A 68,863-nucleotide genomic window follows, 5' to 3' on the forward strand; every position below is an offset into this window, starting at 1 on the left:
GTCCTTGAATTTGATCTTTGGAAGATTTTGTGGTAGAAAGGAGGTTTGTACAAGATTCTTGTGTTAAACAATTTGATACTTGTACAAAAGAGGACAATGGTGGTTATACCTTGGCTAGGAAGAGTAAACAACCAAGGATTTGAAGTACAAAGAAGATCAATGCCAAGGTACAAATCAAATCCCTATTCTTTCTCCTCCCCTCTCTCTCCCTCTCGGCTTCTCTCTCCCCTCTCTCTCTCTCTCTCACGGCCTCTCTCTCCTCTCTCTCTCTCTCTCTCTCTCTCTTGTACTAGCTATATACATATATATGTACTACAATGCAAGAATACAAATAAAATATAGGTACTTTTGTACAAAAGATCAAAGTAGTCTTTAAAGATTAAGATTTTCTCCATAAACTAATAAATTGGCACATGTGTACTAAGGCAATATTTAAATCATTAAAGTACTTATATAATATATACATGGGTACTAATGTACTCTAGGTAGTTCAACTCCCCATTAAACTAATCCAATTGGGTACAAAATTCCAATATAAAATAATAAAAGAGTACTTTAAGAATCTTAGGTCTTTATATCCAAGGTACTAATACATATATAATATTGGTACATCATCCCATGGGGATTTAAGAAAAAGACTAATTTAATAAACCTATGTACTTGGTTGAAAGATGAACTTATTATCCAATGGATAATAAATCCCCTAACTTTTATTGTCCAATGGACAGAAGTTAAAAGGAAACTTTTATGTTAAAATAATCAAAAAGTCCTTTTAAATAATTATAAAATTCCTTTATATAACTATATATATAAGTACTTGATATTCTAGCAAATAATATCAAGAATATAAAATCTAGGGTTTCTATTATCCAATGAATAAAAGTTTTCCTAACCTTTATCGTCCAATGGATAAAGAATAAAATTAAAATAATAAAAGAAAATAAATAAACAATTTCTTAGTCTAGGGTTGAAAAAGGTTCACAAGGTTCAAAGATGGGCAAAAAGGTCCATCTATGGTTAGGAAAATGTAACTAGGTGACTTCCTAGTTTGGTTTCTCCAACAAGTTGGTTAGAAGCTAACTAGACTTGCTAAGTAGGGCTTAAAAGTCAAGAAACGATCTATGAAGGGCTAAAGTGTAATTACGACAAATTATGGGAATTTAAAAAGGAAATATTAAAAGCAATCTAAGTAATTAAAAGAAAAATTCAAATATTTAACAAAATTTTTATTGACTGAAAATCAGGCTGGTACATATCAAATTTGGGTTGTACTCAATTTCTTCAACAAATTTGGCGAGACCCAAACTCTATACCAAATTTCAACTGGCTATTTTGTGGCGGTGTTTCACCGGAAGGAGTTCGTCGTTGTTGGGTTTGTCATCGGAAGGAGGTCGTGAGGCGAGAGAGAGAGAGAGAGAGAGAGAGAGTGTGTCGTCAATACGAAGAAGAGTTCATCGGCGTCACCCAAGCGAGGGTAGCAGAGACTAAGAGAGAGAGATGCAATAGATTTGACTGTCCGGCGGTGGTGATTGGCAGAGGACAGTGGTGAGCGGCGGAGGACGGTGGTTAGGATTTGAAATCTGAGTAAAGGGCTGGAGAAGTCCATACCAAATCAAAGCTTTTACTCAATTTTTTACTCAAATCCCGAATAAAAATTTGAGTAAGAAGTGAAAATACTCTTAACAAGAATTTCTGGAGCTGTCACTAGGGTATCAATTAATCCCGTTCTAAGTTCAAGAGACGTATCAAAGTAGTCGGTCGTCCTTTGTGCTAATCCAAAAGGCTTGGAAGCACACACATAGAGCTGACTCAGGTTTATGATGAGGACAGCCCAAGGCCTCTCCATGCATATCCCAAAATAGTTGAAAAATAAACACGTCTCCCCACCACTTGCATATACTATACTAGTAGAAGAAAAGAAGAACTTTAATTTGTGTTTGTTGGCATCACATATGGCAAATTCATTAGGAATATGCTGCATTTTCAGAGTCTGCATTTTCTGCGTTGCTTCCCTCGCTTAATTGATCTTTCAATAGTTTTTGGTAACACGTCGCGAGAGAAGGGGGGGAAAAAAATTTCACGATGAGGGTGTTCGAGCTGTTTAATATGGGTGTTTTATTTTTCTCCGGTAATTGTACTTTTAATTGAACGCCCAAACAAAGAATGTGGGTGTTTTTAACCACTCAAACAATGAATTTCTACTCTTGATAATGATTGTGACGGAATGATGTTGAATTTTCGAACGTAGACGTCCTAAATGGTAGTAACACTTTGAGGGGTGGAAATCCCTCCAGCAAAACTGTTGAATAGAATGCCAATACTGGCTTTGCATTTAGAAAAAATTGGTCTTCTAATGTGATAAATATTTTACCCTTTTGTTCTTGATTGATTTTATAAGATGAAGATTAGCCTATAGAGTACATAAGCTCTATATTATCACAATTTTTGACCATTTCTCTTGGTTTTTCCCCCTCACAGTGTCATTCGTGTTCGAGGGTTAAAGGGTTAATTTACAATAAATCCTTAAAAGCGAAATGAATTTAGCACTCTTATTTTATTAGAATACACATGTTATCCTTTATATAATATAAATTGTAATGATTTTTTACTATTTAAGATATTTTTCTTGTTTCAGTATGCGCTCTTTAAGTTATAATTCAGTGTGCCCAACTAATTTCGGTTCTATATAAATGCGTCAGATATTGGTTAGTATCGGATTGACTTCTCAACGAACTCTACAATACGAACGAAATTGGTCATTGAAATAAACGTGAAAAGGGGTTGTAGTTTGCCGGACTGCACTTGTGCACTAGTTCACTTTTAATACTAGTTTTAAAAAATGAGTATCTTAAGACACTTTGAACAGGGAAAAAAAGAAGGAAAGAAAAGGAGGATTCTATTAACATAAAAGACCAGAAGAAGAAAAACAGGGTGTGTTCTACTAACAAGAATAAGTACTTATTTTTTTTAATTAAAGATGATGTATTGTGAGAGAATAACCTGTCTCGTAAAACAAAAAATAAAAACTTGAAAAAAATAAGAACCTTAACCGGAACGGGGCCTAAAAAGATGGCGAGAAGCTAACGAGAGAGAAGAAATTACAAATCCAACTGAGGAACAAATACCCACAAAGTACAAAATACAGACCAAGCCAAACTGGGACTAGTGGTGCCTCGTGGAGACCAATATGATCTAAAACTCTACTCGTACCTAACTTTGGTGTTTGTTTGACAAGTTATTAATTCCAAACCTAAGATATGTTGGCTTTGTTCTTTTTCCTTAGGCATGGACCAAGCAAGACATCCAATTGAGGTCATTTTGATTTCTTGTGATAGATGGTAACTTGAAGAGATATTAATATCGAGCGTCCTTCTATTGACAGTCCACTGGAGTACTAGACTGTCGATAAGCTTAAGAAAATGACAAAACAGCACACGCTTTGATATACCTTTTACATTTTTCAATGCACTTTCGCACACTTCTATATATATTTTTTCACACAATTCCACACACTTTTGTGAACATTAATAACAATCTAATGGGTTGTTTTTAGGATTTTCTTGATAAATTTTAGTGCATAAAATAAGCAAAAGAATTCTTTGATTTAGAGCATTCACCCTTCAGTTGACGGCAAATCCACTTTTCCTCGAACGATGAGACGTTGGTAGGGTCGGGTGAGATAGCGACAAGGGTTTTGCAAAAGCCAAATTTGCGGCCGAATCAGAGTCCCGAAATGAAATTTTCACGATTTGTGTACACACTGCAGAGACCCTTAATTTAGACTTACTTTGTGATTAGATTTGGACATTTGATAAGGAAGGGCATGCCAAATTGCCAATGAACTTTACTCTTGACTTGTATTATACACGCTGGGGACTCATTCTAATGGCCGAAATCATCGTAGAACATCATTTTCCTCGTGTTTTTGGATGATTGAAATTCAAAACAAAGTTTGTACACAAGTTTTAGCTTAATGGTCGTTTTCATTTGCATTACAATATTTCATTTATTTGGGGCACGCCGTGATTGGACGAATATGTCAATTTTGCCTTTAACTGACTAACTGAGCATACATAAGGTCTTTTTTCCCTTCTTTAACTGGGTTTTTTTTAGGCCGCTGATTTTGCCACTCCCTTTTTTGTTAACTCAACTCTCCAAAAATACACTTGCAGAAGAGTGACGTTAACAATAAAAGGAGTGGCAAAATCATTTCCCTTTTTTTATATTGTAGTATATTTTTCTACTGGTGTTTAGAGCAAGAGAAGCAAAAATACACTTGCAGAAGAGTGGCGTTAACAAAAAAAAAAGAATGGCAAAATCATTTTCTTGTTTTTATACTGTAGTATATTTTTCTACTATTGTTCAGAGCAAGAGAAGCAGACTCGGAAAACACTGATTTTAAAGCTAGGCAAATCAAAAAATTACCCATACAGTAGAGTGGGTAAACAATAGGCAGAATACCTCTAGCTACAGTGCATAGGTAGCAAAACCATTTAATACTATTATCTTCCGAGCTTCTTTTCCTGTAGAACGGGTGCAGAGTGCCCGTCTGACTGATTATCTCGACAATTGATGGCTCGAAGTTTCACAAGCAATGAACGGTTCAAATTTGAATGTAATTTGTATGCGTTCAAATTCAATTCTAGCCGTCTGTACCAAAATGAACAGTCGAATCGGCCGCCCTCCCTGCACCTGCTCTACCGGGAGATAAAGGCAAAAAAAACTTATCAAGCCTGCACAAGGCGCGTGGAAAACTGAAAACCACACAGTGACGCAGAACGTTGGCAAAGCGTCCTCTTCGGGTTGGGTTCGTGTGCCAATTTTCCAACCCTGAAACATGCAACCTTTCAGATCCTATTTTTCACCTATTTCAGTGAGTAATTAAATATTACTACCATATTTATTTACTTTATCCGCATAGAAAAGTGTCCAAAAAGGGGGGCCCAAGCTTACGTAGTTTATAGGATTAAAAACTCGTTCAAATCGTGGAATTGTTGCAAATTTTTCTTATGACGTTTGAATTTTATCTTGTGGACTGCTAGTAATCATTACTCCCTCCGTCCCTTTTTAAGTGTCCTGCTTCGTAATTCCAATTTATTAAAAAGACATCATCATTATACCTTTCACATCAACTTTTTCCTCTACTTTCCCTACTCACCCATCATCATTACACTTTTACTCACTTACTTTTTAAAAAGAAATATACTTTTAGAGATAAAATAGACAATACACCAACTTTTACCCACTAACTTTACAAAATGGACACTTATTAAGGGACAACCAAAAATGAAATACTGGACTCTAAAAAAGGGACGGAGGGAGTATTTTTTTAATCGATTTATATTTATATAGTTTTGCTCATGAAAAACGTAAAGGGTTTCATTTTTTCTAGTTTGTCTTTCACAAAATGTTAGGGCTGACACTGATTGACAGTGTCATGGTACTTTTTGTTCCTGCCACGTCCCAAACTCGTGAACTAGACGTCCAAATTATTCCCTTCGTAAAACTCGACGCGTGGAATATCTCGAATGTGTCTAAAAAATCATACTTGCTATTCACTAATTCAACACAAAATGGGATTTGTTCGTACGGTTTCTTTTATGCTTTGAAATGTACAAAGTGACGTATCCCGATAATATTTTCGAACTCGGTACAAGACCAATTTAGTGGCACCAGGCAAATCAGACACCCCATATTCCACATTTTATGCTTCATGTTTTGGTGTAGTGTATCTCACTTGTTAAATTTATTACTCCCTTCTTTTCCGGTAAAATTGTTACTACCTAATTTGTGATGAAGCACACCACCTAGATAGAAGCCGCCTGATAAGTATTGGAAAATTATCATTTTGTAGATGGATAAACATAATCGCACTCCAATTTTGGTGTAGTATATCTCACTTGTTAAATTTGTTACTGCCTTTTTTTCTGGTAAATTTGTTACTATCTAATTTGTGATGAAGCACACCACCTAGATAGAAGCCGCTTGATAAGTATTGGAAAATTATCATTTTGTAGATGGATAAACATAATCGCACTGCAACCGTTTATCTCGACAATTACTTATCCAAAATTTAGTGACTGTGTTCGAAAGAATTAGTTTCTTCCGAGCAGAATCTTCAAATAAAATCTAACCGTTGAATATACTTTCGGACGACCTGTGATACTACACTACACCGCATGCACCGCTGCACTACAAGTTCCGGATCCTTTTTTCCTCTCTCTCCCGATTTTCTCTCTCCAAAGCTGCCTTTTTGTTCCCATGCAGAGTGCTGCAAACCCGAACGAGTGGTCTTCATCATATCATACACTTTACATAGTACATACAACTCCTTGTTTATTTTAACACTACCAATATCTATCCTCTCTCTCTCTCTCTCTCTCTCTCTCTCTCCCATAGCAACAAAAACAGGGGAAACAGGGGAATATGGAAAATGGAGCCAAGAAAACGGGCGGGTACGCTAACGGAGAGATTGAAACCCCGAATAACATCACAATCAAAGGGATTCTTGGATTGCTGCTGGCCAACATCGATTGTAACGACAAGAGGCGGCTGATTTCCCTGGGCATGGGCGACCCGTCGGCCTATACGTGCTTTCGCACCGCCGACGTCGCCGAAGATGCCGTTGTTGATGCTCTTCGATCTCAGAAATTCAATGGGTACTCCCCCACCGTGGGTCTCCCGCAAACCAGAAAGTAAGAAAATTTTCATTGTTTTCTCAGACAATTAAATGCTTTTGCAGCTGGGTTTCCAAGTAATTGTACTGATTCAAAAGGGGTGATTTTTGCACTCTCCAACTTGTTAACTGCACCCCTTATTGATGTTTGCACTCTCCAAAAGTTAACAATTTGGGAAGTGCGAAACTCAACTATATATTGATCTTTGCACTCCCCTAGAGAGTGCGATTAACAATTTGGAGAGTGCGGAAATCACTGCCCATTCAATTGTGTCTCAAGTTTGATTTGGGTATGCTCTCTTTCTCCGGCGGCGGCACGGTAGCATTTGAGAAGTTCGAACCAATTAGGTTCAAAAGATATACTAAAATTTTATAATATTTTTAATATTGTCTGCATTGATTTATTGGTATATACTATCTACTAAATAAATACAAAATTCACTTAATTTAGTAAGTACGAGGATTATATATAAAAAGGAAAGTAAATAAACTAGGCCCGATAAGTTTTCAAGCTGAGATAGATATTCATTAGTATTTCTTCTATAGAGTATATGGAATTTTTTTTTTATACATTTATTAGTATTTATTGCATATTCTTTTGCAGCTTTGTATTGATGTTTCTGTTGAGAGTAGTTTAGTAGGGAGTACTAATTTGGCATCCTCTCTCTTTGTCTGCGTCTCTGCTTCAATCATGGTTGCACGTTCTGTACTCCGGTTTAAATTCGTTTTTTTTTTTTAAAATAATGTCTGCGTTGGATTATTTGTATACATTCAAAATCAATAAAAAAATCACCAGTAAGGAAATTATATATACCGATAGAATAAATAAATAAACTCGACCAGATAAGTTTTCAAGCAAGATAAATATTTGTTCTATATTGTATATAATTTTATTATTCGGTTGCGTCACTTCTGAGTAATATCCTATGGCGGGCCCCGGTTGCATGTTTAAGTTTTCTGGTTTGAATTTGTGTCGAATGATCCGTACTTGTGGTGGAATATCTTCAGTTAAATGTTTTTGCAGTTGGGTTTGAAACTAATTTTTTATATTTTATTTAGGTAAGTAGTTTGAAAATAATTAAGTATTGGAGTACTAATTTGCTATCCTTACTGTTTGTGTGCGTGTCTGCTTCAAGTATGGTTACATGTTCTGTTATCGGATTTAAATTCCTTTCGGGTACGAATGCAAAAAAAAAAAGAAAAAAAGAAAATTGGGTTAATTTTCTGGGTTTGCTTTTTGACTCAATATTGCAACTCGGATGTTTCAAAACTAATTCATGAGTATAAGCACATTGGGTTGTTTAGTATTGTCTTAATTCCTCAGCGTAGCAGCTTCACTGAAGAACCAAATAGGAGAGGGGAAATGGTGGTTGTTTTTTCTTAAGAAATCCGAAGTACTAATGCTCACGCTAATTTATTAGAACCGGATATGCACTGTCTTGAAATGACTTTACTACAAAAGTGATCAGGAAATGCTAATTTTGCTTATCTCCCTTCACGGATCTGCAGTCGCAAAATTTACCTCCACCCTCCATCTTTGAGATTTATCTTCATTTTGTTTTTCGTTTCCCCTGGATAGGGCAATCGCTGAATATTTGTCACGTGATCTCCCCTACAAGTTATCACCCGACGATGCTTTTGTCACATCTGGTTGTACTCAAGCTATTGATGTCGCGTTGTCAATCCTAGCTCGTCCAGGCGTGAATATTTTGCTTCCAAAACCAGGTTTCCCAATCTATGAACTTTGTGCTGCTTTTAGAAATCTTGAAGTTCGGCACTACAACCTTCTCCCGAATAGTGGTTGGGAGGTCGATCTTGATGATGTGGAAGCTTTGGCGGACCATAACACCGTAGCAATGGCAATCATAAACCCGGGAAACCCATGTGGCAATGTCTATTCTTATCAACACTTGAAGAAGGTTAGTATAGGCTTTTAGCCAAACTGTTCTTGTCCAGCTTTTAGTCGATGTTTTTCTTATTACTCTTGTATTGGAATCAGATTGCTGAAACTGCAAAAAGGATGAAAATTGTTGTGATTGCTGATGAAGTTTATGGCCACCTTGCTTTTGGGGACACTCCTTTTGTACCTATGGGAATTTTTGGATCACTTGTTCCTGTTCTCACTCTTGGCTCTTTATCAAAGAGATGGATAGTGCCCGGCTGGCGACTTGGTTGGTTTGTGATCAACGATCCTTGTAGCACCTTCAAAAACTCCAAGGTTCGTGACAAGATATGTTGTCATTTTCAGATAATGAGATGAATGCTCCATGCCTCCGTCCACATGCATGCTTTCTCTTTTGATGATTTTTGTTCACAATTCTCGATATCAAATTGAATTCTAGATACATGTTCATTAAATCTGTTTGTGCAAATGCTAAGTCATGGTTCATTCGTCCTCTACTTAGGTTATTGAGCGCATTAAGAAGTACTTCGATATCTTGGGGGGTCCTGCTACTTTTATACAGGTTAGTACCATTATTTACCATGCCTGTTTAACTCATGTGTTGTTTTATTATAAGTAGAAGTAAAAACCAGTCTCTTTCCTCAATGAAAGTCTAAGTTGTGCCTCGAATAGATCTTGTAATTCGGTATTAAGCAAACCGCAACTTTATGCGTGCTTGACCTCTTTAAGTTACAGCTTTCTTGAGGATTTTAGCAGAAAGATGTTGAGTGGGGAGGACAATTGTGTGATTATTGTCCTTAGTTTCTAGTGTCTGAAGACTGAAGTTATAATTTCACAGTTTTTACCAGGGAAAAAGTGGAAACTTCACAACCGAATTTAGTTAATGTGAAACTATCCACTTGTATCTGTATGCAACCTAATTGTTCTTGGTTCCAGGCGGCAGTCCCTCGAATTCTTCAGCAAACCGATGAGGCTTTCTTTGCGGACACCATTAATACACTAAAGCAGTCCTCCGACATTTGTTATGAGAAAATAAAGGAGGTCCCTTGCATTACTTGCCCATATAAACCAGAGGGATCCATGGCTTTAATGGTGAGGAATTCATAGACTATTACTTTCTGGTTCTCTCTATGTCAAAGTAAGAGTCTTACTTTGTTTTTCCAATGCTGTGCAATATAGGTGAAATTGAATCTTTCCCTCCTAAAAGACATTAGTGATGACATTGACTTCTGCTTCAAATTGGCCAAGGAGGAATCCGTGATCTTCCTTCCAGGTGAGCTAAAAATCATCGATCGCCTAACAAAATGGAGTATAATGACCTCTGCAGCGTCAGATTTTGTTGTTGTTTTGATTTCTAGGGTTGCCGTAATGGGGGTGTCTGGAAATAAGTTCAAGAGAGTGACTTTATTAGTGACCTCTTGCTTATCATAAGTTTGAAAGTCATAATCTGGATAATTGATTTGTTGTTGGTTTTGGGGTTAACAATGGTAAATGAGATGACTCCAACATCTAATACTAATAATGGAAAGGCTATGAGCTGTTGCCGATGGATTTACGGCTTTGAAATGAACTGTTTTTGGCATCATTTATTTAAGATCTATGTAACTTTAATTTGTTGTAGCATTTTCGGTATGTAGATTTTGAGAGCTTTAGATATAGTTTACCATTTGAAAGTATTTCATACATGATCCTACTTGTTCATGGATCTTTAACAAAATGGAGTATATTCCTAGCCAATCCTGCAACACAAATCCCTCCATTTCAAATTCACTCATCCAAACAGTGGATTTTTTGTGTTTGAAAATCAACTGAGAGTACGATACGTTATTATGTTTCAAACAATGTGTAGGTGATTTACCGAAAAAACAAACCACCTGTAGATGTACTGAAAATCGATCAGAAACGATAAGTATCTGAATCTTCTTTGGTTCGTTCTCGGCTGTTCTGAAATTTGTACTGTTTTTTGCTGCAGGAATTACTGTGGGTATGAAAAATTGGGTCCGCATCACTTTTGCCGTTGAGGCGTCTTCACTTGACGAAGCCTTTGGGAGGGTGAAGTCTTTCTATCAGCGGCATTCCAATCAGCAAGAAGGATACTAGGGGTGGAGTCTTTCCTATCAGAGGCATTCCAATCAACGAGAAGGTTACTAATAACTCAGGCCGGGAATCTTGGCAGCCGGAGGGAGGGATACTAGAATAATTCGAGCAGCGAATCTACGCCACTGCCGGCAATTGCCATTTCATTTTTATCCACATACTGCAATTGTAAATGATTATATAGTATTGGGATTTGTCCCACATCGGTTAAATATTTCCTTCAAAACTCGTATATGAGCTTGAACGGCCTCTCCACTCTTTGCCAATTGATTTGGAGTTGGATGTTTTAACATATAGGTAAATTCTTTCAGAAAACAAGAATAGTTAATAAGGAAAAAAGACGTCTCGTTGAGACTGAAATCAAATATCCGCCGATCGTGTCCCAACTCCTGAGGGCATGTAGTTATCTTGTTTTGGTGGGAGTTCGTTTTGGTATGAATGTCATCTGTTGAGATTTGCTCTTCTCCTCCATCTCTCTTTGACACATTTTTGTTTGGCTCGTCTAGTTAGTCGCGCTTGCGAAAAATAACACTGGTAAAGTATGATTGAAACGCGTTTATTAGGAGTGTGAAATTCATGCTACACATTAATGGTTTTTATGTCAAATAGGTTTCAATATCCGATCAGTGCGATTTTTTCAGATATGAGAAAACTAAACAAAATAAACAGATCGAATTACTGAAATCACATATGAGAAAACTAAACGAACTAAAAAAAATAAACAGATCGAATTACTTTTTCGGGCACTGTCCGTTTATTAAAAACAGTTCGGAAAAAGTTTTATTCTGAAATTTCTTCGTCCTTTTATGTAACACTAGTTTAGAGAAGTTAGAAAAATAAAATTGCATGTAAGCTATTCAACATATCAGCCAGAGAATAATATTTGAGTAGTGATTTTCACAATTTTTTCTTTTTTTATAACCACACATTCTCTTTCTTGTTTTATTGTGGTGAATTTACAAATGTTGGTGGCGTGATAGTATGATAGAATATACAGACAAGATGTTTGTAAATTCACATCACAAGATGACAATTGAAAAAAATAAAAAATAATGTGGTTATAAAAAAAAAAAAGGGATTTGCAATTATCTAATATTTTTATAACATCATGTAGTAATACGCAAATAGATCCTATCGCATCTACGTTGAAGCCAAAATTAAAGTCACATTGTGCCACTGCCACACAATAATATGTTTAGTTTCTACGGTACTATCACGTGGTGTCTTAACACTCTTATTCACCAAATATTTTTGTGAGACCTAGAAATATTTGTTGTTGGGGCATCTAGGAACGCGTCATATCGTGTTTCGTGTCAGAATTTTCTCAACCCTACCCCGACCTGTTTAACTTTTTACGTTATCTTGTCGTGTCATATTCGTATTTCGTGTCACAAATAGCCGATGTCCGATTTGTGTCGTGTTATCGTGTCTTTTCATAATTTTTTACCCCGTATCGTGTCATGTCATCTATTTCGTGTTCATATAATAATTTTCTCAACTCTAACCGAACATGTTTAGCTTTTCATGTTATATCATATTGTGTCATATTTGTATTTCGTGTCGGAAATATTTGTGTTTCGTGTAAGAAATAACTCACGCTAACCCGGTAATTTCATGTCGGGTTCTGGTGTTGTATCGAAATTCCCACCCAGGGGCAAGACCACCAAATAATTTATCTCATAAACCTCCCCAAAATCTGCTCAGAGAAAACGATAATGGCGTTCTGGAGAGTTTCTCTCTCTAGGGTTTCGTTGTTTCGGCAGAATTCCCTCTCTCCTCCCATTCTTATATCGTTATCTAATCTCACACTCTCTCTCCAACCGAACCGCTGTAATTTCAGTCCCTCTGCTTCTCTCTCCACCCAAGACTCAACCCCTTCCGTTGATTCGCCTCCAAATCCCAAGCAGATTTGGAAGCCAATGTGTTTGTACCACACGCAAGGTCAGTGCACAAAGGTAAGAATCAGCGCAAGTTATCTTGAATTTCTGTTCTTTTTTCGGATTGGTGTGGTAAAATATTAGTGTGAGTTACTTAGAATTGTATTTACTATTTAGTGGTGTAAATGGCGCCATACTTATTGACTGGTGCAGTGGTATACGAGATTCCAGAGAATATATTGCTGGAGAGGTGAGGATGATTGATGATCAGAGGAGTGGTCTACAAAAGTGGAGGAGAAAAGCAGGAAATACAGAAAAGACTAACGCAACAAAACCCAAGCATTCTGTGAGGGTATAATCACTCAGTAATCGTAGGAGAAAGGGGACACTAGAAAGAATACTCTCTCTCTCTAGAAAACAATGCCCACTGAGTTTCTCTCCCTAAGATTCTATCACTAAGAAATATGAAAGGAATGTCTCATATTTATAGGTGCAATGGGCAATTGGGCGCCAGGTGGTCCAGTAAATTTTTTGGAACGTGTCCCTTTTGTACCTCCTAGCCACGGGGTAGCGGCCGCACCCCTTTGCCCTTCGTCATGAATCCTTCTCCTTTTGAAGCGACCAAGCCACTCGATCCCCCTCCATTCCTTAGGGGTGAGGTCAAGACTAGCTCAGTCATGCCTCATGGGGCCCCTCGGTCCTGCCTAATGATCGGAGCATGATAAACCTGTTGATGGATTATGCTTGCCATCTTCCCTTCCTCTGGGTCGCGCTATCTCCCGTAGGGGCGGATGTACTCTGTAATTTTGGGCGCAAGCCCCCTTTCCGGGTGGCCAAAGAAAGCTGAAGGTATCATGGGGCTCACGCCCCTAGGTCTCGCTGGGGTGACACGTAAGCTACACCCCCCTTGCACGGCTGCCATGTGCCATGGATCAGCTAGTGCTGATAGCCTGATTGGTTAGTCAAACTTTAAAAGTCTTGACCACTGAGTCACTGACTGTTGACCTTCCCCATGCATGTTAAATTGTTAATGAGTGTGGCATCACATTTAGGTTATTGAGCTATCTACCACCAATGAGGGGTTGGTTCAAGTGGTGTTGTGGTGGAAACTCAAGACTTGGTTGGACAAGGCCGAAGGTCAAGTCCCCATAGCCCCTTATTGGGGCGAAACATGCACCTAACACCACCCACACATGGTGGGACCTAAGCTTAGGTCCCAACATATGTGCGGTGGGTCCCCTTCAAGGTGGAGGTGATGGGGTACCATGCATGCACTGGATACAAATTTATAGCAACATATTTCTCACCGAAGAGATTGAGAGAGACTTTATTCTCTTGCAACAAAAATGTGGAAACCTGATGCCCAATCACACTGTTGTCATAGCAGGCTATCAAATCTGAAACAGAGCATTTATTCACCCAAGAACTGAGAAACATAAAATGATAATTAAGCATAATATGTTATCAATGAGCTCAGGGTAACTAGTCTCCAACTAAGAGATAGGTTACTTTCTAGCCCCCCTCTTTTCTTGGTTTGTACACAATACTCTACCTATAAAACCGAAATGAAGCCTTACAGCAAAAGTATGGAAGCAACCTCAAATGTTGAGATTATATTTTATTCTTGTGTTGATGTGGTTTAGATACTCAAGCATATTGAAACCAAGCTCGGTTGTGCTTATAGCATGTATTATCTGTCAACCTTTTTATTAGTCTCGAAGAAGATGGCCCCTTGTGATCCTGGTTATTATCACAAAACGGAGATGACTTAGGCTTTACAGTCCTACACACGGCAGTTAGCTTCATAAGTTCATTAGAAGTGGAAGCCAGCTGGGTGTGTCAAAGCAGTTTGCACCCGGTTGGGTTGTGTCACTTCTTCATAGCTATGATTGCGGCTTAGGTGGGTAGTATGTACAACATATGAACACAGGTGCCATGTGTATGAGTGGTAGCTTATGTTTTAAGCTTTATTAGTTCATGAAAACCAAGATTTCATTTACAGAATTTGCCTCTTAACTTAAGCTCCTGTTTTGTGATCGTGGCACTGTTTATGAGTGGTATATCATTGACATGTCATTAGCAATGCCTTAAGCCCGTAATTTGTAGAGTGGGCCCTTACATTTACTACTTTATTCCGGAAAACACAAGAATTGATTCCTAATCGAAACCTATTTGTCATGCAGATGGATGATCCTACGCACCTAGAGAAATTCAATCATAGTTGTTCAGAGGAGCTAAAAATAAGTGCTGCCAAGTTTAAAGATACAAGCTCTCAGCAGCTAGACTTTTTTCTTGTGCTTGATTTGGAGGGCAAAGTAGAGATTCTGGAGTTCCCTGTTCTGTTGCTTGATGCAAAGACAATGGATGTTGTGGATGTGTTCCACAGGTTCAACTTTTTGCTTGCTTATTATGTTTTCGATAGGGGCTTACCAGATGAAATGTTATGTTCTTCCTCATTTTGTTGATTTTCTATGGGTTTGGGAATATTAGGTTCTCTTTCATGTCTTGTTCACATATAAAGAGCTGCAAGATTGATAAGAAGATTTACATGCATGAGTTGTGTTAAGACTTTTTGAGAATCAAGAGATGGAATTGAGTAATTGAAGTCAGAGCATGGTAAGTTGGTAACGATTAATGAATAGCATTACGCTAACAGAATAAACAGATGAACACATTAACGTCATATTTGATATTACCACGAACAATTTACTTTTTCCTGGAAGGCTACAAAACTTCGTTGTGCATTCACATTCCCACTAAATGGGTGATTTCGTGAAGTTAATGCGTGATGTGTTGTTAAAAATACTGTATATTTAAAAGCGTGATGTCGTGTGTGGCTTTGGTGAGATTATGTTCTCCATTTGTTTTATTGGAAGCACTGTTCTTTACATTACAAGTTTCTGAATTAATAAGTAAGATGCTGATTTGCTTTTGAATTTCTTGTATTTACCTTCTCACAAGAACTGTGGCCAAGCAGCATGCTTCTTATAATTCACGTGTCATTCTTTTTCTTATTCCGCATTTCTCATCTCTCTTACAGATTTGTGAGACCCTCCGCCATGAGCGAGCAAAGAATAAATGAATACATAGAAGGAAAATATGGAAAAATAGGAGTTGATCGGTATGGCTTTACATTCTAAGTCGACATCCCTGAACTCTCATGTAATACGTATTTGCAAGTAATTCAAGAGAAGCATATTTAATTTTGGTCTTGCAGTTTCATGCACGTGATTTTGTTTATGCACGAGAATCCCTTTATTTAGTAAGCTTGCTCAATTATTCTATTCAGTTTAATGGTCCAATGTAGGTAAAATTTGTGAGAGATAGACAAGTTTACAGAGAGTCTTGTTTTGCTGATTATGTCACACCTGATACAAATAAGTATGATGGTTGTGCACTAATTGTACTTGTGCTTCTGGTACTGCATTCCTTTTCAGCTAGCAGTTTTACCTGGCTGTGTCTGGAATTTTCTTCTTAGTTCTGTTTTCTTCAACATTTCTCTCTCACCATATCCATAGACTTGACACCTGTATGTTGGATTGGAACATAAGAATTACGGTGACTAAATAATCAGTACCATTTACTGAAGATAACAATTACTTTATATACTTGGATTTTGTGAACTTAAATCTGATTGTCAAGCTCCTGCAGGTAATGCACATAACTCCGGCCCACAAGAACAGATTAATGTATGAGACTATGAGTCTCTGAGCATATTTCCAAATGTTCTAATTTCATGAATCATAAATCTTCATGGAACTTCTCCTCTGGGATTTTAATTCCTCAGTCCTGAAGATATAATCAAAACACTAAGGGTGTTTCTATGCGCACATGATTAGATTTCTTTGTTTCAAATTATTGTGTGTATGTTAATCTGTTTATGTATTCCCTACATCAGCCTGTGTTTTGTTGATTCTGGTTTGTGAAGGACTATATGTTTTAGTGATTTAGAATGTTCTTGGCGGTCTATAATCCATGCCTTTTTGACTGCATTGTATCTTGTATTGTCTGCACCGAAGTGCTGTCCTTGAAGCTCTTCTGAAAAAGTTACTAGACTAGAAACTCAGCTTGATTGTGTCCCTAAAGAAAAAAAAAATGTAAATTGGCTTTATTTGTGATTGTAAGGTGTGTAATTTATGTAGATTTGCAGTGTTTGGCATGATACAGCTATTCCCTTTGAGGAAGTTATTCACGGGTTTGAAGCTTGGATGGCTCGGCATCACCTGTGGGGAAACAAGCAGGGTGGGTGTCTTAGAAGAGCTGCATTTGTAACTTGGTGAGTTAAGCTCTATGAGTACCTAATTACTATATCAGGAAATATTCTTGGTAACAGAAAAAATGTTAATTTGATATTTTCTACTCTAATTATGCCAACGCTTAATCGGATTTTATCCTGCCTGCTTGCTACTACCAGACTCAAACTCTATTACTTATTTAATTTTGAAAACATTGAAGGCTGTTCTGGACATGCCATCTAGTTGATTGTCTTTTGTACTCACAAAAAGGTGCGCTCTAATGTTACCCGTTTAGATGCTACAGAAATGGACCATTAGGACCTTACATTTTCTGTCATGCATTCCATGCATCAAACCAGATAGATTGGATAAAAAAACAAAAAACAAAAAACCAGATAGATATCATATTCATGTAATACAACTCATTGAATTTGTAGACACGCAGCTTACTATTAGTCGAAATATAGACCCACGTGTAACCCTAAAATTCTTAAGAAGTACACTTTCAAGCGGTTAAGTATGACATACAGAGATTTGTGTACTGACATATCTCCATTTTACGTGTAATAGTGGGAATTGGGATTTGAAGACAAAAGTCCCTCAACAATGCAAAGTATCAAGGATGAGTCTCCCCCCATATTTCATGGAATGGATCAATTTGAAGGACATCTATCTAAACTTCTACAAAAGGAGGGTGAGTTCTTGAGCATTTGAGTGTTTGTTGGTTTTGGAAATTACGGAGTATTATATATTTTCCTTAGCGGCTGCCCTCTTTATTGGTACTAGTGTTGCAATGCATTTTGGATCCAATTGCATTGGACTCTTACAAAATCTCTCTCTCTCTCTCTCTCTCTCTCTCACACACACACACACACACACAGACGGACTCCTCTGAATGAATTAAGTACCTTTGTCTCATACTTGACACTTGAGTAATACTGTAATAGTATGAACGGGTCATATCTTTGGTTGGACATTTATCTAGGTGATATACTGGTAATTCAAGTTGACAATGGATGCATTTTTTTTTCCAGAAAGGTACTATGCACATTACTCGCACATTACTATACTGGTAAAATTCATGTTGACAGTGGATGCATTTTTTTCCCGGAAAGGAATTATGCACATTACTTGTATATTGTGTCCCCCTATAAACACCTTCTAGCTTGGGCAATATGACAACTATATTAGTGGAATTTGAATATTTCGCCTTGTCCCCATATCCTTGACATGAGAATTAAGTGGATTCGACACCTCAACTCATACTTGTGCGGAACATCTATGCACAAGAGGCAAAGACCATGTGACATAGCTCTCTACCTCTCTGTCTCTCTCTTTGCAAATTGACATTTTCGCTTGTGTTTTTGGAATACTAGGCCACAGGAATGATTACGATGATGAAGGAACTTCAGATACCTCTGGTTGGAAGTCACCATCTGGGAATTGACGACACGAAGAACATAACTAGAGTGCTGCAGCACATGCTTATTGATGGTGCACTTCTGCAGGTCACTGCGAGGAGAAATCCCGATTCTCCTGAAAATGTGGAGTTTCTTTTCAAGAACCGTATTAGGTAACAGTTGCTTACGGCCAGCCCTGTTATCAACCATGGCGTCTGCAAAAGTATGTTACTTTCTCTTTCTTATGCGATGATAGAGAGGCGATTAGTTTTACAGTATGAATTCTTGTGTTTGTGAAAAATGTCGTGGGAGAACAAATCAAATTTCCCTTGTATTAATTGTGAGTTAGACTATGTTCAAAACCATTCAAGTTTAGAAAATTGATGACATTTTTTTTTTCATTTTGTATATTTTTTTTTCTTTTTCATTTTTTACATTACACGTTAATTACTTCTTAGTTCTTACTATATATGATACTGTAAAACTTAAAATGTTCAATAATAGAAAAGTGTGAGGAAAAGTCAAAAAAATGCTTTCTGAATCCATGTTCTAAGCCAAACTAATTGGGTCTTAGCATGCTTTGACGACTGTTTAATAAAAATTTCCTATCCAAAATTATTTTAGATGAAACATTTATTTATTTTTCCGCCGACTATGGGATCTAGGTCATACTCTCATTGTGTGTGAGTGCTTCATTTTTTTTACTGCCAAAGAATCGTTTTAGTCAAACAAGACGAGTATAACTATTTAAATCACATGGTTTGAGAAATTAATGTGACCAGATTAGGTTTGAACTAAATTAGCTTATTTATTATTTCAGTAAGTGATGATGAAACAAATACTATAAAAATGATTTTAAGTCAGTGATGTATCTTTTTATTGGTAGTGAATGGCTACTGAATGCTAGTATTTGGAGTATGTGATTTCTCAAATTAATGTCGAAAAGTGAAATCAGTAAAATAGAAAAACAGTTCCAACTTAAAATATATAATAAAGGATAAATTATTTATTTTTGATAGTTTTGTCTTTTGTGATTTTTAAAGGTTTTATATTCATTTTTAGTTTTTATATTCTTCTTGTGGATACGAATGAAAAAAAATAAAAATAAAGAAGAAGCAAAATTTAGAAAATAAAGAAATGAGCAAAAGAAACTAATTGAGTTCAAACTTGGGTTTATCTTAGTGAAACATAATGACACAATAAGCATTTCTAATCTAAAATATAAACAAAGTAATAGGTTCCGTTTGTTTCACGATTGTAATAGTGAATGAAATTGCTCCAAATTAATAGGGATTGGATTACCAATACCACTCCCCTGTGATATTGAATATCTCATGTTTTGTGAAATTATATATTCGAAACACATTTAATCCTGATCATATATTTTTGTTCTACATATTTAAATGCACATAACCACACTAACGATATACTAGAAATTTTGTCATTTTGTATATATTTGATTAAATACTCATATCTTGTTAAACAAATTGAGCCTTATAAAATACATGCATCGGCAAACCTAATACGGGAGAAATTATTGGACGGCCCAGATTTATTTCTTCTTTCTCTCTTACCCGACCACTCTCTCCTCTTGTTCTATTTCTAAAATCTGAACCGTTTAAAATACGTTTTGACGGTTGAAATTGTCGACGAAATACCACGTGTGCGGTATCCGTCTGACCCCGAAACACTTGTCCTTACATGGAGATAAATAATCATTTGGACAAAAGTGGCCCACACAAATCACCAATCAAATTCTATTCTATATATATTTCACTTTGGTAGCCGTTAGTACTTCCTTTTGGTCCTTTGCAATTTGCATGCTCCCATCACCCACCCACCCACCCACCAATTCATTTGGTTTTTTTTTGGCCTTTTCCACTCTTCAATTTTCTCACGACACATAAAAATTTGGCGGTAACGTTTGGTGGGAAAGGGGAAAAAAAAATGAAAATCCACGTGTCACAATCACCACGGCCCAATTCTCATCACACCTAATTTAGACCGTCCGATCAAGATTTCCATCGCACGATTCTGTAACGCGTTGGGTAATGACGTTCAAGCCCTTTGCGCCGGAGTATATATTGTGAACCCTTTCCTCCGCTATTCCGCCCTAGTAGTCTTCTCTTCTCTTTCTTGTAAACAGCGGAAGAAGACTTACGGAGAGAGAGAGAGTCTAGAGAGAGAAGAGAGAGAAAATCTCCACAAGAAAAGCAGAATCTCTCTCGCCTCCCCACAATCAAGCCACAAGACTCGAGCCTTTCGTCAAGCGTAAGCATTCATTCGTCCTCGACGACTTTCTAGGGTTTCGCATCGCATTCGTTTCTGATCAACCGACGAGACATGGAAATCAAGAGGTCAGTCACCGGTGCGAACGTAATTAGTGTTTTCTATCTGATTTAGGGTTTACGTTACGTAGATAGGGGGAAAAATTAGAGATTTGTCGGTAGGAATAGAGGTAGAGAGAGAGAGAGACAGAGAGACATATTGGTGGTTTCTTGTCATGCGATTGTCGCGGTCGGTCGTGTTGTCCGAGTGGAGGAGGAAGAATCAGCGATTGAGTAGTTTGAGGACGCGGAAGAAGCACAAGAGGCTCGATGCCATATGCGAAAAGACGTATAATGAAAACCGTAATGTCGTGGAGAGTGAAAAGAATGATGATTTGGAGCTTCGGAGGAGTAGTAGGGTGCGGAAGGCGCCCGAAGTGCTAGATGCCTCGCCCCCGCCTGTGAAGAAGAGGCGTAGGTTTGACAAGAGGAGTGGGAGCGATTCGGTTGGGAGGGGGAAGGGGAAAGATTGGGTAAAGAGTGAGCCGACTTGTTCGACTTCCCGGGATGTGGAGGAAGAACCCGGTAGGTGGGGATCTAGGTTGAGATCTAGGGGTAAGAAAGTAACTTTCCAGGTGAGGGAGAAGGGGCATCCTTCGCTTAGAGGTAAAAGGAAGCTTTTTGAAGATTTGGATGGCTTTAATGAAGAAGTTGAGGTGGAGGATAGAGAGTTTGGTGATGAGGAGGAGGAATTAGAAGGTGGTATGTCGACAGTTGTTAGGTCGAAGAGGCCGGGTAGAATCAAAGCTTCCAATGTACCGAGGAATGCAGAGTTGGTGATTGAGTTGTGTTTAGACAAAGAGCATGGCAAGGAGAGGAATGAGGTGGAGGCAGAGAAGGGCAAGAATGAGGTGGAGGAATGTCAAGAGATAAAGGAAGCGGCGGGTTTAGAGGACAATGCTCAGAAGGATCAATTGCACTTGAATGGTGGAGATGGACGTGGAAGCGAGCCCAAAGACGATGATGGTGGTACTACACAGCCTGATGGGAAAGAGGAGAGTGAAGTTCCAACAGGTTTACAACAAGGAGATTGCATTGCCAATGTCAATGTAGAACCTTTGGAACATGATATGGAGGTGGAACTACCAGAGTTTTTGGAGGAGGGAGAAAATCAAAGGGTCTTGGTACAAGTTGGTGGAGTTCTTACGGACCAAGTGGAGGACGGAGGATGTCAACAGAAACCTTTGGAAGGTGAGCATGCCACAAAGTTTGATAAGATGGATTGTGCTTCGAGTGGTGTGCCAAGAAAGACTTGCATAAGAGTTGGGAGAAGATGTGGCTTGTGTGGGACAGGGACTGGTGGGAAACCTCCGAAGAAATTAGTGCAGGATGGTGTTGGGAGTGATCATGAGGCATACGGCGGGTCTTCAGCATCCGAGGAACCCAACTATGACAAGTGGGATGGATTTGGTGATGAACCTGGCTGGCTTGGACGCCTCTTGGGTCCAATAAATGATCGTTATGGTATTGCTGGAATCTGGGTTCACCAACATTGTGCAGTATGGAGTCCAGAGGTGTGATTTTTTTTGCCAACTGCCCTTTCAGTTTATTAATTTCCCATTACTCGCATGTGATTCTACAGATTGTAAGAATTTCATCCTCCGTTAAAGATTGTGCATGTGTTGGTTATCGCCTATTGTTGGCAATGTAGTACATCCCTCTTTCTTTTGTCTTTTGTTTGAAATAAGGGTTTCATGCATTTGCCTGTGTAGCAAACAAGTGTTCTGTTTCTTTAGCTGAATTGAGATACGGTGATTATGCCTTGTTCTCTTCCATTTTCAAAAAGAGTTTTTCAAAAAATACCCCCTAGATTCCCTCTACTTCCAACATTTCTCTCTCTATCTCTCTCCACTTATTACCCCTACTATTTTTCAAAAAAATTTTCAAAACACAAACCAAACAAAATGTCTTCACTAAGTTCAAGTGCAAGCTTTTATATTTAGGGAACCTTGTATAGTCCATTGACTCCACATTTTAATTGTATGCTTAGTGTGCTATTTGCATGCCATGCCTACATATTACAAAACCTAATAATCATCTTATAATTGTATCTGCGATGCGGCTATGTCGGATGGATTTTATCCTCTTGACACCAAGGTGATGGCACTGTTGGCGGCATGAATCTCCTCTGGCGTTAATGTATAATCATGTGTCATAAAGCATTGGAGTTCTCAATCAACGATTTTATGCAGGGGCTGATACAAGAAATTCTACTCTTGGAGGACCTGAGTTCATTAATAACCGGGTGGGATAAATGCTTAGCATTTAGTAGGACATGGATTTAATTTTGTGGGTGTCGTCAATAATAAACTCGTGGATAAGAGTTTCTAAAGGAATTTTAAATTATCGCTAGATTGTGGGCCAATGCCCTCTAGCATGGCCTGACTTTCGCTGAGTATTGACTACCATCGTCAGTAGAGTTATCATCAGCATTGAAAGTGTATTGTAAATTTGTAACTACCATGGTAACTGCCAACACCATTCACAAATCACAATGGTAGCCAAAGCTCCATGCAACGTCCCTCTGTCAGGCTTTTGCCCATTTCAAAAATTGAAGTTTTGAGTTCCCCGATTCCACGTGATATTGAGATTCATTTCTTTGATGGCCCCTGCAGACCATTTATCTTTCCAAGGGAAAGCCCCATAGAAAGATGACACATTGGACCTCCATTCCCTTTTTCTCTCCTCCGTAACTGGTCCTCTGCTACTCCATTTCCCTTGAGGCCATAGAGCAAAGTTAGCGACATTAAGATCTATTCGAACTCCCAGTCCTAAAGAAACCTCCAAAGCCCAATATCTCAAAAGTACTTCAGTTCATGGGAATCCCACGGTAGTTAGTCGCCAATGCTTCCTTGTCCACCAGTGGCCAAAAAAATAGCCAGAAAAGTATTTCAAACTATGAGCACACAACCTATGCCTCGGAAACTTCCCTCCATTCCCACTCCACCAGAAACCCAATTTTGTTTCAGAAACTCGTCTACACCAGCCAAATCCTCAACTCCCCTCCCATGAGAACTAGTCCCAATGAAACCTAATCTGCCCAGCTACCATTGTTTTTAACAACCACTACTTTCCTTCTAAAGTTGTCCCTCTAGTAAGATTTTCATTTAATAGTGGACACTCTTTATTATGTCATTTTAGCCAAGATTGGAAGTTTGCTTGACCAATTTTTGGTCTCATCTGTGACTGTAGAGTATTTGCTGAGTTATTTCATAGCTGGAAATATGTTACGATCCAAACCATGTTAGACTGTTGAAATGTGAGAGTTGTGACAGGATTAGATATGTTGGAAGGGTAACGGTTGTAATTTGGGGACTAACTTGTCAAAATGAGTTTGGCTGGTTGCTTGAATACCCAATTGCAACTCCTTTTCAGCTAGCTCAACAATTTCCCCTGTTCAGGGAAGTTCTTGAAGACCACTTCTCAGAAAGGCCCTCAACTATCTCTAGATCTGATTGATATGATATTGTCGTAGTTCTTCCCAAAGGACTATTATGGTCTATAACTTTGTTTCTCATCGGTTTTCATGATCCAAAGATATGCTACTGAATTATTTTTCTGATCTTAGAAGTATACCCATCTATTTCATCAAATGGTTTGAAAAATCATGTAGAAGGATACAGTAGCTCTGGAGATGTTTTACGTCTTTATGGAGGTATACAATAATGGATTCTACTCTATTTGGTGTATGTCAATTGGTGATTGTGATTAGGAGTTGGATGTGTAATCGAAAAGTTTTGTTTTAATTGACCTAGAGATAGATTCATTGATGTAGGTTGGGATAGGGCATTTTAGTTGAATTCTGTTGATTTAGTTGGAAAAGTTGATTTAGTTGGAAATTAATCTTTTTGGATGGAATATATGGGATTTGATGCTGGAGTTGTAGAATGGAGTGGGGTTTCATGGTTCGTAAAGTTCTTGGAACCTGGAGGGAGTGCACATGCTTCAAGTCTCATACACATTCCGTTGATTCCTTTTCTGAGCTGTGTATTTCCTGTCCGACTTTCTGGGTGCTGGAGCTCATCACTTCCAGAGGGACTTAAACAGTCTCATTCTACATTGCTCAATGCTCATACCATGTCAAACTCTTGGTCGTGCATGATGCTGGCGGTAGCTGTCGTGGTTGCCCTGTACCTCAAGAGCTCCTTAGCCCGTGTGGGGAAGAGTCACGATTTTATATTTTTAATGGAAGAAGGCTTTATTTGGAATTCCATCTTTTTATGCAGTTAGAAGTTACTCCTGTTTTCCATCCTAAATTTTTGCGAGTTTGTAATTTGTACTTAGCCAACCCCAAGTGATTGGGACATAAGGCTTGGTTTGGTTTGTAATTTGTGTACTTCTTTTGTATTTAGATTGTTACGTTATTTGCTTGGTGGACTGCTGAAAATTAATTGTCTGATGATATTCATCTCAAATCCTGAAAACTTATTTGAGTTGGTTACCTTAGATCGAAGTAGTGCCTGTTTCATTATGGTTTACTGATGTTGTGTGCTCATAAGATTATCAGGCTCAACATGATTCCATCTCAAGTCTTGCTATATGATGGACCTTGTTGTTAGGAAGTAAGCTACAATCTTAACTGTTCACTTTTGGCACTTTTTTGGTATACTTGTCGCACATACATTGACCTTTTAGTATATTTCCTTATCCAGTTTACCACAGGAATTTCATATTAATTTTATCTGGTTTGACTTAGTTTGATATTCATTCTGATTGTATGTGATTCGATTGTTTGTGTTTTTCAGGTTTATTTTGCTGGCTTGGGATGCTTAAAAAATGTTAGGGCAGCCCTTTGCAGGGGAAGAGCATTAAAATGCACCCGCTGTGGGAGGTCAGGAGCAACAATTGGATGCCGCGTTGATCGTTGTCCAAAAACCTACCACTTGGTTGGTTACTGACACCTCTTTATTATATAGGTCTTCCCCCCTTCTTTTGGCAGTCAGCTGACTCATCTTTTGTATCAGGGACTTTGGACTTAAACTTTCTCAAATGTATAGTTTTTGATTGGGATACAAGGCTCGGTTGGTTTGGTTACAGTTTTTGATATTGTTATTTTCTGGCTTATGTCCTCTTTGCAGCCTTGTGCACGAGCTAATGGTTGCATTTTTGACCATCGAAAGTTTCTCATTGCCTGCACAGACCATCGGTACATCTTCCAACCTCAGGGAAGTCAGTACTTTCACAGGTTAAAGAAAATGAAAGCCAAGAAGATTAAGATGGAAATGAAGAAGCTGTCAAATGATGCTCGGCGGAAGGATGTTGAAGCAGAAGAAAGATGGTTAGAGAATTGCGGTGAGGATGAAGAATTTTTGAAACGTGAAAGCAAGAGGCTACATCGAGATCTGCTAAGAATTGCACCTGTCTACATTGGTGGCTCAAATCCTGAAAATGATATACAGTTTCAGGGTTGGGAATCTGTTGCTGGGCTTCAAGATGTCATCCAATGCATGAAGGAGGTTGTCATTTTACCATTGTTATATCCCGAGTTCTTTAGTAATATGGGGCTTACACCTCCTAGGGGTGTTCTTTTGCATGGTCATCCTGGAACGGGTAAAACGTTATTAGTTCGCGCATTAATTGGTTCTTGTGCTCGCGGCGATAGACGAATAGCTTATTTTGCTCGCAAAGGAGCAGATTGTCTAGGAAAATATGTGGGTGATGCTGAGCGCCAGCTCAGACTTTTGTTTCAGGTTGCTGAGAAATCTCAGCCATCCATTATATTTTTCGATGAGATTGATGGGTTGGCACCTTGCCGTACAAGGCAGCAAGATCAGACCCACAATTCTGTTGTTTCCACATTGCTTGCTCTATTGGATGGTTTGAAATCACGTGGTTCTGTTGTAGTAATAGGTGCAACAAATCGCCCTGATGCTGTTGATCCAGCTTTAAGACGGCCTGGTAGGTTTGATAGGGAAATTTATTTTCCACTGCCATCGGTCAAGGACAGGGCATCTATTCTATTGCTTCACACGCGAAGGTGGCCCAAGCCAGTCACTGGATCATTGCTTAATTGGATTGCTAGAAAAACTGTAGGCTTTGCTGGTGCTGATTTGCAGGCTCTTTGTACTCAAGCAGCCATTATTGCTCTCAGGAGGAACTGCCCCTTGCAAGAACTATTCTCTGCTGCTGAAAAGAAAGATCCTCACAGTAAAAATCCTCCTCTTCCCACATTTTCTGTGGAGGAGAGGGATTGGTTGGAGGCTCTTTCATGTGCACCACCTCCATGCTCTCAAAGGGGAGCAGCAATGGCAGCAAATGACGTGGTATCCTCGCCTCTCCACAGCCATCTGATCTCTTGTCTGCTGCAACCACTGTCAAAATTGCTTGTTTCCCTTTATCTTGACGAACGTCTCACGTTGCCGCCTCCTCTTCATAAAGCTGCTGGACTGGTCAAAAGCGTATTTGTTTCTGCTTTGGATAAGAAGAAAGTGACAAGTGATTATTGGTGGGTCCATGTCCAGGACTTGCTTCAAGAAGCAGATGTTATGAGGGAGATTGAGGTTAACCTTTCACATGGTGGCATTTTAGTTCGACAGGCTGGCTATTCCAATTTTGATGCTTGGGATGAGGATACTAATGGTGGCAGTTGGAAGTTAAAACATCTGAAAGGGAGGCAAATCAGTGGTCACCCTAGTTTGTCAGGAAATATGTCTGATGAATCAGGAAAGAAGTTAGGATTCCGGATGCTGATTTCTGGGAGCCCCAGATCTGGCCAGAGGTATCTGGCTTCCTGCCTTCTTCACTGCTTTGCTGGGAATATGGAGATCCAAAAAGTCGATTTGGCTACCATTTCCCAAGAGGGACATGGAGATGTTATGCTAGGAGTAACTCGAATATTAAGTATGTTCGTTTCTTCATCTTGTCTTCTAGCTGTTGGACTCTGAATAATCTAAAGTTTAAATCTTCAAAACCCATCTTCATGGCTGTGATATCTTTTATTTCCTATTACTTCAGGTTCCTCCTGTTAGGTGATTTTGTTTTTTGGATATCAACATAAATGGAGGGTCTCTTTGTGAAGGATAGGTGGTGTTTTCCATTCTTTGTTCCCCTAAACCTTAGGTTCTATGTTTCTTGGCACACAAGCACTTAATATGAATACCTCATTCATCTCAAAGCTATGTTACGGTGGGAACATGTTAAGGTTGTATCTAAGTTCTGGTGATAAATGCTGTAAATTGAACAAGGTGCACAAATGAGCAAATGTAGTGGCTGTACTAAAAAGCTTAACCTATTAGGCTATTAGAGAATGCCCCAACAACGTAAAAACTCTCACTAATTTATTGGCCTTACTGGAATTACTTATTACTCTGAATGATTATCTGAAGTTCCTTCTAATTCCATAGCCAAATGCTCCATCTTGGATTGCCATGTGTTTCCTTCACTCTTGAGTGCTTCCAGTTGTTTTATTAATTCTTGTCTGCATGTTTTGATCTAAGCAATAGGAACATACGTTGTCCTTCTTGGGTGCCTGTATTGAAAGAAGCAGCCGGGGGGGAGGGGGGGGGGGGGGGGGGGGGGGGGGGGGGGGGGGGGGGTTGGTGTGGGTTTGTTGGGGACCAGGAAACAATTTCCAGCTCCACTATACGAGGGGTTGTGAATCTCTCTAATTGGCATTGCAAGACTATACACTAGTTGTATTTTTTTACTTTTCATTTGTTCTCTTAGAAGAAATAGGATTAGTTACTAAGTTTTGTCCAACCTCTGAGTTCCTTGTTTTTCGGCTTCCTTGGGTAATCATTGCCTTTTGAGTTGTATTCTATTTTTTTTTTTGATCGGCAAATTTAACAATTTATTAGGGAACTTGACAAGGGTACATCAAAATCGGGGGAAAAGGGAGGGGAATCTCACCAAAGTTGGATAAAAAGGGCAAAGCCCAACAGCCAGAGGGCATGGCGCCCAAACACCTTTGAGTTGCATTCTTGGCCATTCTAAACATGTCTCCATGTCTTTTCAAAGGGATGGTAGTATTGCATACATCTTCTTTTGACTCCTTACATGCCAAAATTACCTTCTATTGTAATGAGTTCTCGTATCATTACTTGTATATAAAGCGTCCATTTGTATAGACAGCATTCTTAAAGAGATTTTGTTCTTTATAAAGCACTTTTTAGTTTCGGTTAATCCATTTGTTCAAGGTTAATGATTAAATTTTATTGGTTTAGGACAAAATTTGTTTGAATAATTTGCTTAAACAATATTCATGATATTATGGGGATTATGATTTCATGATGTCTTTTATCAGGATTTTAATGTTTTCTCCTGAATTCCTGCAGTGAGATGTGCTAGTGTAAGCTCCTGCATGATATACCTGCCGAGAATTGATTTATGGGCCATAGAGAATGTCGACAAAAAGGAGAATGACTCCTCTTCAGACTCTGAATCATCTGAGGAAATGTCTTTTGTAAAACATAGTCAAGTTGGCAAAAAGGAAAACCAATCCTGTGAGAAGAAGGTATGTGAATCATCAGTGGTGGCGGCAGTCTCTCAAGATGCTTCACTGAAAACATCTCAAATCTGGAGCTCATTTGTTGAGCAGGTGGATTCAATATGTGTGTCTACATCTTTGATGATTCTGGTAAAGACTACCGATCCTAATTTTTTACCCTTTTTCATTTCCTTTAATTTAAGCTAAAAAATTTGTGACATGGTATAGACTATAGAACTTGTCCAAAAGGAAAAAAAGCTCTCTTATATGAAGAGTTCTATGGTACCGTCTTAACACCATTTTAGCCAGTAAAATGAGTTTATATTCTTCATATGAGAATTTTGTCTTGTCCGCAGACACCTCATGCAATTTAAAAGCTATATGCTCTGTATGTTAGCTAGATTACTAGTTTGACAGACAGTTCCTGTTGATATAGCAATGAATGATACTATTGAAGCAGGAATTCTGATATTCATGCTCATAGGTTTTATCATTCACTCATTCCTCCTTTAAAAGGCATTGATGGCCTTCCTGCTGGTGCCATGGCCTTTGAAGTTTATCATCTTTCTTTTTTTCCTGCCAGGTAACTATTCCTGTTATCTTATTATTTTATATCTAATTTTCTTTCTGTACAGGCTACTTCAGAAGTGTCATTTCCAGTTCTCCCTCTGAGAATAAGGCAGTTCTTCAAGAGTGAGGTATTGGATTGCAGTCCGTCAACTGCTTCAGAGGAGACCATCCCCCGATTCTCCATTCACCTTGATGGGAATTTCAACCGTGATATTGTAATCAACACATCTGCTGTTGAGTTATCAAAGATGATAATTCATCAATTTGTTCAGTTGATGCATCATAGAACTCATGTTGTTGCCAGTTCATGCATTGATAACAGCTCTGACACCCTTAATGGAGATGCAAATGAAGTGTGTCATAATATGGATCCTGGACCCTCAAATGAAAATGAGAGGGAACAATTTCCACAGAGTTCGGCTATGAAGGTTTTTAGTCCACCGAACAGTAGACCTGCGAAAGGGAAATCAAGCGTGTTGTTGGCAATCTCTACATTCGGATACCAAATTCTAAGGTATCCCCATTTTGCAGAACTTTGTTGGGTCACATCAAAGTTAAAGGAAGGTCCTTCTGCTGATATAAATGGGCCTTGGAAGGGCTGGCCCTTCAATTCTTGTTTTGTTCGTCCAAGCAAGTCATTAGAGAATGTGGCTGTTGAGTGTAGCTCAAGTAATAATAAAGACACGGAAAAATCCAGTTTAGTTAGAGGCCTGATAGCTGTTGGTTTATCAGCCTACAGAGGTGTGTACACTTCACTTAGAGAAGTTTCCTTCGAGGTTCGGAAGGTTTTGGAGGTTCTAGCTGGAGAGATTAATCTTAAACTTCAAGCTGGGAAGGATAGACATCAATTTATTCGTCTTTTATCCCAAATGGCCTATCTTGAAGACGTGGTTAATAGCTGGGCATATTCATTACAGAGGTACTATTGCTGTTATTCTTTGGAAGTGTTTGGTTTACTGGAATGGAATGGTCATCGCCTTGGAATCCTCATTCTGGTGTTTTGTAAAAATGACAGTTTGTACATTTGGAATCATCATTCACCAATTTAGGGGATGGCGATTTCATTGGAAGGTCTCCATTCCTATTCAACATCCCTCCAGGGAACCAAACACTACCTCAGCATGCTTTTGATTCAATTTCATTTTTCTTCTTGTCTAACAAGAGTTCCCTGCATTTCAGTTTGGATGTGGATGCTCAGACAGCAGTGCCAACCCCCAAGGTAAGTATTTTGGGATCTCAAGATGATAACAAGAGAGGTGAGGAAAGTATACCGCAAAATGACGTGTGCGAGCAAGATGTTTCTGTTAAAACTTGTCATGAAGTTGAAGTGCTGGAAAGAAGTCTCCTAAGATTTGACTTGAACAAAACAGCAGAGGAAGTCGATCCAACTTCGGAGGGAGGAGTTGTTTCAGAAGGGTCTCCAATGGACCATTCTGCCCCTGATTTACATTTTCCAAGTTCAGCTGACGCTGCTGTTCTGTTGGGTGGTAAACTATTGAATGAACAGAATGGCATTACTTCTGAACCAAATCCTGGTAATCATTCATCTGTTCGTGGAGATTCTGAATCCTTGAGACTTTCTAATGGATTTGCATATCCTGATTCTGGCACTGGTTTGGGTGATGATAATTGCTCTGGTGAACAAGGTGGTATTAAGCCCATTAGCTCCAAAGAAGCTGAAAATCAGCATAATGATTCAACAATGGCGAATGGTTTTGAAAATGGCATGGCGAGCTCTGATGATGAACACAACACAGATGCTAATTTCCCTCCACCAATTTGTAAGGACTCTGGTATTGCGTGCTTCTATCGTTGTTGCTCCAAATGCCTTTTAAAAATTCACGACATGGTGCGGAAGATTCTCACTCATGAATGGGGATCGAAAGAGAGTGGCTTAACAGTAGAGGATGTCCATGACGTGGTTTCATCAGTATCTGTGAATCTCCATTTAGCAGTAAGGAAATTGTGCATTGCTGAAAATTTGTCTGCTTTATTTGACGAAAAACTGAGGCGCAAGACTATTGGAAAACTGTTTGATGATCAAGAAACGGACGCCGCCTGTGAGTGTAAAGGTTCCGAGGACGCAACAATGGTGCAGATGGAGTGTAGGTGTCATTCAAGTAGCAAGAATGGTGACACTTCCAAAAGAGTAAATTCCTCTCTGAATGCTATAAAAGGTTTCGATTTGGAATTCATTTGCAGAAATGGTGTGCTTTCCCCCGTGGAAACTGACAAGAACGTTTCCTTTCACTGTAAATTCGAAACTTTATGCCTTTGTTCATTTATAGAGTGCATAGCAATGACCAAGCGGCCTTCAGATTGGTGTGATGATGTTGTCACATCAAGATTTTGATCGGCTTTGCCTTGGCAATTTTGATGCCGTTGCGGAATTTAGGTGTGGTATGTGCTTGCCCCCAAGAGATGTAAAAAAAAAAAACCCAAATTTTGTCATCCTGAGTTCATTCTATTGAGTTTTTCTCCATGAGAAACAAGCAAAGGCAGTGCTGTTCTTTGAATTTCTCTTTACGCATAGGTGCCTTCCAAATTTTGGCTTTGTACATAGAAGTTCTGGAAATGCAAGTGGCCTTTTAAAGTTATTTCTTTCTGCAGACTTCATTTGATCTATCTTGTACCTTTCCATGTTAAATGTTTATCACGGAATCCGAGTCTATGATGCTTCAATATCTCAATTGAAGGCGATTACGAGTATGGAAATATATTGCGAGGATTTTTTGTATAAAATTATTGGGTGTTCTTGTCATGTGGTATCTTTTAACTCTTTTCAAATTCACACATTCACGAGGGATCTACAATTAAGTGTATGAATCTTATGTAGATGTGTGAAAATTATTACTTGCACCGCCCTTAAGAGATGTTCTCCACTTTAAATTTATGTGAGCTCCACTCCAAGTGTGTTGATAAAAGCCTGTAAAGCGACATGTGGCGGTGATTATCCAGTTCTCCTATGGCACCGGCACATGGTGCTCTTGGGGACACCGCCATGTGGTATTGAAGGGTCTTCTCCACCATCGCGTTCGTGTGGAGAACGCCTCAGGAGCACCGCCACATGAGCAAATGAATAATTCACCCAAGAGCACTTTGCATGTTTGGACACTTTTTACACATATCGAGGCCAACATGGGGAAGCATTTTCTTTGTGTCTTTATGTAGTAATAATATATACACATGTTATTCTTTGTGTTTTGTGACTCTCAGGTTATTGATATGTATGCGCCGTTCTCCCTCTCCACTCAATTTTCCTCTCTGTTCTGGTTCACGAACCGGTTACTTGCTGACGAACGTCGCATAAACCCTTCTTTGTTTTTTTTTCCAAAATCCAAGACACCTCTAGCCCCTAGCTAGCTGTCACATAATGCCAAGAAACTTCAATTATAAAAATGACCCTTTTTCCTGTTGCTTCAAATGCATCTTGTACTATCTTATACAGTAAAATTCTAAAAATACAAAATACTGTAGTTTTCTCATATAAAGAAAGAATCATCACATGGGCAGTTTGCTGGCATGATTCTACCCATAGCCTCCCCTCCCATGTTCCCTTAGTTGTTACTCCATTAAATGCATTCACCTTACACTTCAAATCTCTCTCTCTCTCTCTCTCTCTCTCTCTCTCTCGTAGGACAAATCATCAACCAATCATCTTGTTTGTTCTTATCTCCACATGATATTGAATGTGTAGCAATCTAGAATCACATGGTGTCCAGCCCTCTATATGGTTCCCTAGACACCCATGAACAACTTGTTCTTCCCTATATACATAGAAAAACCCAAGAACCCCATGTGGGTCTTCTTTAACCTTTTTGTCATGAGGGTGATCAGAAAGTTGGGAAGCTATGGAGCATACTGATCATTGTAACCCCCCTGAGTCCTCCTCTTCTGATACCAAACCTGAGGACCTCTTGGAGGAAAGTTGGTTCTTTGGGAATCCACTTGATAAGAATACAAAGAAGGCTATATTGAGGTGTTACTCTGTTCCTTGTCCTTCTTCCTCAAGCTACAGCCAAGAAATGCTGGCCAGTAACTCATCTGGTGGCGATGATCACTCTTTATCAACGAAGAAAGTGTCCTCCGAAGGTGGCTTTGATCATCCGCCACCGTCGCCACCACCTTGTACGGTGGCGAGGGAAGAAGAAGTAAGGAAAGAGAAAGCCATCATGAGTAAGTCTATTCTGGAATTGCGGGAGCAAAATCTGCTCCGGGCACCATCTCTGCCGCCTGGTATAGGGAGGGAAGAAGATGTTGAAAGTGATTTTGCTTTGAGCAAATTGATTAGGCAAGCATCTCTCAATTCTACCGATGTGTTGCCGCCCAGGCGCAATTCAAAGGTAATATAATCTTCAACTTTTGTACGCGCACAGAAGCCTAACTGAATTCCTCGTTAGGACCTGTTTTATAAAATTGTGTTTCCAGCTATCAAATCTTTCTTGAACTTGTATTGCAGGTCATGAAGCAAACTTCTGTTGTTTCAAGGCACCGAGAGCGAAAAAATCCAGAACCAGGAAGCATTGACATGGAGGCTTGCAATGATATGAGGCGTCTGTGCTTTGATCAAAACAGGATCAGGAGGAAAAGTGGAAGTGATTTTGAATCCACAGAAGTGAGAAGATTCAAGGAGTTGGGTTTCAATTTTGACAAAGGGGATTCAAACCCAAGTGAAGATAGGAGCTCTGCACCTCCAATTCCGAGCTGGGTTGACAGCAAGAGCTCATCAGCAGAAGATATGAAGGCACAGATCAAGTTCTGGGCTAGAGCTGTGGCTGCTAACGTCCGCTGAGATTATCAAATAATTCAGGATTTAAGGCTCCGTTTGGTTTGTTTCCATGTAAAATATTTTTCAGAAAACAAATTTCAAACTTATATTTTTCGGTGTTTAGTTGGCACATGAAAAATATTTTCAGAGAGAGAGAGAGGATAAGATGGTGGAATTAGATTCCGGAGAGAGGGAGAGAGATATGAGAATAAGGGAATTAAACGTGGTCAGGATTGACGATCGGGGAAACTCAGCAGTGAGAATTGCAGTAGAAGGCGCGCAGCAGGTTCATTTCAAAAAATAATTTACGGAAGATTTAAGAGTAAGTCATTTTCATCCAATTAATAAAAAATGTTTTACATATAAAATATTTTCCTCATTTTTTATACAGTCAAACACATGTAAAATATTTTACGCCCAAATAAACAGAGCTCAATGTATATACTGATTGAATTCAAGGATTTGGAGAACTAGTCTTTAAAGTGTTAAGGAATTACGACAGGATATTTTCTCTGGAGATATGTATGAGAAGTTGACTGATGACACACTTGTTATTTAAGTGTGGTTGTTATCCATTCACTCATTGTACTAATTAAGACAGATCTTGAGTTTTATTCTACTGCCTTGATCCGAAATCTTGATTTAATTTGCATCCTTTGATGCAATGTTAAAAACTAGTATGATAAAGTGAATTTAGTTTTGTTTCAAGGTTACATGATCCGTATTCTTTATGGGGTTTTCCCCCTAAAAAAATAATTCAATGAATTAAGTCCTAAATTTATCTCCATGAATTTGGTGCAATCCATCTTCAATACTCAATAGCCATATGTTCTCACCGAAACAACTTGTTAGGAGCATGGATACGGTCTCTTTGTATTGGTGAATTCCACAACAAAATACACATTTAATAGTATTCCCGTTTATCGAGTTGTAATTTCTTTAGTATTTATTTTTAGAGTGTCTGTTTAGGAAATAGAAGGAAATCAAACATTATGTAATTAAGTGTGGTAGAGAATGTTTAGGAAATTGGCTTGGAAGAAAATCAATATCAGGAAAAGGAAAGATTGTCAGGGCAATATGGGAAGGTGAAATTACGTGTGTATGGCAAGATGGAAATGCAATCAAGGGAATTGTATCAAGGGAATCAAGGGGATCTCAAATATGTGGGATGCAAATAAGGGAACTGTATCAGTTGTGATTGCTCGAGAAAACTCCGAACAAGCCCTTGTCGTTGCTTGAGCAACTTGACAGCTCTATCTCTACCTATTTATATACGGTTTATGCTCCGTTCCAGTTTTTTGAAAAATGAACTTTTTGAAAATGAAAGTAATTTTAAGCTCAAAAATCATATTTTTACGCAAATAATTTTTCTACCAATATGGATCTTAATTGATAGATTTCATTGAGATCTTTTAAACGGTGCAAAAGAAATTGAAAAATTATTTTTCATTTTCATTATTTTGAGTTTGAAATTACATTCTTTTTGAAAAAGAAGGTTTAAAAAGAAAGTGGAACGGCACCTTAGTTGGTTTTTTAAGGTGACCGAATATATGAGTGTAACCCCTCTCTTGCTCCAAAACAGAGAAATATCTAAGGGAGATTTTTAGTTTGTCTCTTGCTCCAAAACTGAGAAATATCTAAGAGAGATTTTTAGTTTCTCTTGGAAAAAGATATGATTGTTTGATCATCAAACTTCCGGATTAATTCCATGTCCATGAGCCTCTCCATACTTTGTATTTGCTAATTGACATGTTCTTTGGGTGGATTTCCGGTGGGTACCGATGGTAGATTCCGTTGGTTATTGGAAAACTTGAGCGATTCAAAACAGCGGTGGTCAAGCACTAGTGCGGTGAACGAGTGATTCGGCAATCAATCGAGAGCGATTATAGGTTGTAAGTATAGGTTTGTTTGTAACCGTACACTTGAGTTATAGTGCATGATTTCCTTCCCGTAGTTTTTACCCGTTTAAGGGGTTTTCCACATATATTCTTGTGTTCATCGTTTATTGTTTTTCAATTCCTTTTATATTTTGCTTGTTGAGTATTCGGATAGCGAAAAAGGATTTTTCACAACTAAATTCTAAGAGGAAATCAAACCATCACTCATCATTTTACCTAGCATGTTAACGAGGGATTTGAGCCTTGGGGGTGGATGTAAAATGAATTTGGTAAAATGTTTGTGCTAATTGTGGGTTTCAATTGGATGTCTTTTGATACTCTACTATTTTTGCTACGATTGGTTCTTATATTCCGGCATTTTGTCAGCCTCATTCAGCAGTAGGTGTCTAGGTTTCGATAGTTTTGATTTACTCTTATATTTCGTGAGTAAATCTGTATTTGCCTTCGGACTCGACATTTTATATGGATTGAATCAATTAAAAAAAAAATAGAGCGAAATGAATTGAGAGTCGTGAACTCAAAGGAGTGTTTAGTTGGGAAAAGAAAGGAAAAGAAATAATTGCTAAATAAGATATGAAGTACACCAATAGGTACTAGGAGTAAAAACAATGAGTGTTGCTACAGGTACCGAAATTGGGGGACCGAAATCGGACCGACGGCCGCCGGCGGGCCGTCTCCGGCCACCGGACGGCCGATCCGAGCCGTCCAAAAATTCTAAAAAAAAAAACCGAGGGGGCCCACGCGGGAATCAACGTCATCCGAGGTGTGTAGGGTGCTTGATCGGAGCACCCCTTTTCGTGTGTATATACACATATACACACGAAAAGGGGTGCTCCGATCAAGCACCCTACACACCTCGGATGACGTTGATTCCCGCGTGGGCCCCCTCGGTTTTTTTTTTTAGAATTTTTGGACGGCTCGGATCGGCCGTCCGGTGGCCGGAGACGGCCCGCCGGCGGCCGTCGGTCCGATTTCGGTCCCCCAATTTCGGTACCTGTAGCATTTTTGAAAAACAATAGTCCTTTATTCACTTGCTAAGTTTTAAAAATTGGAGGATACAAAGAGGATATAAATAATTGCTAAATAAAATATGTTGTTTTACTGGTTTGATGTTATTATTTAGGCTATTAGGTTACAATCCTCTCATTTTTCGATACAGAATAGATGAGATGTAATTAATTTTACAAAGTCAAAGTTATTATCAAATTTGATGTGAAACCGATTTTCTCCTTTGTTAACAGAAAAAAAAAACTCCAAACGAATGGATTGAATTTTAACAAAAGAATTTGCAAGAACTTGCTATTGTAAGAGTGTTCACAATAGCATAATTAAAAATAAGGGCAAAGTCCACTTTCACCTAGGTCTATCAATGGACCGGATCCGATAGATCCGGATTCGATAAGACCAAATCTGATCCGGATCCGATAAGACTCAAATCCGATAGTGATAATCCGGATCCGAATCCGAAAAATCCGGATCCGATCCGAAAATCCGAATCCGATCCCGAAACTTTTTTTACTTCAAAAATTTTAGCAAAAAAAAAATTTTCCGAAAAAAAAAATACTTCTTAAACATTTTTTTTTCAAAAAAAATTTAAAAAATAAAGTTCGGATTCGGATTAATAACGGATTTAATCCGATCCGATCCGGATCCGTATTGAATTACCGGATTCGAATTATCGGATTATCGGATCGACTTTATCGGATCCGGATCCGGATCCGGATCTGATTTTTCAGATCGGATCCTGATTAGATCCGGTCCATTGACAGGCCTACTTTCACCTCTTGTGATTTTGGCTATGTGCGGATACATCTCCTATGATTTAAAAGTATGCATAACCCCCAATGGTTTTAAAATTATGTGGATAGATCCTCTGCCGTCATATTTTTCATCCATATTAACGGAGGTGTACCTCACACACCTCTAGAATGTAATATCAGTCGTTCATAATGTATTAAATAAAGAATAGAGTATTTCTGTAAAAAAATCATCTTGACCAGGCATCAATAACCAAATGATCTAATTTTTAGTAAATTCAAATTTGAAATTTTAATTTCATAACAAAATCGATTTGATCATGAGCTTTTCATTTTTTGATTGACTTGAATTTTGACATTGATGTAGTACTCGTTAAAATTTACAATATCAACGGTTTGGATTCAATTTTTGGTATATGGGATGATGTGATTAGATTTAAAAAGGAAGAAGAATCAAGGGATATGATGATGGTACATCGGTCTTTTAATGTTGTGTCCGTTAATATGGATGGATAATATGACGGTATGGGGTCTATCCGTACATTTTCAAAATCACAGGAGGTTATATGCAAACTTTTAAACCATAGGGAGTGTATCCGCATATGGCTCATACCACAGGGGGTCAAAGTAGACTTTGCCCTAAAGATAAAGGATTTCTAAATTAGCAATATTGGTCTAAAAATTGGTTCACAATGATATAATTAAATTTAACAACCTTTTAACCAATAATAAAATATTTGCATTTGAATAATCAAAACTTGTAATCTTTTTTCTTTGGATAACCAAATTTAATGGAACCACAAACCCTCTCTTTCCTTTATCTATCTTCCTCTTTCCATTCATCACTATCAATAGACGCACCCACTTGCATTTATTTCCAATTCTCTCCACCTCTCTCTACTAAAAATGAGTTTTCGATTGTGCACCATTGTGGAACTTTACATTATTAATCTTAACAACTCCTAAAATATATAATTAAAAGATGAGATAATAAATTTTAATTACGAAGCCTTCTGTAGCAACATCATGAAATTCTATTTTCTAAGTTACGGAGTAATATCTGAGGTTTAAATGCAAAGAAGATATCCATCTATCCTCTTCTCTCAAAGGATGAAGACGACATCGAGGAGAGAGAAACACTGAAAACAGGGAGTAATCAGCAAAAACCCCTCTCTCTCTCTCTCTCTCTCTCTCTCTCTCTCTCCAATGTTGCAGTCTCAACACCCACTACTCTCTTCCCACTTCAACTTCCCCTTCCCTCTCTCTCATCCCCACAACCCAACTCTATCTTCATTCCCTCTCACCACTCTCCCTTCTTCCGTCTCAGCCCGCCTCCGCTCCCCACCCCAACAACCATGGCTCGCCCTCGCCCAAGTCCCCGAGACTCTCACCGAACGCACCACCACTGACGCCGCAGATGAGGGACCCATAGAACTCCCACCGTCGTCCACCTCCATTTTCGCCACCACCGATGACCCTTCGCCCCTTCAACTGGCCACCAGTATTCTTCTCACCGGCGCCATCTCCATTTTTCTCTTCCGCTCTCTCCGCCGACGCGCAAAGCGAGCCAAAGAACTGGTAATGCGTACTAATCTTTATTGGTACCTCCATTCGAAAAAGATTGTCCGCCAAATGGTTAACTTAACTTAAAAGATTTTATTTTATTTTTATAAATTAAAAGAACTGATTAGTAAGCAATTTCAAACTTTTTTTATAAATTAAAAGAACTCATTAATATATCTAATTATCTAGTAACCGCAAAAAGTTTGACTTTTTTTAAAAATAAAGATGTATTACTTTCGCGAGGGTGACACTTTTCAATGGAAGTACACTGATAATCCTTGCATGTTTTTTGAAAAATTATGCAGGAAAAGTTTACCATAAAATGGAGCTTTGAGTTTTATTTTTTCTTTTAAAAAGAGCAAAGACTTTTAGTTCAACCATTTGGTGTTCTAATGAAAGTCATTGAGATAGTATTTATGTAATCCAAACCATTTATTTGTTCAATTGCTAGTTTTTCATTGTTCGTGTAAAAAATCAAATTGTTCAGTCTCAATAAGTACCACCCCCACCCCCATATACCTCCTCCCCTAACTTACTTTTTAGTTCTCATTTACGGATGGGACAATCTTTTTGGATGGAGGCAGTACTATATGCTTTTATGTGTTGTTAAGGCTTAAGGCTTTAGTTAGGATTTTGATGAGCTGGGTTGTGGAGGAATAAGAGAAGTTAGGTAATGCATCCTGGTTAGTGTTAATATGTATTCTCAAGGCTTAACTTTGATTTTGATGAGTTGGGTGTATCCTCAAAGCTTAACTTTGATTTTGATGAACTGGGATTTGGTGGGATGAGAAAATTTAGGAAATCCACACTAATCTGTAGTCTTTGATGTGTTTCGTGTATTGTTAAGCTTAATTGGGACTATGATGAACTGGGTTTTGGTGGGATTGGAAAATAGGGTATGCATACCAATATGTACGTTTTATTTATGCTTATTTTGATTTGCTGAAATGGGTTTTGGTGGGTTTAGAAATATAGGTCTTCTGGGGCGAAGTTGTCGTTGAAGGAGGAGGCAATGGAGAGTTTGAAAGCAATGACGCCTGCACCGGCTGATGTCAAGGGTCCTCCATCACCTGTTCAAACATTGTTGGGTGGAATAACAGCTGGTGTGATCGCACTTATTCTTTACAAGTTCACCATCACGGTCGAGAGCGGTCTTAGTCGGCAGACACTTTCGGATAGTTACTCGGTTCGTTTGTCGAATTTCCCTTTGTTTGTGAATTGCATCCACTGCATTTGTTTCATCAGCATTTCTGTTGTTTGTTGGCAATTGAAACTGTACACCAATTGAGAATATGTTCCTACTTTTTATGTAGAATTTACTAATTAATTTAGTTATGGGCACGTTGAGCCAGAGTGAAGTCTGACAATTCATAGATTAGATGACTGAGAACCTGAGAAATAAAAGATAAAAAGAGAGAACTTTTCATATGTTGAGTGAGTAGCAATTCTGACTAGTCACTATAGGGAACTTTAACAAGAAGTTGGATGATGTAGCCAATTTCATGTTCTACTAAAGTTTGGTTTGAAAGGGTTCCGGGCTTTCTTTGTCTATGGGGTTTATGTATGCTTTAGATGATTAACCCACCTCTGCATTTCAGCTGGCACTGCTGCTAATCACCTTCTTTTTGGAAGACAAGAAAGTTTTGCGGGCATCTGTTTCTAAAATGACACGATAACAAGTTTGGAAAGCAAACTTATAATCCTTTTATGATTCCCATCCGTTCAAACCTAATTTAAGACACTAGAATTGCCGTTCTAAATTTTAGAAGCAAGGTGCAGTGTGTGCCTTCGATAGTGATCATCTCTACTAGGTGTCATGCCATTTTGGTTTGTGATTTCCTAGTAGAACTTGAGTTTTAGTTAGATTCCTTATGCAACACCATTAAATATTCCGGTTGGTCACTGTTGTGGGGAAGAGAGGCTGGGAGCTGCTGATCTCTCTGTTTGGATTTTAGTTCCGGTGGAGCTTTGGACTCTCACTGGATTTCTTCAGATATATAACATTTCCTCGCTTTCCGAGAACTTTAATGGAATCAAAAATGACAACCACCTTCCGGTTTTCTGTAGCTGAATGACGTGTCTTTTTGGAACGGATGAAATTCGTGAACTTTCATCTTTGTTTCTTTTTCTCTTTCCACGAATCATTTAGAAATGAGAGTGATATACATTCTGCAGTATAAGCTTGACTAAAAGATGTCAGTAGGATTCTGTCAATCTATTCTTCAAATTAGAAAATCGTTCTCCCAATCTCGATCTGGTATATTCAACTAAAGTGAAAGCTAACATAATATCTTTCTGCAGGGTGAAATAGTTCACAGAACAGGCAGAATCTTGGAATTAAGCAGAATTATTGCAAATAAACACACAGTTAACTGACCTGTATTTCTAGGAATAGGATCACATACTATCAGGTTGATGTAGCTTTGAAAGGAGCCATTACATGTTTATTTATATGGCACTTTTTCTTCACAACATTTGCGCCCCAATACAAACAGGACAATTTATCTATTTGTATGTGTGTGACTAAATATTTGTGAGGCATCAATATGAACAGGAAAAATCCTCAACTAAACCTTTTTTTTCTGCTATTTACATGTTCTAGCATCCTTCTATGTTTGATAAACAGCTTGAAAACAGTGCAGTATCTATCAGCTGTCTAGTAATGGTACTTTTTTGTATTTTGTGTGTTGTATTTTCCAGGTTCGCCAGATCACTATAACCATAAGGTATCTCCCTCACCTCAACTACTTAGCAAACTATTTTGATTTTTTGTAATGATATGGGAGCTTTTCGCATATTTACCTGCAGGACCATTATAAATGGATTGTGCTACCTTGCAACATTTGTTTTCGGCATCAACTCTGTAGGTTTGTTTGTATACTCAGCCCAACTTGCATTAAACTCCCTCACGGGAGATTCCTCAAGTGAAGGAACTGGAACTAAAGATGAAGCACAAAAAAGATCGAATCTGGTGGAGAAGAGTCCCACAGAGAGCTCAGAAATTAGCAAGGAGGATCAAGGTTCAGAGAGCACACAATGATGGAACAGAAAACAAAACCCGAATAGAAGGAACAGGTTCCTGTTCCTCTGACCAACTTGTAGAACACATTTATTCAAATCATATTTAGCAGTTTTATAATCATGTTTTTGCCCTGATTATATTGCATTCCCAGCTCTATGCAATTCTTCATGTATCGGTGTATAAGATGGCTGGGTTCGTACCCGCTGACCTTGATTCCTGGATAACATGATTGGAAAAAAATGAGAGAGCACCGTTCTGAAAGCATGATAGGTAAATATCGTGTGGGAAAGGCCTGAAGATGTCCCACTCTCCCAGACTTATAGGTTGAGTTGAATTTTAAATTTTTGGTTGGGGTACTGTGGCTAAATCCAGAAGAAACATGTTAGCGTAAACCAGGGGGAAAAAGTAGTCAAATGTTTGAAAAGAATGGGACTGTTACTGCAAATCCATGTTGTTGCTTCTAAACTACTATTTAGAAGCATTTCATTTCTCCACATTTTCTGGATAACAATGGTGAAATATGTATATGGGACGACCATTAAAGAGATTTCTTGTATGCTCTTAGAATGCCCAGAAGTCAGAACCATTGTGATTTAGGTTTGCGCCCTCTCTCTCTCAGTTGATATGCTTCCTTTAACAAGACCACACGAACACAACCAACGAAGAAGTTTGTTGATTGAGTTCTGACATTGGTTTTGACATCATTGAACAATGTTTGGTATGTTTTTTTTCACTCAAATCCAACTAATTAAATCAACTCGCTCAATCCTTCAAGAGCAACATGGCAGTTTAGGCATTAAGTCCCTTCTCATGATTCTGCTGTTTGCATACAATCGATACATCACAAACAGAAACTGCAAAAAAGTAATGTTAGATTCTGCTGTTTTCAATCTGCACAGCTGTTCTAAAGTCAAGATAACTAACAAGAAAAGCTTGAGGCTCAGGTACTTCATGCCATTAGAGAAAATACATGTGGGTATCTCTCTTGCTTTATTCTTGTGGTTGTAGGCTCTGGCTCATTGTTCTTCACCTGAGAAGGTTCTGCTTTGACTCCCCTATGGTCTCCCATGGTGCTCAAAAGCTCTACCCACTGCAGTTACTTCCTGACCAATAGCTCTACCCACAGCAGTCACTTCCTGACTAATCTTCTTCAAAAGGTCACGCCCTTCCATCGCCGGTTGATACGGAAGCAGCGGAGTTGTATTCCAGTCTAGGTTATACAACATCACCACCATAACCACAGAGCAAACAAACATGGGAATCGGACCAAAAACCCATAGCAACAAAGTGATGGCAAAGTACAGGGCACGCATTCCGACCGACCAGCAATTACTCCCGGACACCACCGCCTTCCGGACGTGAGCCATCGGAACGTCAGTGTTTGGCATGGTTATGAGGAAACTTGAATGAACGTAGCATCTGGCACTTTGCAAAAAAGCAGCAAAAGCCACCAGGAAGCAGATGAGCAGACTTATGTGTTTGAAGGCAATGATTGATTGGCTTGTGTCTCCATAGATGAGGGTGCTTGTGAAGGTGCTTGTGCCTACGAACCATGTCCCGATTAGAGAGCTTACAACCATGGAGATTGAGGAGAGGGAAAATGCTGCTGAAATGTTGTTGTTGATCACTGTCAAAGCTTGGCTTCTGTCCTTGCATTCAACCTGCAAATAACCCCATTAGAGATCTGAATCTGGTTAAGGGCGTGTTTGTTAAAACTTCTTTTCTTTTGGCTTAGAAAAGGACTCATAGATACGGTAATAACACGAACCCTACATAAAAAGTACTCCAAAAACTACTATAACAAACAAACTACTCTACAACCATTACCAAAACAAAAACTATCGTACATCTAGACGAATGTCTTGTCAACCATTATCAAATGGAATAGCCAAATCCGTTTCTGTTGTTAAAACCTTAATTTCTACAAAAGCTGATTGAAAAAGTCAGGTCTTAGAAGGTAATAAAATTGATGTCTTTCAGGATCAGCGTTTGAACAGTTTTTATTAGAATCTATTTCTTTGCTTAAAAGCAGAAGCTTTGACAAACACTTTGACACGATTTCCGTTGCGCCAAAACCTTAAATCACCTCAGGAGCTATGACAAACACCCCTGTGCCGATTTTGATAAACATTTTGATGACTAGAAGGGGAAGAAGAGAGCGGGAGAAGGTGAAGTGACCTGCATCATTTTGTCAACCCAAGCTCCCCTGTAAAAGTTGTCACGGCCCATGGACGTGGTGTCGGGACGTCTGAAGTGTCTGTGTAGAAGCAAGAAATGATAGCCAAACATGATCAGTAACCCACTTGGGACTAGTATTACATCCAAGTATTCCTTCTTCCATGTCCAACCCATTCTCTCTCTCTCTCTCTCTCTCTCTCTCTCTCTCTCTCTCTCTTAGAATTCTTACACAACTATGACTGCTTGTTCGCTTGATGTAAGGTAAAATATATTTTTCAAATGAACTCTTCCCTCATCTCTAGACTAGATCTGGAAACGCGCCATTTTAAATCGACTGGTGGGTTGTTGAAGTTTGATATAAAAAAGTTAACGAGCTTAAAAATATAGTATTAAGGTTGGTCTGCCTATACCTCGAGTCTGTATTAGGTAAATTTTAGCTGAGCAAATCACATGCCTTACTCAAGTAGCCGTTGGAAATCGTAAACAATACAAGTTTATCCGGTAGAATATGTTGTTTAAGCTTCGTTTGATAACTTACCGAGTGGTTAAGCTACGGAAAAAGTCTTAAAAAAAAGTGTTCCAAATGATGTTAACTGGACCGCCGCTTACATGGGATGAGACAACTGATTTGGGATTTGGCCAATCAGGTCAGCCGCTGACTTGCAGATTCCAAGATGAGAAAACTAAAATTTAATCTCGGGCTGGTTTCTTTCAAGTTTAAGGAGCTTAATCGAGTTTGAAAGCAATGACGCCTGCAGCAGCTGATGCCAAGGGTACTTATTGGGTGGAATATCAGCTGGTGTGAGCACTTATTCTTCACAAGCATCACGGTCGAGAGCAGTCTTAATCAGCAGCAGACACTTTTCGGATAGTTTTTTCGGTTCGTTCATCAAACTTCCCTTTGTTTGTGAATTGCATTATTGTTTTTATTTTTGATGGTGCATTATATGCTGCATTTGTTTCATCTGAATTCATGTTGTTTCTAGGCAACAGAACTGATCAACACCAGTTAGACAATATGTTCCTGCTTCTCATGTGGACTTAAATGAAGTTGTGTATCCTCTACTCCAGTATTTACTAACTAATTTTGTGTATGGGTGCATTGAGCTAGATCTAGTGAAGTCTTAGAATTCATAGATTAGATGACTAATAAGACCCTGAAATAAAACAAACTAAAAAAGAAGACTTTTTGTATGTTGAGTGAGCAGCATTTCTCACCATGGGAAACTCTTAACAAGAAGTTGGAGGTTCACTCTCAGAGAGTGATGAGCCTTAACAACCATCGATCATTCAGGGAATTTTCTCACCTCCGCTTCTCCTCTTCTCACCTGTACTCTCTCTTCAACATTTGGGATTTTGTCAAATTTTGATACGAAATTTTCATTCATGGCGGCGACCCCGCCTGAAAACGTCAAATCTGTGCTCAAGGTTGGCGCGTGGACTAAAAATTCTGTTAATATGGATGCAAAACATGATAGCAGGGGTGTATCCGCACAAGTACACTAAGCACAGGGAGTTATGCACTCACTTGAGAACCATATGTTTGAATTTAACCGGAATTATTGTAAATAATCACAAGTAAAATGACCAGTATTTCTAGGAATGGGATCGCATACTATGAGGTGGATGTAGCTTACAAAGAGCCATTACATGGAAATAGCAGTAGTGAACTGCGCAAAGGTAGCCGGAGTATCGAATGATACATTGCAAAATCAAGTGTCGCGACCGTGAATTTTTTTAAAATTATTTTTGGTGCCGAAGTACTTGAAGTGGCCATAGCGGTCGTGTAGCAGCTGTGAAGAGCGGCCATGAAGCCAGCAAAAAATCGGATAAAAGGAATAATCAAACAGTACATAGTGAGAATTGGCCAATACGGATGTGTATTTTTTATAGCACCAATACAGCGTGGTGTAGCAGTATTGGAGGACAGAAAAAATCACTATGTAGTGGCTTACACAAGCACAAATAGATTACTTGTCCGGTTTGTCTTGCATTGCAAATACTGTGAAGGAAAAGAAAATTCTAGCATTCCTTGTATTTTTGTGGTTGTAGGTTCTGGCTCATTTTTCTCCATCTGAGAAGCTTCTGTTTTGACTCCCCTATGGTCTCCCATGGTGCTCGAAAGCTCTACCCACAGCAGTCATTTCCTGACCAATAGCTCTACCCACAGCAGTCATTTCCTGACCAATCTTCTTCAAAATCTCAGGCCGTTCCCCGGCTGGTTGAAACGCAAGCAGTGGAGTTGAATTCCAGTCCAGGTTATACAACACTACCACCGTAACCAAAGAGGAAGCAAACATCGGTACCGGACCAAAAACCCACATCAACAGAGGGGTGGCAAAGTACAGGGCGCGCATGCCGACCGACCAGAAATTACTCGCGGACACCACCGCCTGCTGAATGTAAGTAATCGGAATATCCGCGTTTGGCATGGTTATGAGGAAAATCGAATGAACGTAACACCTAGCACTCTGCACAAAAGAAGCAAAAGCCACTATAAAGCAGATGAGCAGACTTATGTGCTTGATGGCAATGACTGATTGGCTTGTGTTTCCATAGATGAGTTGGCTTGTGAAGGTGGTTTCCGACGAGCTTCCGATCCATGCCCCGATCAGAGAGCTAAGAACTAAGGAGATTGAGGCGAGGTTAAATGCTGCTGAAATGTTGCTGTTGATCACTGTTAAAGCTTGGCTTCTGTCCTTGCTTTCAACCTGCAAACAAATAGTAACCCATTAGAGATTGAGGTCTCTTGTGAAGAGCGTGTTAGCCAAATTTTAAAGTTTACAAAACCTGGTTCCAATATCATAACTGGAGTAACTGATTTTTGTAAGCAGTTTTGACTAGAATCTGTTTCTTTGCTCAAGAAAGGTAGAAGTTTTGACAAACACACTGACACAATTTTCGAAAGGTCGAAATCAAGAATCAACAAGAGCAACACCCCATAGACAATTCTGATAAGATTTTGATCAATAGAAGGGGAAGAAGTGAAAGAGACAAGCCAAGAGGCGTTTAGCCCAACGGCATCAAGGGTGCACTTAGGTATCAGGAAAAAGGAGATCGAAGTTCAATTCCTCTTCCATGTGCTAATCTAACTATTCTATCAATACTGATCCTCGTTGGTTAAAAAAAGAAAAAAAAAGTGAAGAGGGGATTGGAGTTGGTGAAGTGACCTGCATCATTTTTTCAATCCAAGCTCCTCTGTAATGGTTGTCATGGCCCATGGTAGTGGTATGGGGAAGTCTGAGGTGTCTGTGAAGGAGGAAGAGATGATAGCAAAACATGATCAGTAACCCAGTTGGGACTAGAACTATATCTATGTGCTCCTTTTTCCATGTTAAACCCATGCTCTCTCTCTCTCTCTCTCTCTCTCTCTCTCTCTCTCTCTCTCTCTCTCTCTCTCTCTCTCTCTCTCTCTCTCTCTCTCTCTCTCTCTCTCAATTAACAACTATGACTGTTTGTTTGCTTGATCTATAAGTAGTGGGCTGTTCCTGTTTGATTTAAAAGTTCTAACGACCTCAAAGATGTAATTAAGGTTGATTTGTTTATAAGTGGAGCACGTATCAAATAATTTTTTATTTGACAACCACTTGGGGTCAGGCTCCATAAGAGAAATTTCTAGTGAATCCTCTAGTCTCGGCGTGAATGGCCTGTCTTTGACCGGACCGGAGAGGGAAAGAGTCAAAAGGTGCGCCGAAGACCCTAAATTGGCCCGGACACCTCTAACCGTCGAACCAAATTCGAAAAAAATACTACTCTTCTTTAGCCGTGCAAATCACAATCCAAATTCGTGTAGCAGTTGGCTTTTTAAGCAATTCACATTACACAAGTTAATCAAGTGGAATAGGTGGGTGTTTAAGCTTATTTTAAAAATGTGAAAAGTTTAAAAAATACATTCATGCTTTACGTTAATCCTAAATTAGAGATGAGTGATTAAGCTTCCACACAAGTTTTTCCAAATGATTTCAACATTGCTGACGCACATACGGGACCAATGTTTGGGATTTGGCCAATGAGGGCAGACATTCACTTGGAAGATTAAAAGATGAGAAAGACTAAAGTTCAATCCTGTACGGAAAGTTAGGTAAGCATGCATTGGGCTGCTTTCAAGTTTTGTAATGGGCCTGAAGATCCGGTCGCTCATCTCAATAATCGACAGCTCGGATCTTAATTGAGTAATGGACAGTTCAGATTCGTATTATTGTTTTTTTGGTGGGAGTGGGAAGAAATATATTAATAACAACATCATTACAATCTATCGTGTGCGGCTAAAATCATGTAAGAGTTAGTCCACTTGTTGCCAAAATTGCATGGTCAAAGCTATTTTTAGTGCAGTATAGTGGGAAAAAAAAAACAGCAATGCTACTATACCGGTTTGTTGCCATGGTGGCAAAATCTCAAAACTAGACTACTTAAATTACACTAGTATCATTTTTGGATGCAAATAGAATGGCTTAAATAATGTGATAATTTTGGCAATGGCCAAAGTCACCAAATTAATGACAGTGTGAGAATATCGGTGACATTGAATTTAGCGCAAGCGTGGAGATCACTCTTCTTCATGTCCAATTTTGACTTTTGACATGGAATTTGCCATAAGGATGGACTTGCTTTGCTCTTACGAAAGATTAGTCCCTGGGGGACTATTGTTTTAATTTAAAGAAGTCATTTTCAGAAGAAGATTCATTAATAGTCTGGCTCTGGGTTCACATCTCACGAGTTGCAATGCTTTCCTATGTTCCCATCATTGATTTAATTGAACCCGTTTTAAAGAAAGAACGGGTTATTCTGTGTTCGAATAGCACTGCCTTTTTTTTCCTTAGTAGGAAAGAAGTTTGGTGCAGACCTAGGGCTTATTTGATAACTTAAATTCAACACTGAAAATTGAATCAATTAAGTAATAAGTGATTCAGTAGGTTTGATAACCACATTTTATATTGCTTAACAAATTAAGTACCATTTAAAATATAGGCCAAAAAATTGAAAAAAATTAAATAGCTTTAAGCTACTTAATTCTGACTGAATTTTTATGTACTTACATTCAACCATCATACTACCACCACAACCACTCCCACCAACACCTTCACCACTCCATCACCACCACTCCACCACCACCACTACCATCACCACCACTAGCTCCACCCTTCCACCACCACCACTCCACCACTACCACTTCCTCCACTACCACCACTTCCTCCACTACCACTAGCTCCACCACTCTACCACCACCGCTCCACTAACACCACCACCACCATCACTACACCACCACCACCACCACCACCACCGCTCTTACCACCACTTCCACCACCTATACCAATCCACCACCACCACCACCACCACCATTCCACCACAACCACCGCCGCCGCCACCACCATCACTACACCACCACCACTGCTCCTACCACCACCTCCACCATCATCATCACAACCATCACCACCACCGCCACTCCACCACCACCACCATCACTACACCACCAATACCACTCCACCACACCACACCACACCACTCCTCCACCACCACCACTACCAGCACTACACCACCACTCTAGCACCTCCACCACTCCACCACCATCACCACTACTACTTCACCACCACCACCACTCCTCCACCATTACCAAAAGTATATTGTGACTGTTAGTAAATTAAGAGAGAATTGAAATAAAATTAATTCATCATTTTTTTAATTCAGTACTTAATATATTTATCAAACAGCTTTTCAGCTTAAAAATTTCAATTTTCAGTACTTAAGCTTTCAGTTTCAGTTTTATCAAACAGCAGCCAACCGGTATTTGGACCGGTTTGAGTGGGGGTAATAATGGAGATCGGCCTAACATTTTAAGATGTTCCAATTCTAGCCTAAGTCCAAATCAATTTCAGTTTTAGTTCTACTGTCTATTTAATTTCGATCGAAGAATTTCTTTAAGTCTATGAAGTCTTCCTAGTTTTTAGTAGTAGTTAATTATCTTTATCGGCCTAGCATTTTAAGATGTTCCAATTCTAGCCTAAGTCCAAATCAATTTCAGTTTTAGTTCTACTGTCTATTTAGTTTCGATCGAAGAATTTCTTTAAGTTCTACGATGTCTTCCTAGTTTTTAGTAGTAGTTAATTATCTTTATTTTCATTATGTTCTAGTCTTGAAAATGTAAGTTTGTTTCACCTATGCGTTGTTCCCAAGAGTGTCCTATATAACGTTTTATGAATGAATTGGGTGAAGCATGTTAATAAAATATAGCGTTTGGGTTGTTGAGAAGCATATTTAATTATTTTTCCTCATTTCTGTATCTCGTAAGTGAATTCCATTGAGTGATTAACAATTCCTGCGCCCTGTATCTGCATTAATCCTTGTGTATCCCATGGGTTTTTAACATGGGTGGTGAACGAGCATATTTTGTTTCCTGCTCCCCCTAAAAGGAACTGAGAAGAAGTCGTCAAAACTGGCTTGGGATATCATGCACAATAATATATGACAACTCATTTCTCAGAGTTCTTCTTCTGGAGTTATTAGGTAATCCAAATCATAGCACTCTCATCTGAATTCCATAAATAACAAAGATGAAAGCTCACCGCGGGAGTTGATCCAGGACGCTCTACAATAGCCGTACCGCTCAAGTTCTACCTTTTGTGAGAACAAAAGGAAAAGAAGACCAAAGTAACAGTGATTACTGATCTCCTTATGTATCCGAATTGCCAGGGGTTGAGAAGCCATGACAGAGTCAAGCATGGAGAGAATGATCGAGTACGACGTGAAAGCCAACATTTTTGCAGCAGAGAGTCGTCGACTTGTAGGAATGACGCTCTTGATTGGGAAAGCTAACTCGCAAAAACTCTCTTTCTTCGCCACTCAAATACATCATCCCATGGAAGAGATGCAGCAAGCGGGGTTAACTAAATTGTTGTGCGGTGGGGGTTGTCCAAGCCCGAGGTCTTGTGGGGCTTACCTCAGGGCCAGTTCGGAGGATATCTGCTGTTAACTGACATGAGAAAGGAATGTATGTACTTCACTAATCCGCATAAAAAGATGAAGAATAGAAAAGTGAAGACCATAGAGAAAATCAGAATAAGGGGAAAAAGAACAGAAACTACAGCTAAAAGACTCACCAAAACTAGAGAAAAAAGCCAGACGGAGCAGCCACCGACGGAGAAGCCAGCCGAATCACCACACCGTTGTGTTGGAAATTGACTAGAATTCCTAAATTGACTAGGATTCCTTTTCCTATTTGGTTTAGGTTTATTTAGTGTTTTCCTATAAATAGGGACCTTGGGGGTTCCTAGGGTTATGGTCTTTTGTTCAAGGGCTTAGATATTAGGGTTTTGTTTATGCTCTTAGGGTTCCACCAAGGGTTTGTGTCTCCCTTTTGGGTTCCACCAGAGATTTGTCCCTAGATATCTGTTTGGTGCTTCAATTAGAGTTACGGGTATAGCCGGCTCTTTGTTTCTCTCCCCGTTTATAGTGAATCCTCTTGCTCTTTTCCCCGTGGAGTACGTTCTTGCTTTGTGCTTGAACGGAACCACGTATATCCTTGTGTTCTTGTTTATCGCTTGTTGATTTATTATATTCTCAATTTCGTGTTCGGCACAACAAATTGGTATCAGAGCTCCGGGTTTCAATCCGAGGCTTTTGTTTTCTGTTGCGTATTGTGCAATTGGTGATCGTTTCAATGGCGACTCGTTTCGAAATTGCGAAGTTCGATGGGCAGAGCACTAGCTTCAGTTTATGGCGTATTAAGATGAAGGCTTTGCTTGTTCAACAAGGATTACACAAGACTTTGTTAGGAAAATTGAAGAAGCCTGCTGATATGCAGGATAGTGTGTTTGAGGATCTCGATGCGAAGGCGCTCAGTTCGATTCAGTTGTGTTTAGCCGATGATGTGCTTCGCGAGGTCGGGGAGGAGGATACTACTGCCGGTATTTGGTTGAAGTTGGAAAGCATCTATATGACGAAGTCTCTTACCAACCGGTTGTATTTGAAGCAGCGCCTTTATACGTTTCGTATGAGGGAAGGTACGCCCGTAAAAGACCATCTAGATGAGTTAAATCGAATTATTATGGATTTAAAAAATATTGATGTTGTGATTGATGATGAAGATCAAGCCCTTATTGTGTTATGTTCTTTGCCTGCATCTTATGAGCATTTTGTTACTACCCTACTTTACGGGAGGGATACGATTTCCATGGAGGACGTTAAGTCTAGTTTGTATTCGAAAGAATTGAGGAAAAAAGTATCCGGTGAGGGTGGTGATTTTGATGCTCAGGGTTTGATGGTGCAAGGAAGAACTTCTGAGAGGGATTATGGCAGTAGAGGGGTTTCTGGCTCTCGTTCCACAAATCAGGAAGTAAAGTGTTTTTACTGTAGGAAATATGGGCACATGGTGAGAAATTGTCCTAGGTTGAAAAATAAGGATAATTTTGAAGAGAAGGTTGTTGCTGGTATTGTTGAAGAAGATTCCGACGATTCACTTATGGTTCTTTCTGTGAGTGTCGGTGATGTCTGTTCGAATAACGAATGGATTCTGGACTCCGGATGTTCTTACCACATGTGTCCGAATAAAGATTGGTTCGATACTTATGAATCGGTCAGCTGTGGTACAGTTCTTATGGGGAATAACATGTCCTGTAGAATTGTTGGGATTGGAACAATTAAAGTCAGAATGCATGATGGGTTTGTGAGGACGTTGTTTGGTGTTCGACATATACCAGATTTGAAGAGGAACCTTATCTCTTTGGGTACTCTTGACTCTTTGGGTTGGAAGCATACCGCTGAAGGTGGAGTCTTGAGGGTTTTGAAGGGTGCTCGTGTTTTGATGAAGGGTCGGAAATCGAATAACCTCTATGTGCTTGATGGTAGTACGATTGTGGGTGCTACATCTTTGGGTTCTTCATCGGTGAATTCGAGGTTGACTCAGTGTTGGGTTTTTAACTCTGTGGTAGAGTCGATAATTAACTCCGTGTGGAGTTTGAGCAGATCTTCGAGTGCATTCGGGAGGGATGCGTTGGGTGGGAGGTGCCCGTTGGAAGATAGAGGCTCAATTTGGAGGCATGTGCGGCTGGGTTTCCTGAGTCGCGTTTACAAGGTCAAGCAGGTGTGCTTGAGCCTTACTCGTTTGTGCCGTTGGTGATGGCCCCGTGGGGGGGCTTTTGGGGGAGATGAGCGATTAAAGGAGAGGATTGCCTATAGTGTTGAATTCGATGGAATTCAAGTCAAGGTGGAGATTTGTTGGAAATTGACTAGAATTCCTAAATTGACTAGGATTCCTTTTCCTATTTGGTTTAGGTTTATTTAGTGTTTTCCTATAAATAGGGACCTTGGAGGTTCCTAGGGTTATGGTCTTTTGTTCAAGGGCTTAGATATTAGGGTTTTGTTTATGCTCTTAGGGTTCCACCAAGGGTTTGTGTCTCCCTTTTGGGTTCCACCAGAGATTTGTCCCTAGATATCTGTTTGGTGCTTCAATTAGAGTTACGGGTATAGCCGGCTCTTTGTTTCTCTCCCCGTTTATAGTGAATCCTCTTGCTCTTTTCCCCGTGGAGTACGTTCTTGCTTTGTGCTTGAACGGAACCACGTATATCCTTGTGTTCTTGTTTATCGCTTGTTGATTTATTATATTCTCAATTTCGTGTTCGGCACAACACGTTGCATGCCTTCGTCCACCACAGTAAGCGGTGATTGCTGCTGGCATAGATGGATTAATGGTTGTTTGGGGTTAAGATTCCGAAAGAGAACTTCTTTTCATCTATCATTTCGCGTTATAGAGTTGTTTGTAAGTTTCGAATCATGTAGTTTTTTTTTTACTTTTGAGGTGACCGATACCAAAACGAAAAACAAGAAATTCCATTGTTCAAAATTGAAACCAATCAAACCCTTACTGGAGCAACCAAAACTCTTCCATTTTCCAGTCTTTTCGATCCGTTATCACTCCTAATTACTAGGCAAGATAGCTGAAAATGTCATGTTAGACAAGTGGAATTTGCATACAAATTTCCATGCAGAATCATGTATAATCTGTCGTGGTCTTATATTTTCAAACCAAAACAAAACACCGCCATTTGGCTTAATTCATTACTTCCAGCAAGTCCAATGTCCCGGCCGGGGGCTCTGTTGTCCCTTAGCCGTCCATCCGTGCATATTGCCAAGATGATATTTGAACCATCCATTGCCGAGCATATGGATGGCTCGGATGGAAAAAACACCCATCCGAGTTAGCTTGATGGGAAACCACTCAAATTTTCATTAGAAATTTTCAAGGAACATTAGACGAAATAAAACTTTTAACTTACTAACCTCTTTTAACTTCTGAAACTAGTATCAACTAAAGGAGAACAAACATGCACTATGCATTGCAACATTAAAATCTACCCATAAAGATGTTCCTAAGAAATATCTACTCATACAACAATCCAAACAGTAGAATTCCTTTCTACCACCTTGGCTCAGAACCCAACCCCAGCCGCGCCGACTCCAAATGTGGCTCGGCGGTGAGGCTCAAGCCGCTCAAGCTTCCTATTCTTCCAAAAACAGGTCTCCGGGGCCAACTTAGCTGCCGCCGTCCTCATCGGCTCTGACTTGCACCGCGTCAGCACGAACGGCTCGTACGCCACCGCGTTCACCAGCTTCTGCTCTATCAATGCCGCCATCGACACCGCCGAGGCCGGCCCCGCGGTCGAGTCAATGCTGACCCTCCTTCTGGGCCCATCGCAGCCGTCGGTTCTCTTGACCTTTCTTCTCTCCGGTTGCCACCTGATAAAATCCCCACCGCATACCCACGTTTCCTTTGAAACCTCCATTGATAGCTTCGGCTCACACATCATCAGTAGTAAACACTCCGGCAACAATGAGCTTCTCTCTCCTCTGTTTTCTTGTTCTTTCTTCACCTCTCCTTCTCTCTCTGGATTCCCATTTCCTTCTCTTTCTCTGGCTTCTGATTCTATCAGGGTTTCGTCTGACTGGGTCCCTTCCTCTCTCTCTTCTTCCAATTGGGTCTCTTTCTCTCCCATTGACACCTCCTCTGTTTCTTCAATCTTTTCAGCCTCTTCTTCTTCGAAAAACATCTCCTGAAGTCCCAAGAACAAGTCCTCATCCGGAGACCTGATTTCTTCACTCTGAACCTCCCTAGACTGACAATCTTCAACTGGGTTTTCCACATTTTCTTCATTTCCTAATGTCTGCAAATCTGAAAAAGCTTCAAAAACAGAGCAGCTCACCTCATTTTCCTCTGCCTCCGATGAAACCTTAACCTCTTGAACTACTACTGGCTCTAATTCATCATTTTCTTCATATCCTTCTTCTTCAATTTCCTCACTAATTTCCAAATTCTCTTCTGGGTTTTCTCCCTCTTCAGCTTCTTCTTGCACCTCCATTACCAAATGTACCTCTCCTTCTGGGCTTTCTCTCCCTTCTGCTTCTTCTTGCACCTCCACAGCTGAATCTTGTACCTCTCCTTCTGGGTTCTCTCTCTCTTCAGCTTCTTCTTGTCCCTCCATAACCAAATCATGTGCTTTTGCTTCTGGGTTTTCTTCCTTTTCCTCTTCAGCAGAAACCAATGTGCCAAAAGCTTCAACCTTTTTATCCTCCGTTGATCTTTCTCCATCTGGACCACCCACTTCTTCATCTCCTTCATCCTCGTCCTCTTCTTCTTCTTCTTCTACTTCTTCAGCACTACGTATAGGTGACTCCCAGAACCGATTAACAAGTGCCGAAACCCTAATAGGATCAGATCTGCACCTCATCAACAAAAGAGCATTCTTTGGGGGCACACAAATACTCACTCTCCTTTCCTCTTCTATCTCCACACCACACTCCTCACTCACTCCGCACCTCCCATCCTCAATCTCTCTCTCTCCTCCCTCTGCTTCTCTCTCCTCACCCTCTCCACCCACCACCAACTCTATCTCCCTCCCCTGCACCCCCACCAACCACCTCCCGAACACCGCCACACACGAAGAATCCCCACCATTCCCTTCATTCACTCTCCCTTCTTTTTCTCTCGGTCCTGTGCCACCCATCGAGAAGCAAGATGGGCGGCACGGAAACAAGCAGCTGAATTCAGCCCCAAACCCTCTTAAGGCTTCACAAATCGTTAAAGGGAGATGAACCCACTTCTGATTAGGGTTCACATTCCCTTCGGTTTTGCGAAAACTCACTTCCCCGGTTTTAATACTCTGCTTCTTGCTCCCCTGTTTTTTCTTGGTTTTGACTCGGACTTGGCCGATGCAGGTGACTTTGGGAGAGGAAGGCTCGGGGTTGTCGAAGGCGGAGCGGGGTTTTTTCCCTGCGGTGGGGAACATGGGGGATTGCGCGCCTCTGAGGCTTCTGTTAGTTTTGAGGCGGCGGCTGAGGGATGGTGGGAGAGACATAGGGGTGGTGGAGTCGCGTGGGTGGCGGTTGGGGCTGAGGATTGATTTCGATGTGATTTTCATTGCGGTGTTTTGGCCATCAAGCAGCAGGAAAAATGGTGGTGTCGATAAAGGGCAGAAAATGCCGAGGGAGTTTACTGTATGATTGATAAAGTTAGCTGTGATTTGCTTGGAGTCTTGGACTGTGGGTTGTGGTTGTGGACTGGGGAGAGATACGGATATGTGGATGAAGAGAGAGAGAGTGTGATGATGGTTGAGGGAGGATGAGATGAGAATATTGCCGTTTGTCTTTAGCCAAAAGCCACAACTATGCTTGTGGGGTTCAGTGGAGTATTAAGCCAAAGGTCTATCCACCATCCAAACGCGCCGTAAACGAAATAACAGGTGAGCTTATCAATTGCGAAGAGGTCGTGTATATCTGCTACGTTATCTATGCTTTGTTACTTATGGGTTTCAAGCGGTGCCCGTTCGGCGTATTCAGACCGGTTATTTTGATTTTGGATGACTCAGATTTAGAGAGAGAAAGATGAGAGAGAGTAGTGAGGTGAGAGGAGAGGAGATAAAAGATTTCAATCAGAGCCGTTCAACACACTTTTGGACGATCCGAAAGAACTGAGCAGGCACCACGTCGACACAGCCACGTCCGATACCCAAAAATTTCTCTTAATTGAAATAGTGACTTGGTGTAAACTGATAAATACTATTATCCGAAGACAATGAACAAAAATCTAATACAAAAATGTGATCTCCTGCCCTCCGTTATATACCAATAGCAAATTTCAAAGGGCAAACCGAACTAGAGAATAGTGAGTTTTTTTAATAACAAGATGTTTGGATAAACTTTTGCGTAACTTGACTAATTTTCATTCCAGCGAACTTTAACAACTATGCAAAGATGGAGTAGTCCAATGATTTCAATTTTGATTTTGATTTTTTGGTTGGTGTGAGAGTTAAATTGCATGCCTTAACAGTTAAACCTCTTAATATAATGCTATCAATCGACCAACTCTTGAGAGATTAACTAGAGAATTGTGATTTCCAAATTCTAATCACATAAATAAATAAATAAATAAATACCAACCCCTAACCATTGCAGGGAACATGTCCCCCACCCTAATGTCCCATTTTTAGTTCCCAAAACAGACATGCCCTCGATCGTTCTGCAAGAAAATCCCCCAAAATATTCGTATGGTCATTTATTTAGTTGATCAACGGGTGGATTTAGGAGGGTGCATGAAGAGATTTGTTCTTCAAATTATAAGAGCCCGTAACATGTAAAGTCCTGGGAAAAGTCTACAATTTTATCCAATTTGTACACACAAATGCACAAACACTCGTATGGATTTGTGGACTCCAGACACATTACATCGTTAGTGTGTACAAAATTCACTTATCTATGTAATTATTTGTGCATTTGTATCCGCAAAATGTGTGTGATAATGTTATTCTAGAATGATTTTTAAAAAAAAGTCTAAATATTGGAGCATAGAAGTTTGTTCCTCCGAAGTTCAAAGTCATAGGTAATTTGAAAATAGCGAGGGGAAGGATAGATGAAATGAAAAATGAGACTCTAGACCATCGGCGTAATGTCCCGATAGTGTTCGTCGCCCTCAAAACACCGCTACCGGTCCACCACCATGGTCATCATCTCGTATAAAAGGTCTTATCATGGTCTCATTTGATGTTTTGAATCGTTCCTTTTGTAAGTAAGTTTGTGATAATAGTGGCAACTTCGATATTAAAACAGAAAGGCAGAGTAAAAATTAGGGAAGTGGAGAGATTATTATTTACGGAGAAGTCGTGATTCTCTTATTTTACAAAGTCATGCAATTTCGTCTGTTCGTTTCGGCTTTAAACGATTCAAATTTTACTGAAACTTATATTAAAATTCGGATCATCCGAAGCATTTTTAAACGGTTCGAATTCACGTTCGTAAAAATTTATTCACGAAGCTATGTGAGTAAATTTTTCTCGGAGATGACATGGTGTAGGTGCCACAACAAAAGGGGTCTATACGGACGAGTTGAGAGACACAGAATCCAGTCCAGCCAACGAAGGGATGCACGTGACGAGAGTTTTGACAACCATGCAAATGACAGTAATGATTTTTTGTTCAGATGTCTACCCTACTTGTAATGAGATAAAACGAAAAACCTGTAAGTACCGACGCCCTCCGTTGAGAAATCGTACCTATGGTCACGTCGGGTCGTCTCCGGCTATATACATATATACATAAAAATAGGGTGTTTAGATCAAGCACCTTACACAATGGTCACGTCGGGTTGTCTCCGGCTATATACATATATACATAAAAATAGGGTGTTTAGATCAAGCATCTTACACGCATCGGATGCCGTTGATTCCCGCATTCAATCTCTCATTTTCTTTTCTAGAATTTTTTGACGGCTCGGATCGGCCGTTCAGTGACCGGAGATGGCCCGGTGTGGCCGTCGGTATGATTTCCCTACGGAGGCCGTCGGTACCTATAGCAGAACTCGAGATAAAAAAGGTATCGCTAAACGGCATAGGTGTGGGACAATTCCAAAGGGCATTAAGCACCACACTAAATACTCTCGTTCCTGGAGAGAGTCGAACCCCCACAGGAAGTGTCATCGAGTTACGAGGACATTCATGAATGAAAGTAATGATGAAGGGGGGTGCTAGGTACAAAGAAATTTTACTCAAAAATAACCCGAAACACACTATTTATGAACGATTATAAATACTGTAATATATTTCGGATCATTTCTGGGTAAAATTTCTTTGCACATAACAATGATGAATACGAAGAGCTTCGCTGGCCTGGCAGGCACTGACCTGCTACTGTTTACTACTGTGCAACACGCACTCCGTAGAAAAGCTGCGCAAAACTGAGCAAACAAAAAAAAAGTACAAAACGTGTAACAAATGTGATAGTGAGACCACGTTCCAAAGTAGTACGTGAGTGATCTTGATTGTATAAATAAGCTTAGCGGGTAGTGTTGAGTCCATTTTGTCAACAACTAGTTGAGTTCAGTTTGGATTATTTGAGAGCCCTTCTTGGATCTACAATAATAATCGCAATTGTTCGCTTTTTATAACTTGTCGAGAACAGTGATAACACCAAAACATGTTATTCGAATATCATTTGATATGATTTCGAAATGGATTTATCTTCGGATAATTGTGTCAAATGAGTTGCAATTTCGTGCTGCATACTTCTTCTCCCAAATTTAATGCATTTCAAAATCATATCAAATGATATCCGATCAACGTGATTTTCTAACGTTGTCAATGTTCTCGACGAGTTTTAAAAAGTGAACGGTTTCGATCATTGTTGTGAGCCCAGAAAGGACCCGTAAATGGTCCAAACTAGACTGAACCGGTTGGAGACCAACTGGTCTGGACCCTTATCCGGTTCTTAGTGCTACATTGCTACGTGCAGAACAAAGAAACACAATCAATCTCTAGCCGTCCATTGTTATAATTAATGATCAAGATTCGCTTAAACTTTTTGACCGTCCAAACACATCTAGACGGCCAGAATTAGTTATACAACCTACACAACGATTGTGCGAGTAACATTTTGGTTTTTTTAAGTACTTATTTTTTCGTTTTATGATCATTCTTTTGTAATAAAATCACATTTAATTTTAAAAATAAGTACTAAACTACCACTAGTAACTTTTTTTTCTTTTTGAAACTTACTATTAGTAACTTGGACTAAGCATTTTGAGCCACGCAGTTAAACTGCAATAAATAACTGGGCCAGTTGTCCATGGGGTGTTACTGTTACAACAAAACAGCCCTCAATATCAACTCTCATATGAAGCCAAATTAAAATTTAAAAGCATACTCCACCATGCAGGCCTAGGAGTTGGCCAGTAGGAATTTTACAACTCCAATGGAGACCAATAAATGAGAGATTTGACTGATCAAAATTGGAGGGAAACTTAATCCAATCAATTGGACCGAGTGGATTTGTGATACTGATGGGAAACAATATTGATCAACAAGGAATTGGGAAACATTGTAGTGCATTGTGTAGTGCGGCGTTGTAACTGTTCAAAAATGTTTTTAATAGTGTAAATTAAAAATAAATTTTTTCAGGAAAGAGTTGATGAAATCGACGACTGTACGCCGCCGTACATGCGCTCTACACAGAAATTCACTACAACACTTCCGAATCTAAAAGTGTTTTTAATGGTTGAGATTAAAAACAAATATTGTTGTGGTAGCATTGGCACAAGGATCAACAAACCATTCAACATACCATCTTGCTTTTGGTGTACTTTAAGGAGATGGACACACATGGATCAATCAAAGAAGGGGGGGAAACCTCACTTCTAGGTGAAATGGCTGAGGTTTTGGTTTTAATAATGGTTTTTTAAGTGGTCAAAGTTTGCTTCAAGAAGAGGGCTTTGACCACATATTTACACAGACCACAAGAGAACAGGACAAGAGAAAAACCATTAAAAAAGGGAAAAGCAGAGCAAAATGGCCAAACTAGTATTTACTGAAACCACTTTTTCAATAAGCTGAGGCTAAGCTACTCTATAGAGCTAAAGCTGAACCTCAAGCAAGAGTTGTGTCTGAGGAAAGGTCAGATTGGACTTTTTATGGCTTTTAATTAAAAGGGGTTCTATATAAAGTTAGGTGAGTGGGGGAGCCCGACTATGGAGAAATGTTTGAGCGTCGAGTGGGTACTGCCGTGGCCATATGGTATTCGAACAGTTTATTCAAATCGTTTAAAAATGTGTTGAACAACTCAAATTGAAACTCTCTCTCTTCTCACTCTATCACTCTCTCTCATTTTTCTCTTTTCCAAATTTGAGCCGTCCAAAACCGAAATGTAAGACCCGAATGCACTGCTCGGGCACCACGTGATGCTCGCTCGGCACCCAAAAATTTCTCCTATACTATGGGTATAGTATTTGGTGTACACCAAATGTATTGTGAAACTTATTTTGGGACCCAAACTAATAATCTAACAATCAAAGCCGTGCAATTTGTTAAGAACACTGTTTTAAGAGTTTCTGGAAAAAAAAAAAAACAACTCATTCAAATACTGGTAAATGCTTTACCGAAACATTCAAATATCCGTAAATGCATTATCGATTCGTTCAATTTTCGTCCCTGCGAATTTAGGGATGAAAAACAATCAATTCCTCACCGATTTCCAAGTGAGCTGATTTTTTGAAATAACTCTTGAAAACATGTTTTAAACAAACTGAGCGGCTCCGATCATTTGTGTAGTACACTAACAATGTACCCAAAGTTTTTTTTTTTGTTGAGTGGGGAGTTATCTACCTCCCCATCTGCCATAGGATCAGGTTGGTACATGCAATAGCTCCAAATAGTGTGGGGGTATATAACCACTTACTGGGCCTCTCAGCTTGGGCCACATGCATTTCTTACACATTATTCTGCAGCTTTCCTAGCACCATGTGAGGCTAATGTTTTTCTTAGCCTTTAAACCCCCTAGGAATCGAAATGTGTTATAGTAGTAGTACAATTTTTTTTGGAGATGTACTTATTAATTCAACAACTTATCTATCTCTAAGTGTTCGATTTATTTGGTTTCAAATGCATATTATTCAGTAATTTTTATAAGTAGAGTGAGATAGAGCATGCTTAGAGAAGATGAGTCGTGTCTGGATTATTCTTTTTCTTGCCATTTTCACCCAAGCATAAGCTCGTAGCCCTAACGCAAACACCCCTTTCTACCAGCTGGCTATAAAAGGAATCAATGTACTAGAGCTCTACTTGTTAAAGTCTCATTCGACATCCTCTCATTAGACAAACAAAACCAACCCCCAATACGTTTTTAAGCTTGTTAACTTATCGAGCCCGACTCAAATTAAACTCGATATCTTATAAGTAATCATTTGTGCAGAAAAATCGAGCCACTTGAACTCAGCCCAGAACTAGAATGACCAAAACTTGTTCATAATAAAGACGGTAGACTTTATTACTTGAACTGAAGTTGAACATATTTTACTTTCAAGCTTAACCTCCGGAACACTATATTAGTTGGGTAGATGAGCTCAACAAAGGTAGGGCAGCCTCACTATCCAATGACTTCTTCACCTTCTAAACGAAAGAAAAATATTGAAATTGAAGTCAACGAAAAATCCAAGACAGACACCGAACATGTCAAATTACCTACTCTCATCCTTGCTGTATATTTAGACCGGAGTCACTGGTGACGGTGCTTGTTACGGTGCTTGTGGCAGTGCCACTTGTCACAGCAACATTGGCTGGTGGCACGACAACTGAAGTCCCCGCATCACCAGAACAGATAACCTCAGTAGTTTTTGGTGGCAGAACCTTAGCCTCAGTGGATACATTCACATTACCAAGAGAAGTAGGGGGAACCACCACAGGTACAGCATCTGAAATTCCCTCTGCTTTTTGCTGCTGTTTTTGCATCCTTGGTTCAATAGGAGGATAAACCCTCAAACTGTTGGATGTAGGGGGATCCGCACCAGTCTTGTGCTGGTTGGCGGGTCCCGGTTCGTTTTTGACAAGAAGTTGCTGCAACCTGTAATCAGTTTCTGGCCGACGGCAAACCTTTCTCAAAGGCACAATTTCCTGAAGCAACAGTCAGAAACAAACACATTGGTCAACATGAGTTGCATACAATACACGTATGTTCCATGGGTGCAAAATAGAAAGAATGAAACTGCATGCGACTGAGAGTACTGTTTTACTTGTGCGGTAATTTGAAAAAGGAGAAAATATGTGATTTTTAACTTTTTACAATCAAGGTTGTCAAAAGCAGGAATTATTTCCCATAGATACCTGCAAATGAATGAGAAAGTGCTGTTCCAGGCAATACATAATGACTCAAAGAAGGCTCTTCAGTGAGACAATATTTAGGTGTATACCTCAGATTGGTCATGATCATAACGCACCAGGAACCTGCAGCGGCAACCTCTTACGTCGTGCCTCCGTCTCTGTGCATCAAGAACGTGAGCATCAAAGTAAAGAGCTTGCTCTTTGCCTTCCTGAAATTTTTTATAAAGACATCAAGTAGCGATTGTCAAGATCTGATAAATTTGTCTTCTTAACAAAACATTGAGAAATATACTCATTCTAAAGCATTATTACGCGAATATCCATACCTGAAAACAGAGTGTTAGATCCCCAGGAAGGACTGCAACACATTCTGATGATTCGCATGGAAGAGACCGTTGTCTGACATGCTTTCGGACATTAATCCATTCATCCTCCTCCGCCCCGAAACCAGCAAACCGAACAAGCACGTCCTAAATTACTCCAGAGTTTGAGTCAAGGAAGAAGTCGCTCCAAAAGACCAAGACTAGTTCACAAAACCAACCGGAGTTTTCAACCTTTACAACATGTTCAAGGAACAAGACTTTAAGTCCAAGAAAAGGTTGCATTTTCTTGAAGGTTTCACCACAGAGTTCATTAACAAAGTCTATATTCCATATCCCCATTTGAAGACCTTTCCTCTCCATTAATTGTGCATTATATGTATAATCGGGTGGAACCAGATGATAGTTCATGAAGAGTATAAAGAATTCCAAAATGGACAAGAACCTTATACTTGTACAGACTATGTGATACTTGCACAGACTATAGTATGCATCTCTAGGAATAAAGTCTAAAGATGGGTGAACTGACTCAGGAAGGAATTAAGGATAACAATCAGGAAGACTACAAAATTCCAAACAATGAGTTCAAGGATAATATTTCTGCCTTCTAACAAATAATCAAGCAATGAAGGAGAAAAGATTCAAGAATTACCGCATCACCCATCTCAAGAGATCTATGAGATATAAACATTGTGACGTCATACCTGAGGAAGAGCAAGAAATAACTATTATCTTCTTACATAGATGTTACTTATCTGAGAGGATGTGGGCAAACATCACATAATTAGAACCCAGAAGTTCAAAACCTGAAATGCCAACAATACTGACCATGCACCATCCCTTGCAGATTTAGCTTCAAACTCCATCTGTGTATGATCTGAAACTGTCCTTCCTAAACTTGGAACTGTTGAAGACCACAATAAGAACAACACAATTGAAGTAGGATGCTATGAAGAAGAGAACTGTCAAACATGAAGTTACGACAATGAAACCATACAAAGAAAGTAAGAAAGTCTGAAATTTTGACCCGTAAAGTCGGTAAGAGCAAAGAGGCTGGCAGATACAAGAAGTAAGTCGATTGTACATTGGGGAGACTGCCTTGCACCAATGAGCAAGTCATACATAGTTCTTACCATCAAGAGTAATTCCCTATTCCTTATTCTGTGACATAGAAAATACTACAACAGTAAAGATGGCTATGAATGACTTGTAATTTTGTTTCTCAAACATTACACTGATCATTGGAATCAGTCAAAATCTAGGACCTTGTTCGTTCTGCGGTCTCAAATCCCCTGTGCACGGTCTCCAATAAATTTTCTCTATCTATCTCTCTCCACTCATTTCTCTTAAAAACCTTCCTCAAAACCCAAACTGAACAGGGCCTACATGACTAAGGCCTGTTCCATGCAACATTTCACTCAAATAAACTAATGTTCGTGACTCACTTGCATATAACTGTACTCCAGTACCCCAGCAACAACTACATACTTCAAGTAAATAGAGAATGAGAGAAGAGAAGGAAACATGACAGACCTAGAAAAAGAGTAAGAGATGGAAAAAGAAAAAACTAAAACGAAATAAAAACATGTGTTTTCCCTTTTGACAATCAATGTCTCGAACAATTCCTAGTGGTGAAGTTTTGCAGGTAGGTTGATGAAGCCGGAACTTCATATGCATCCTCAACTCAAAATATGTTAATGCCATTTACCCGAGGTCAGATAATATATCTATTTCCCCAGCGTGCTTGATTGAAAGACATTTAATCACCAAGTATGAAGTAATAATGTGCGTTCTCATCATCTCAGCCCATGTCCTCCACAATCTCTCTCTCTTAGTTTGGCACCTTCATCCACAATCGATCCCTCCTACCAAGAATTTACTAAATAAACCTAGTCACATAAATTTCTCCCATTTATGTCAATTGTCAACCGATGCTTACTACCTTCCACAATTCATTCATATCTTATAACATCTGTTTCCAAGTAAGTGGTCCACATACTCCTTAGGTCACCCTTGTTTATGATAACTAACTGAGAAATTCTCAATCAAGTACGACACCCTACTTTTAGTAATCTTACACTTCCATATTTTGTTCTATCCTACATTAAAATCTTTCAGACCTGAAAGTATCATTTCATGTGTTGTAATACTAGAGTTGATACCGTCAATTAAGACTAGGGCATACTATATTGAATGTGCTAGTGACGTTTAAAACCAAGCACGAGGTAAACTAAACAGAGTGGATGACCAAACTCAGTCAAGTAAGCCACATGGTAAACTAAACAGCACGAGGTGAAAATTTAAAATCACTTGCACTGGAAATCAATGAGAAAAGTGCTTTACAATGCTCCTTCAATTCACAATTGAAACCCTAAAGCATTTCACCTCCAACCTTTAGACCACTAAATGTCACTCCAATATGGCAAAGAAAATGAACATTTGAGCTAACTTTTTGCTCTATTATCTCAACAGAATAAAGAATAAACCCACAAGAAAGGGGATACTTTGGGATTTTTCAAAAGTACAAGGGTCGCTTGAGAAGAGGCTGTGTAATCCATTTTTCCTTCAGAAAGCCTCCAGCAAACTACGAAGAGAACTGAAGATGGAAGATTCTAAGAACTTTGGCTAAAAGTAATAACACCATATAGTATTGCTTCATACGAGTACAATAGTATCTTGACTATTTTCTCCAGAACATTTACTAATTCAAACTACAATATCTATACAAATTTCAAAATGACGTGTACAAATTGAGGGTGCCACAGATATAGCATATGCGCTAATGTGCATATATTATAATCATATGGAACAATGCATAGCTATAACACAACGTAAAACGTGAAAATATTCGACTCAGTGCCACTTTGGCATGGAGAGTCATTAGAGGTATGATACTCTAGGGCCCTAGGCATCAAAATACAAGATACGTATTTGCATAGGCTATTGAGACCCCAAAGAAGAATTCCCTAAGCAAAAAAAGAATCCAAAATACAAACTAGAGGCAAAATTGCTAAGGAAATATAAAGGAGATCTATGACCACCCGATACATGTGCTAAAGAACCTTAGTCTTTGAATGGTTTTAATCCTACCTGAAGGAGCGTTCGTTGATTGAGGGGTTTGAGGAACACTTCTCACTGCAGTTGAATCAGTGCGAGGCATAGGTGTAACACCTAATTTCTCAGGACCCTTAACTGTTTTTGCCCTGACAGCATACCGCCTATTCTGGAACCAATTCCACACCTTAAAAAAAACTACTTGAATTAGGAAGATATATTCTTTGTGTGGATCATCAAGAAGCAATCAAGGGAAAGTGTTTTACTTGTTTCATTTGAACTTCAACTTTTCCCAACCGCTCCGCCGAACCGCTAAAACCAAAGACAGCAATGGCATGAACAGAATTTTGTGTTGCAAGGAGAGCAAGCAGTTTCCAAGTATTGAATTCTCAGCTTAATGGACGTTAACTACGTACCTGAACTTCTTAGCAAGAGCTTCAAGAACTTCACGTGTTGGCATCTGATTAAGGTGTTCTTGCAGTATAGCTTCCATCTCTACAACCTAGTAGACCAATAAAATTACATTGTTGAGGTTGTTCAAATTTATTAGATCCTCCCAAAAGATGCTATCATAGTCAGTGCCATGAATAAAGGTATGTTGTGCTGTATTGTTCAAATGCATTTGAAATGAAGAAACAAAAACAAGGACCTAAAACCCGATATGTTCAACCTCAAAACAAATTCGAGCTAGTTCGTTTGCAGAGGCACGTAATCTAGAAATTAATTATATGAGATAGAACCATTCATGAAATAAGGCAATAGTTTAATCGCAAGCGAATGGCCACATCATATAAATAAAAAAGACATCTCCAATCTGCATCTTATTTCTGTATTACTACCTCCGTCCCATAGTGTTTGTCCAATCCTCAAGACAGGACTTAAAAATAATACATTTTTTGAAGAAAAAATTCAAACTTTTTTCATAAATTAAAAGAACTCATTGATATCTAGTAAATTGTTAAAAAAGTTTAAATTTTGTATGATTTTAAGTCATCGTTTTGCAGACCGGACAAATATTTTGGAACGGAGGAGTAGTAGTCTTGATAAATTTTGCATGGGAACTTGTGGAAAGTGGGGGAAGAGAAGGGAAAATAATTAATAAGGAAAATGTGAGGGGGGAAATTTCACTGTGCTTAGAACCCTATTTCGCCATTTTCTCCTCTTCTCTCTCAAACAAAACAAGGGAAGGAAAAAATTTTAAACTTTCCCTTCCTTTTCCCATGTTCTTAAACTATCGAGGAAGTTGTGTCGAGATAAGGACACATGGCAGTCTTCTACCAAATTCCAACCTGTCGAGAATAAGACGGTCAATTAAAGACACGTGGCAAAGGTTGAAGAAAGGGAAAAGGAAGTCTGGATCAAGACAAAGGCAGTTGAGTCGAGAATGTTGGAAAAGAAGACATTTGGACAAGTAACTACCTTATCTGGACAGGAAGCTTCAGACAAATAACTACCCTATTCAAACTCTAAGAGGGACAAGTTCCAAGTTTGAATTTGAAGACAAAGTGGCAGGCCTATAAATATCAGACTTAAAGAGTCAGAAATACCCCGATCAATCACCCAAAGGCTTCTACTTTTTACAGTTTTTACTTTCCTTGTACCTTTATTTTCCGGTCATTTACTTCTTTCACTTACAAGTAGGTCTGTAGTTTAAGTTCTGTTGATTGTA

General features: G+C 39.3%; 9 protein-coding genes across 12 annotated transcripts in view; 5 read left to right on the forward strand and 4 right to left on the reverse strand.

The window, feature by feature from the left end:
• Window positions 1-6,311: 6,311 nt before the first annotated feature.
• On the forward strand, window positions 6,312-10,964 carry LOC131323362 (probable aminotransferase TAT2). 2 transcript variants are annotated; one of them, XM_058355120.1, is made up of 8 exons: window positions 6,312-6,695; window positions 8,256-8,595; window positions 8,676-8,894; window positions 9,082-9,141; window positions 9,516-9,671; window positions 9,759-9,852; window positions 10,552-10,651; window positions 10,703-10,964. In XM_058355120.1, the coding sequence occupies exons 1-8, from the start codon at window positions 6,427-6,429 to the stop codon at window positions 10,728-10,730; spliced, it is 1,266 nt and encodes a 421-aa protein (XP_058211103.1). In that variant the 5' UTR covers window positions 6,312-6,426; the 3' UTR covers window positions 10,731-10,964. The 2 variants fall into 2 exon arrangements, with proteins under 2 accessions (XP_058211103.1, XP_058211102.1); XM_058355119.1 differs by having other exon boundaries at window positions 6,315-6,695; window positions 10,552-10,964.
• Window positions 10,965-12,312: 1,348 nt separating this feature from the next.
• LOC131323365 (uncharacterized exonuclease domain-containing protein At3g15140) lies at window positions 12,313-18,587 on the forward strand. The gene is made up of 7 exons (XM_058355122.1): window positions 12,313-12,631; window positions 14,737-14,939; window positions 15,594-15,674; window positions 15,771-15,815; window positions 16,704-16,829; window positions 17,359-17,482; window positions 18,165-18,587. The coding sequence occupies exons 1-7, from the start codon at window positions 12,392-12,394 to the stop codon at window positions 18,363-18,365; spliced, it is 1,020 nt and encodes a 339-aa protein (XP_058211105.1). The 5' UTR covers window positions 12,313-12,391; the 3' UTR covers window positions 18,366-18,587.
• A 1,708-nt stretch (window positions 18,588-20,295) lies between these two features.
• On the forward strand, window positions 20,296-32,107 carry LOC131323363 (uncharacterized). Its single transcript, XM_058355121.1, has 6 exons — window positions 20,296-22,029; window positions 25,261-25,401; window positions 25,594-27,355; window positions 28,789-29,090; window positions 29,576-30,429; window positions 30,690-32,107. The coding sequence occupies exons 1-6, from the start codon at window positions 20,692-20,694 to the stop codon at window positions 31,861-31,863; spliced, it is 5,571 nt and encodes a 1,856-aa protein (XP_058211104.1). The 5' UTR covers window positions 20,296-20,691; the 3' UTR covers window positions 31,864-32,107.
• Window positions 32,108-33,045: 938 nt separating this feature from the next.
• LOC131323366 (uncharacterized) lies at window positions 33,046-34,401 on the forward strand. The gene is made up of 2 exons (XM_058355123.1): window positions 33,046-33,853; window positions 33,970-34,401. Exons 1-2 carry the CDS (start codon window positions 33,362-33,364, stop codon window positions 34,300-34,302), a joined length of 825 nt encoding a protein of 274 aa, XP_058211106.1. The 5' UTR covers window positions 33,046-33,361; the 3' UTR covers window positions 34,303-34,401.
• A 4,629-nt stretch (window positions 34,402-39,030) lies between these two features.
• LOC131323367 (uncharacterized) lies at window positions 39,031-42,717 on the forward strand. Its single transcript, XM_058355124.1, has 4 exons — window positions 39,031-39,511; window positions 40,464-40,682; window positions 42,197-42,222; window positions 42,305-42,717. Exons 1-4 carry the CDS (start codon window positions 39,140-39,142, stop codon window positions 42,534-42,536), a joined length of 849 nt encoding a protein of 282 aa, XP_058211107.1. The 5' UTR covers window positions 39,031-39,139; the 3' UTR covers window positions 42,537-42,717.
• A 494-nt stretch (window positions 42,718-43,211) lies between these two features.
• LOC131323369 (uncharacterized) lies at window positions 43,212-44,872 on the reverse strand. The gene is made up of 2 exons (XM_058355126.1): window positions 44,697-44,872; window positions 43,212-44,179 (listed from the first exon to the last, which is right to left on the reverse strand). Exons 1-2 carry the CDS (start codon window positions 44,868-44,870, stop codon window positions 43,574-43,576), a joined length of 780 nt encoding a protein of 259 aa, XP_058211109.1. The 5' UTR covers window positions 44,871-44,872; the 3' UTR covers window positions 43,212-43,573.
• Window positions 44,873-46,558: 1,686 nt separating this feature from the next.
• Window positions 46,559-48,262, reverse strand: LOC131323368 (uncharacterized). Its single transcript, XM_058355125.1, has 3 exons — window positions 48,140-48,262; window positions 47,867-48,061; window positions 46,559-47,407 (listed from the first exon to the last, which is right to left on the reverse strand). Exons 2-3 carry the CDS (start codon window positions 48,038-48,040, stop codon window positions 46,796-46,798), a joined length of 786 nt encoding a protein of 261 aa, XP_058211108.1. The 5' UTR covers window positions 48,041-48,061; window positions 48,140-48,262; the 3' UTR covers window positions 46,559-46,795.
• Window positions 48,263-54,944: 6,682 nt separating this feature from the next.
• Window positions 54,945-57,514, reverse strand: LOC131323370 (uncharacterized). Its single transcript, XM_058355127.1, has one exon. The coding sequence runs from the start codon at window positions 57,101-57,103 to the stop codon at window positions 55,118-55,120; it is 1,986 nt and encodes a 661-aa protein (XP_058211110.1). The 5' UTR covers window positions 57,104-57,514; the 3' UTR covers window positions 54,945-55,117.
• A 5,448-nt stretch (window positions 57,515-62,962) lies between these two features.
• LOC131323371 (protein SAWADEE HOMEODOMAIN HOMOLOG 2-like) overlaps window positions 62,963-68,863 on the reverse strand; it is a 6,451-nt gene continuing 550 nt past the window's right edge. The window contains exons 2-9 of one of the 3 annotated variants that reach the window (XM_058355130.1): window positions 67,611-67,696; window positions 67,461-67,506; window positions 67,231-67,363; window positions 64,969-65,044; window positions 64,793-64,844; window positions 64,147-64,290; window positions 63,910-64,029; window positions 62,963-63,613 (exon numbers count right to left, since the gene is read on the reverse strand). In XM_058355130.1, coding sequence (XP_058211113.1) covers window positions 63,191-63,613; window positions 63,910-64,029; window positions 64,147-64,290; window positions 64,793-64,844; window positions 64,969-65,044; window positions 67,231-67,363; window positions 67,461-67,506; window positions 67,611-67,696 — 1,080 coding nt within the window. In that variant the 3' untranslated portion in view covers window positions 62,963-63,190. Of the gene's footprint in view, window positions 63,614-63,909; window positions 64,030-64,146; window positions 64,291-64,792; window positions 64,845-64,968; window positions 65,045-67,230; window positions 67,382-67,460; window positions 67,507-67,610; window positions 67,697-68,863 lie in introns of all 3 variants that reach the window. The other 2 variants (XM_058355129.1, XM_058355128.1) reach the window with 2 other exon arrangements.

This window comes from Rhododendron vialii, chromosome 4a (genome assembly GCF_030253575.1).
Source record: "Rhododendron vialii isolate Sample 1 chromosome 4a, ASM3025357v1".
In the NCBI taxonomy this organism is placed as follows: domain Eukaryota; kingdom Viridiplantae; phylum Streptophyta; class Magnoliopsida; order Ericales; family Ericaceae; genus Rhododendron; species Rhododendron vialii.

Coding starts and splice junctions, on each gene's coding strand:
- LOC131323369 (XM_058355126.1), bottom strand. CDS start 44,870: ATGGGTTGGACATGGAAGAAGGAATACTTGGATGTAATACTAGTCCCA. Junction 44,180..44,696: donor GGGTTGACAAAATGATGCAG/GTCACTTCACCT, acceptor GGTTATTTGCAG/GTTGAATGCAAGGACAGAAG.
- LOC131323365 (XM_058355122.1), top strand. CDS start 12,392: ATGGCGTTCTGGAGAGTTTCTCTCTCTAGGGTTTCGTTGTTTCGGCAG. Junction 15,675..15,770: donor GGAAAAATAGGAGTTGATCG/GTATGGCTTTAC, acceptor TTGGTCTTGCAG/TTTCATGCACGTGATTTTGT. Junction 16,830..17,358: donor AGAGCTGCATTTGTAACTTG/GTGAGTTAAGCT, acceptor TACGTGTAATAG/TGGGAATTGGGATTTGAAGA.
- LOC131323367 (XM_058355124.1), top strand. CDS start 39,140: ATGTTGCAGTCTCAACACCCACTACTCTCTTCCCACTTCAACTTCCCC. Junction 39,512..40,463: donor CAAAGCGAGCCAAAGAACTG/GTAATGCGTACT, acceptor TGGTGGGTTTAG/AAATATAGGTCTTCTGGGGC. Junction 40,683..42,196: donor CACTTTCGGATAGTTACTCG/GTTCGTTTGTCG, acceptor TGTATTTTCCAG/GTTCGCCAGATCACTATAAC.
- LOC131323370 (XM_058355127.1), bottom strand. CDS start 57,103: ATGAAAATCACATCGAAATCAATCCTCAGCCCCAACCGCCACCCACGC.
- LOC131323368 (XM_058355125.1), bottom strand. CDS start 48,040: ATGGGTTTAACATGGAAAAAGGAGCACATAGATATAGTTCTAGTCCCA. Junction 47,408..47,866: donor GGATTGAAAAAATGATGCAG/GTCACTTCACCA, acceptor ATTTGTTTGCAG/GTTGAAAGCAAGGACAGAAG.
- LOC131323363 (XM_058355121.1), top strand. CDS start 20,692: ATGCGATTGTCGCGGTCGGTCGTGTTGTCCGAGTGGAGGAGGAAGAAT. Junction 22,030..25,260: donor GTGCAGTATGGAGTCCAGAG/GTGTGATTTTTT, acceptor TGTGTTTTTCAG/GTTTATTTTGCTGGCTTGGG. Junction 27,356..28,788: donor AGGAGTAACTCGAATATTAA/GTATGTTCGTTT, acceptor GAATTCCTGCAG/TGAGATGTGCTAGTGTAAGC.
- LOC131323366 (XM_058355123.1), top strand. CDS start 33,362: ATGGAGCATACTGATCATTGTAACCCCCCTGAGTCCTCCTCTTCTGAT. Junction 33,854..33,969: donor CGCCCAGGCGCAATTCAAAG/GTAATATAATCT, acceptor CTTGTATTGCAG/GTCATGAAGCAAACTTCTGT.
- LOC131323362 (XM_058355120.1), top strand. CDS start 6,427: ATGGAAAATGGAGCCAAGAAAACGGGCGGGTACGCTAACGGAGAGATT. Junction 8,895..9,081: donor GCACCTTCAAAAACTCCAAG/GTTCGTGACAAG, acceptor TCCTCTACTTAG/GTTATTGAGCGCATTAAGAA. Junction 9,672..9,758: donor AGGGATCCATGGCTTTAATG/GTGAGGAATTCA, acceptor TGTGCAATATAG/GTGAAATTGAATCTTTCCCT.